The sequence below is a fragment of the Anser brachyrhynchus genome (assembly GCF_964034855.1).
Source record: "Anser brachyrhynchus genome assembly, chromosome: Z".
NCBI classification, from domain to species: Eukaryota; Metazoa; Chordata; class Aves; order Anseriformes; family Anatidae; genus Anser; species Anser brachyrhynchus.
The window spans coordinates 28951527-29019974 of NC_137697.1; the positions used below are offsets into that span (position 1 = coordinate 28951527).

At 38.7% G+C, this 68448-nt stretch overlaps 1 protein-coding gene and 1 long non-coding RNA gene across 3 annotated transcripts; one reads left to right on the top strand and one right to left on the bottom strand.

The window, feature by feature from the left end:
• The first annotated feature begins 37945 nt into the window (after nt 1-37945).
• TYRP1 (tyrosinase related protein 1) lies at nt 37946-49074 on the top strand. 2 transcript variants are annotated; one of them, XM_080572915.1, is made up of 8 exons: nt 37946-38114; nt 38577-39050; nt 41808-42130; nt 43482-43686; nt 44657-44824; nt 46453-46632; nt 48084-48230; nt 48769-49074. In XM_080572915.1, exons 2-8 carry the CDS (start codon nt 38669-38671, stop codon nt 48972-48974), a joined length of 1611 nt encoding a protein of 536 aa, XP_080429041.1. In that variant the 5' UTR covers nt 37946-38114; nt 38577-38668; the 3' UTR covers nt 48975-49074. The 2 variants fall into 2 exon arrangements, with proteins under 2 accessions (XP_080429041.1, XP_080429042.1); XM_080572916.1 differs by having other exon boundaries at nt 37946-38093.
• Nucleotides 43719-59913, bottom strand: LOC308185149. Its single transcript, XR_013943157.1, has 4 exons — nt 58478-59913; nt 58110-58238; nt 44155-44226; nt 43719-44069 (listed from the first exon to the last, which is right to left on the bottom strand). It is a non-coding gene; the product is annotated as an uncharacterized lncRNA (long non-coding RNA).
• Between the last annotated feature and the right edge of the window lie 8535 nt (nt 59914-68448).

Sequence of the window (68448 nt, forward strand, 5' to 3'; positions counted from 1 at the left end):
AAATTTCAGCTGCAGGATTACAGGCAGTAAGGAAGAGAAGAGGAAGGTGACTCCAGACACCTAGTAGCCCCAGGGCAATGCTTAACAAACTCCACAAAACTGACAGAAAGGCCAAGGCCCTTAAGAAATTAGGCATTTTTCACAGTGCCTCGTAGAACCATAGAAAACATCGCATAAGGAAAAAAAAAATCCCTACTTAAAAGATCGTACAACATGATCCATGATATTTACGGGATCCACAAGGGAGACTAATGTCAGCCATTTAAGTTAAAGGTCACTTCCCAGATACGTCGGGAGAGCCTGAAGCTACACAGCCAAGAGACTTGATGCATCATTAGAGGCTGGCTGCAACACCCACGGTACCAGAGGGCATCCTAGTGTCAGACAACCTGATCATACAGTTAACTCACCAACCAAACTGACACTCTGTCAGGAAACTGTATGGTCAGAGACCTGTTCCTTCTGAGCATATGGCAAGGAAACTAAACCACTGAAACACTGTGAGACACTCTGCTTGTAGGGCTGTCACACTTCCCAAACTGAAGGCCACTGTGACTCCAAAAAACACAGGAGTGAATTACATTAAACAACACGTCCCTCATCCTGACTATAACAGTGACACAAAGGATTCACAACACCTAGGAGAGTATCTGTCAAAGCACATCCATTTTACAGGATGTCACACACTCTGATCTGCCACAACAGCATGCAAACACTTAACAGGGACCTAAAACTCCTGACACACAGTTGTGGTGGTTTGACTCAGGTGGGCAGCTGAGCTCCACCACAACCACTCTCTGACTCCCCCTCCTCAAAGGGAAAAGGGAGAAAATACAATGAAAAGGGCTCAAGGGTTGAGATAAGGGCAAGGAAATCACTCAACAATTATCATGATGAGCAAAACAGACTCAGTATAAGGAGATTAGTAAAATCTATTGTCTACTACTAACAAGCTAGAGAAGTGAGAAACAAAGGAATGAAACCGAAAACACTTTCCACCCACACACCTTCCTCCCCCTGAGTGGCACAGGGGAATGAGGGAAAAGGGATTGCAGTCAGCCTAGAATGCTTCACCTCCGCTACTCCTTCTCAGTCAGTCTTCCCCTGCTCTATGTGGGGTCCCTCCCACAGAATGCTGTCCTTCTCAAACTGATCCTGTGCGGGCTTCCCACAGGCAGCAGCTCTTCAACAACTGCTCCAACATTGGTCCATACCATGGGGTCCATCCGTCAGGAGCAAACTGCTCCAACCTGGGTCCCCCACAGGCACCTGCTCCCCCCAGATCCCCATGATCCTGCATGGTCTGCTCTCCACAGGCTGCAGGTCCAGCCAAGAATCTGCTCTGGCATAGGTTTTCCACAGGCCGCAGCCTTCTTCAGGGTGGATCCACTTGCTCCACCAGGGGGTCCTCCACAGGCTGCAGCGTGGAGCTCTGCTCCGCTGTGGGACCTATGGGCTGCAAGGGGACAGCCTACTCCACCAGGGGCCTCTCCACAGACCGCAGGGGAACTGCCGCTCCAGCATCTGAAGCACTTCTTCCCCCTTCCTTCTTCACTGACCTCAGTGTCTGCAAGGATGTTTCTCACTCCTCTCTCCCAGCTGCTGTTGATAAGCATTTTTTTGTTTTGTTTTGTTTTGTTTTGTTTTCCCCTTTCTTAAATATGCTCTCAAAGAGGCACAAACAACATCACTTATTGTCTCTGCTCTGGGCAGAAACGGATGCCTTTGGAGCCTGGTGAAACTGGCCCTAATCTAACATGGGGCAGCTTCTGGACTCTTCTCACAGAATACACCCCTGCAGCCCCCCACTACCAAAACCTTGCCATCTATACCCACTACAGCAGCCCATATTACAACATGGACTAGCAAAGATCCTGCTTGCCAGTCTTTCTGTTGCAGACCATGGGATGAAATGACACAAGCAGAAATTTTGAGGTCCTCACAAAGGTGACTTACCATTTACCACAGCTTTTAAGGGATGCTGTGCTCCACAACAAAGCAAGTCATTACCAATTGCCCTCTCATGACAGGGCAGGCCCTCTGAGTAACCCTCTCAGGCAGTTAAAGACACAAACAACAAATGAAAAAGGATAAATACCTTAATTATAGGTTAACCATGCTGTTCCCAGGACAAAAATATAGGCTCTGTATCAGGAATGACATCCTCTGGAGTGGCAGTCCACCTGCTTTTTTCTTACTCTCTTTTCATGGGGAACCTGTCCCTGTTCCTTTCCTCTTCTGTGTATTTGTAATTGGCAGAATCCGAAGGATACATACATGGAAACAACCAAGAATACCTTGAACCAACTGTCAACTAAGATCTCTATCCCTATTCATCCTTTTTCTGTAATTATTGCACTATTCTTGAGAACTAACAAAATCTTGTGTAGCACGCAGATCCCTAATCAAAATAATCTAATTTGAGTATATTATTGCTTAAAGTCAAGTGACAACAACAACTATTTCCAGTAGGCCCATGAAAGGGTCCTAGTTACAGACCTCTGCTTTATGCAGTTATGCATTCCTGTTCTTAGGGGATCAAGAACTGGAAACTATTACTCACCTCACTTCACTATCTGGTGGCCAAGTAATTAAAGTGAACAAAAAAAAGCCTCATATTCTGAGAACAGGATTCTTATTGCTAATATCGTTACATTGTTTTTTATTCTAGGCTGCTACCGCTTATGAATCCATAAATACAATACTGAAACTTTATTTCTACATACCAATAAACCAAAACAGTGATGTCTCAGCCAATCCATGCCTTGTTCTCACTTTGTTGCTTATTTTTCCTTAAAGTCTGAACATTCTCTACACCTGCCACTACAGTCATCCTGTTTTTCTTTCCTTCCCTAGAATCCTCCTGTTTAAGTCTCTTTTTTCTTCTAGCCTCTTCAGGATTTATTTAACTTAAGATCCAAGTCCATCCACTTCAGTCTTTTCTACCCACCATCTCCCCTTTCAGTATTTTTGCCCCTTTTCAAAGGTAGGTGAAAAATTTGCCTGTAACCTTCCCTGATCTCCAAGACCTTTCCAAGATTTGTCTTTGCAAGTGCAACAGCTCTTAGCACACTTGGATGCAGCTCATCTGGTCCCATAGACTCGTACAGGTTCTCTAAATTAACTCTTAACATGAACCATGTTCAGTACAGTTACATCTCTTCCTTGCACTCTGTTTATAAAGTCAATGTCCTGAGAGGTTTTGTGTCCTAGTTTCAGGTGCAGTAGAGTTAGTTTTCTTCTTAGTAGCTGGAATAGTGCTGTGCTTTGGATTTAGGATGAGAATAATGCTGATAATGCACCAATGTTTTAGTTGTTGCAGAGCAGTGCTTACACAGATTCAAGGACTTTTCAGATTCTCACACTGCTCTGCCAGTGAGGAGGCTGGGGGTGCACAAGAATCTGGGAAGGGACAAAGTCAGGACACCTGATCCAGACTGACCAAAGGGATATTCCATACCATATGACGTCATGTGGAACAATAAAAACTGGAGAAGTTGGGCAGGGGAAAGGTGTTGCCACTGCTCAAGGACTGGCTGGGCATCAGTCAGCAAGTGGTGAGAAATTGCATTGTGTATCACTTGCTTTGTATATTTTTTGTCATCTTTATTATTATCATCTTCCCTTTCTTCTGTCCTATTAATCTGTCTTTATGTCAACCCATGAATTTTTACCTATTTTTTTTTATTCTCTCCACCATCCCACTGCAGGGAGGAGGGAGTGAATGGTTGTGTGGTGCTTAGCTGCCTGCTGAGCTAAACCACAACACCTTTCCGTTGAAGACCAAAACAAATAAGGCACCAAAGTCTGAAGTTTTATCTATGTTCACTATCTCGAAATTTTCCATTCAGCAGTGAGACAACAATTCCATTATTCAGCCCTTTCTTACTAATCTAGCACTAGAAACTTTTCTTGTTGTCCTTTCTGTCCCTTGCAAGGTTGGAGTATAACGGAGATTTGGTTTTCCAAACACCATCCTTCTGTGCCTGGGCAGTACTTCTTTTGTATTCCAGTCTCTGTTTCTACCCACAGCACATATTCCATTTCCACTGGATCTGTTGTGTCTTATTTTAACACATTTGATCATTTGAAGCCCTTGGTCTTTGTTCTGTTACTGATCTCCTTTGCACTCTTTAATATTTTGAATTCTACTACACCACAATTACTACAGTCAAGGCAACCATTGCCACATCCTCAAAAAGTTCTCCATCATTTGTTAACAGGAGATCCAACTGTGACTCAGCCCTGGGTGTCTACTCCAATTCTTGTATCAACAAGGTATCCTTTATGTCCTCCAGAAATCTTCTTGAGTAATTATGTCCTGCCTTGTGAGGGAGGTTAAAGTCCCCAGTGAGAAAAAGTATTTGAGATTTTCTCCAGTGGTTTAAAGAAAGCTTCACCCACATCCTCACCATGGTGGACACATTCCCACCATTACGTTACCTTCATTAGCCTGTTTCTCTGAAGTGGCCCCCTGAGCTCTCATCAGCTGCCAAATTCCTCCTACCCTCCATCTCTTTCATAACCCATGCAAAAGATCCATCATGGTCCAGAGAGTGGTGGTGAATGGAATGAAATCCAGCTGGTGACCGATCACCAGTGGTGTTCCCAGGGGTCAGTGCTGGGGACCATCCTCTTCAATATCTTTATTGATGACTTGGATGAGGTAATTGAGTAAGTTTGCAGATGACACCAAGTTGGGGGGAAGTGTCGATCTGCTGGAGGGTAGGAAGGCTCTGCAGAGGGACCTGGACAGGATGGGTCGATGGGCAGAGGCCAACAGGATGAGGTTCAACATGGCTAAGTGCTGGGTCCTGCACTTTGGCCACAACAACCCCATGCAATGGTACAGGCTAGGGGCAGAGTGGCTGGAAAGCTGTACAGAAGAAAAGGATCTGGGGGTGTTGGTCAACGCTCTCCTAAACATGAGCCAGCAGTGTGGAAGGTGGCCAAGAAGGCCAACGGTATCGTGGCTTGCATCAGGAAAATAGTGTAGCCAGCAGGACCAGGGAGGTGATCATCTCCCTGTACTCTGCTCTGGTGAGGCTGCACCTCAAGTACTGTGTTCAGTTTTGGGCCTCTCAGTACAAAAAAGACATCAAGGCCCTGCAAAGTGTCCAAAGAAGGGCTATGAAGCTGGTGAAGGGCCTGGTACACAAGTCCTATGAGGAATAGCTGAGTGAACTGCGACTGTTTAGTCTGGAGAAGAGGAGGTTCAGAGGTGACCTTATTGCTCTCTACAACTACCTGAAAGGCCTCTTCTCACAGATAACTAGCAATAGCACAAAAGAAAAGGCCTCAAATTGCACCAGGGAAAGTTCAGGTGGGAAATTAAGAGAAATTTCTTCTCAGAAAGAGGAGTCAGGCTTTGGAAGCGGTTGCCCAGGGAAGTTGTGATGTCACTGTCCCTAGGAGTGTTAAAAGAAAGGTTGGATGTGGTACTTAGGGACTTGGTTTAGTGGGTAATATTGGTGGGAGGGGGATGTTTGGACCAGATGATCTTGGAAGTCTTTTCCAATATTAGTGATTTTATGATTCCCTTCCCTTCCCTTCCCTTCCCTTCCCTTCCCTTCCTTGCCCTGACCTGCCCTGCCCTGCCCTGCCCTGCCCTGCCCTGACCTTCCCTTACCTGACCTTCCCATTACCTTCCCATTACCTTCCCATTACCTTCCCGTTACCTTCTCTTTTCCCCTTCACTTTCCTCTCAGTTTTCTTTTTTCCTCCCAAGCTGGGAGCTAGACATTTGGTAAGAATTTATTTAACACCATTCAGCAATGGGCCCACATTTTCCTAACTGCATCTTTTCATGCTCAGACAGATGTTTCATGGTCTGATGGCTCAGACATTCCTCCAAGGTTCCTTCTCCCTGTTTCCACCCTCCATATACTAATGTTTTATATCTGAGTTTTGCCGGGAGCTTCATATTCATCCATGCAGAACTCCTGGTGAATTTGCCTGATTTCCTATTCATTAGGATAGACCAATTTTTAGCTTGTAGTAGGTGACCTTTGAATATCAACCAGCTTTCTTGGACCACTTGTCCCTGCACAGTGTTATCCCATGAGATTTTTCAAGCAGGTACGTAAAGAAGCCAAAGTCTGTTCCCCTGGATTCTAGAGTTGTGATCTTACTTTTTGTCTTGCTCTTTCCTCTCTTTCCAAGTGCTGGGTCCTGCACCTGGGAAGGGGCAACTGTGGCTATACGTACAGACTGGTTGACAAGACACTGGACAGCAGCCCTGCAGAGAGGGATCTGGGGGTTTTGATTTATAGCAAGCTGAATATGAGCCAGCAATGTATTCTGGAAGTCAGGAGGGCCAACCGTATCCTGGGGTGCATCAAGCATGGCATTGCTAGTTGGTCGAGAGAAGTGATTGTCCCGTTCTACTCTGCGCTGGTGTGGCCTCACCTCGAGTACTGTGTGCAGTTCTGGGCACCACAGTACAAAAAGGATGTGAAACTGCTGGAGAGTGTCCAGAGGAGGTCTATGAAGATGGTGAAGGGCCTAGAAGGGAAGATGTATGAGGAGCGGCTGAGGTCACTTGGCCTGTTCAGCCTGGAAAAGAGGAGGCTGAGGGGAGACCTCATCGTGGTCTACAGCTTTCTCACAAGGGGGAGTGGAGGGGCAGGCACCGATCTATTCTTTTTAGTGACCAGTGATGGGACTCATGGGAATGGTGTCAAGCTGTAGCAGGGGAGGTTCTGGCTGGACATCAGGAAGAGGTTCTTCACTGAGAGGGTTGTCATGCACTGGAACAGGCTCCCCAGGGATGTAGTCATGACACCAGGCCTGCTGGAGTTTAAGAAGCATTTGGACTGTGCACTTATTCATATGGTCTGAAGTTTTGGGTAGACCTGTGTGGAGCCAGGAGTTGGACTCGATGATCCTTATGGGTCCCTTAAAACTTGGGATATTCTATGATTCTATGATTCTCTCAGGGTCATGAACAATACAATCTTATGGTCATTACAGCCAAGGGCATTTTGACATCCACGTTTTGAAATGAAACATTTCTTCTTTGTGACTATGAGGTCTAGCATAAAAGGTTTTACTTGTCAGGAAATTGTCACTAATGCTCTCCAAGAATCTTCAGAACTTCCTAACACCCGCTTTGCTGTATCTCCAGCAGACAGCAGGGTGATTAAAGTCCCTCATGAGGATAAGGGCCTTTGAACATAAGGCTGCTTCTAGCTGCCTTTAGAAGGCCTCAACTTCTTGTTCTTCCTGATCAGGAGGCCTACAGCAGACACCTACTACAAGATAACCCATACTTGTCTGTTCTTTAATCCTTACATGTAAGCTCTCATTGGTTCATCATCTGTCCCAAGGCAATGCTCCATGAACTCCAGATGCTTTCTCAAGCAAAAGGCAACTCTTCCTCTTCAACCTCCTGTCCTGTCATTCTTAAAGAACCCATATCTCTCCATTAAAGCACTCTAGGCATACAAGCCCATCAACCACATATGTATAATCCCAAAAAGATCATAGCCCTGCAACTCCACTCAGATCTCTAATTCCTCATGCTTTTTCCACATGCTGTACACATTCATATACATTCACTTCAGAGACATACCCCAGCATTCCAATTTCCCAGAAAGTGTCAGGGGTTTTACCTTGCAATGGTGTTTTGCAGGTACATCCTTGCTTACATGCAGATGTCTGAGGTGACTCCACTAAAACCCTGTTTCCTTGATTATGTGTTCCTTTCTGCTTACACCATTCAGGCCTTTTGTATGTCCATAACTGCATCACAAGTTTGCCAGTAACTCTTTGCCTCCCCTGTCAACACACTGCCACCAGCACCCTGTCCTTTCAGCTAGTGGGGACTAACTGCCACCCCCTCAGCTTTAGCTAGGTGGAAATAAAATATGTTTGCATAACAAAGAAACTCTTAGAAGGTATATACAGGGAAAAAAAAAAAAAAAGAAAAAAAAAAAAAAAAGAAGGGACAGGGCTGACCAGTATCCCACACTGTGGAGTGAAGGATACTGCTGCCATATGAAACTTGTTCCTAACTTGCTGGTATTTCCAGCTTTAGTGTCTGCTGCCCTTCAAGAAGGTTCTGCGAGACATGGTGGCCACTGCTGCTGTGTTCAGGGACAATCAATAATTTCCTGATACCATTTCCCATTGAAGGGCTTCAAAGACACTGGGCTGCACAGACTCTAGAAGCTGTGAAAGAATAAATTAGAACTATTTAAAAAATAATGATAAGTTCCTTTCTGGAGAAGTGACTGCTAAAAATTGTAACAGAAAGACAGAGCTCTTAGTGCTCATCCTCACAAATGCATTGATACAGGAACCACATTGCTTTGCTAGGCTTTCCTGTACAGTACTCACTCTCTGAATGCCATGTGTTGCTATTACTGGTTGGAGTATCCTATCAATAGATGATTGCTGCCTTGACCCTGAAAATTTCATTCATGTTGCTGCTGCTGGCTGTGAAATACGGAAATCTTAAGACATGTTGATATCTGTTTCAGCCTCATGAAGGGGCAGACAAAATCAAAGTGAAATGTCTATAAACACATAGATTAGGAGGAGTCCTGACAAGCTCTCCCACTACTGCACTTTACTGTCTCTGCAGCTCCTTCCTAGAAAATAAATAAATAAATATGTGTTTGGCAGATGCTCCTTATTCCCCAGATTTTCACAGCTGTGGGGAACTAGAGCCATGCCCCAGGTCCGTAAGCCCAGCAGGCTCAACTCTGTCCCTCTAACCACACCCCATCTCATACTGACTACAGCTCAATTTCTGTGCAATTCCCACCCAGCTTCAGGCCACTGGAACAATTCCCTCTCACTCTGTATGCACTCCCTCCCCCTCAGCTCAGCTTATTGTCCTCACTGCTTCTTTTTTTCCACTGCGTACTAGGTGATGGCCATGAATAAAGTATATAGTCAGTAAAGCCTGAAAAAATGGGATATTCTGATCTGTAAAGGGTTTAAAGATTACTACCATACAGAAGAACCTCGGTGCAAGGTTATTACATGTATTTTTCTACTCCTTAATTCCACTCCAGAAGATGACAAAAGTACCTCGACCCTTCTCATACCTAAGCATTTATTTGCAAATCAGCTATGTCTCGATATATCACTTCATCAGAGCTAAGCAGAAATCCAGTCTTTGCTCTTCTCTTCTTAAAATGAAAAGAAACTATCAACTAAGAATATTTAATGATCACATTTGCAAAATATTTCTTTTCTATTCCTTTACTCTGTAGAGGCCAGGAAACAAAGTACCAATTCAAACTGCAAATCTCTTGTAAACTTACAAAGCTCTAAGAAGATTAATCTCCCTTGGGGACTTCTCTGCATACATAACCTTAACTTAAAATGGAACATTGTTTATGAGAAAGAAAACAAAACAAAATAAAACAAACAACAACAACGACGAAAACAACAAACAATATCCACGCAAATAAACAAGAAAATCAGCACATAATGAGCCAAAATGTTAAGTACCAGTCTAGCCACTAGAGTACTATATGTAGTATATGTTCTTAGGAAAATATATTACAGCGAAGAGTTTAAAAGAGCATGAGAACTAGGAAAAGTTTCTTTCTTTCCTTCCTGTCTGCCTTTCTGCCTTCCTGATTTTCTTTCTCCCTTCCGCTTTGCCCTCCTTTCTTTCTTCTCTGCCTCCCTTTCTTCCCTTCCTTCTGTCCTTCCTATGCTTTCTGCCCCTTCCTTCCTACATTCCTGTGGTGTAGCAGCTCCCACAGGCAACAAATCCTGTGTGCAAATTCATTTGATTAGAAAATCTCATGTAGGTGATTATTTTTTATTAAAGAGAAGCATATAAAAACAAAGACTGAAAAAAAAACAAACACTGTCATAACATCAGTCCGGATCAAAGGACCTCTAAAGAGAAAGCAAAGATTCAGGGGAAAAAGAAAAAAAAAAAAAAAAAAGAGGAATAATATTACTTCCCACTCCTATCATTAATGATTTAGCCTATGGTTAATTCAACACAAAGGTAAACGTATTATCCAAGCTTTTTATTATTTTTTAATTTTCTTGTCAATATTCAACCCTCAAAAATCTAAATACTTTCCTATTAATAATAATGTTAATTTAAATGTTATGTTTATGCCCGGGTTTGCATTTATTAACAAGGTAACATGAAGTGTTTTTGCTATGTAAAAACTATTTTTTTTTAATTAAAAAATAATAAAAGTATTGTATAGCTAGGCAAAGGTCATAAACTTCTTAAGTACTGTGATGCCACATTAGACCAAGTAATACATACTTTTTGGCTTTCCTTTTATCTTTCTATATAATGGCACTTATTTTCCATTTCAGGGTATTTGTACTGTGCAGACCATTATCATTTATTCACTTACACATTGTATTAAAGTGGAACTTTAATATCTTTAGCTGATGATCTCCATATCATATGAGACAAACACAGTATGTCCTTTGTTCACAAAGTAACTCATGATATATTTTCACAGAGTAACTCTGTATTACTTTATATCACTTGATCAGTCACTCAGCAAAACTAGGTTCCTAATGTCATCAGCAAAGACCTTTCACTGCTTTTCACTATCTCCAGCTTCTTTTGCCAAAGTTCTTATCTGTCTCCTTTCATCATTTTTTATCAGTTATAAGAGGTTTTTTATTTCTTTTCTTATTTTTTTTTCTTTTTGGGACATCTGAAATTTGAATCTCTTTCTCTAAGTTGGCAAGAATGATTATTAAATAAAGTAGAGATATATTTCTTAGTAGATAAGCTAGATACAGTTTGTAGAACTATTCAGGTGGGTTTTGAAACTCTCCACCTGCTGCATCTCCTGCTGGAGGTGCCTCTGTTCATACAAGAGGTATAGCAGAAAAGAAGGCGCACTTAATTTTCATCCACAAAATTACAGAATCACAAAATCACAGAATGCCTGATGTTGGAATGCACCTCTTGAGATCATCTAGTCCAACCCTCCTGCTCAAGCACCTAGAGCACATTGCAGAGGACCATGTCATACAGATATAAGTATGAAAAACAGAATGGCTTGGGATTGAAGGGACATCAAAGGTCATGTAATTCCAACCCCTCTGCCATAGGCAAGGATGCCACCCACTAGATCAGGTTGTCCAGAGCACCATTCAACCTTTTTCTCGAATACTTCCAGGGATGGGGAACCCATAGTTTCTCTGGACAACTGCCTCACCACCCTCTGAGTGAAGAATTTCTTTCTAATCTCTAATCCAAATCTCTCCTCTTTTAGTTTAAAACCATTCCCCCTTGTCCTGTCATTGTCTGATTGAGCAAAGAGTCATTCTCCATCTTTTTATAAGTCCCCTTTAAGTACTGAAGGGCTCCAATTAGGTCTCCCTGGAGCCTTCACTTCTCCAGGCTAAACATCCCCAGCTCTCTCAGCCTTTCATCATAGGAGAGGTGCTCCAGCCCTCTGAATCATAGAACCATAGAATCATAGAATCATAGAATCAATATCCTGAGTTGAAAGGAACCCATAAGGATCATCGAGTCCAACTCCTGGCTCCACACAGGTCTACCCAAAACTTCAGACCATATGAATAAGTGCACAGTCCAAATGCTTCTTAAACTCCAGCAGGCCTGGTGTCATGACTACATCCCTGGGGAGCCTGTTCCAGTGCATGACAAACCTCTCAGTGAAGAACCTCTTCCTGATGTCCAGCCGGAACCTCCCCTGCTACAGCTTGACACCATTCCCATGAGTCCCATCACTGGTCACTAAAAAGAATAGATCGGTGCCTGCCCCTCCACTCCCCCTTGTGAGAAAGCTGTAGACCACGATGAGGTCTCCCCTCAGCCTCCTCTTTTCCAGGCTGAACAGGCCAAGTGACCTCAGCCGCTCCTCATACATCTTCCCTTCTAGGCCCTTCACCATCTTCATAGACCTCCTCTGGACACTCTCCAACAGTTTCACATCCTTTTTGTACTGTGGTGCCCAGAGCTGCACACAGTAATCACAGTAATCTCTGATCATCTTTGTGGCCCTCCTCTAGACGCTCTCTAACAGGTTCATGTTCATCTTGTGCTGGGAGCCCCAGACCTGGATGCAGTACTGCAAGTGGGGCCTCATAAAGGCAGAGTAGAGGGGGTCAGTCACCTGCCTCCACCTGATGACCACTCCTCTTTTGATGCAGCCCAGGATGCAGTTGGCCTTCTGGGCTTCAAGCGGGCACTGCTGGCTCATGTCAAGCTTTTCATCCACCAGAATCCCCAAGACCTTATCTGCAGGGCTGCTCCCAATGAGTTCTTCACCCAGTCTGGAATCCTCTCTGGGATTGCCCCGAGACAGGTGCAGCACCTGGCACCAAGACTTGTTGAGCCTCATGAAGTTCCCATGGGCTCACTTTTCTAGCTCGTCCAGGCCATTTCGGATAGAATCCCTTCTTTCTATTGTATCGGCTGCACCACTCAGCTTAGTTTCATCTTCAAACTTGCCAAGGGTGCACTTAATCCCATTGTCTGTGTCACTGATAAAGATATAGAACAGTAACAGTCCCAAGACAGACCCCTGAGGGACACCACTGGTCACCGGCCTCCACTTGGATTTAGAGCCATTGACCACAACTGTCTGGGTGCAGCCTTCAAAACAACTCTATACTTCAAGACAACTCAAGACAACTCCACTGAATAGCCCACCCTTCAAATCTGTATCTCGCCAAACTGAAGATCAGGATGCCATGTAGGACAGTGTCAAATGCCTTACAGAAGTGCAGGTAGATGACGTCAGTTGCTCTTCCCCTGTCAGCTGATGCAGTCACTCCATCATAGAAGGCCACCAGATTGGTCAGGAACAATTTTCCCTTGGTGAAGCCATGCTGTCTGTCTCACATCACCTTCTTGTCTTGCATGTGTCTTGACATTGCTTCCAGGAGGATCTGTTCCATGATCTTGCCAGGCCCAGAGGTGAGGATAGCCAGTCTGTAGTTCCCTGGGTTCTCCTTTCTACCCCTTTTAAATGTGGGAGTGATGTTTCCCTTTTTCCAGTCACCAGGGACTTCACCTGACTGCCAGAACTTTTCATCGGGTGGTGTTGAACGTGTTTTTTGCTTAGAGTGGGAGGAACTTTTCTCCCACAACACTTACCTAGAGGTTCAGGGATTCAAAAGATGTGGGAAGCCTGACTGGCAGTGAAGACTGAGGCAAAGAATTTGTTGAGTACCTCAGCCTTCTCCATGTCTGTCTTTACCAGTTCACCTTTCTCATTTATCAGAGCAGGGTTCACCCTCTTTGGCCTTTTTTTCAATGTGCCTATAGAATTTACTGCATGATCTACTGTAAACAAGCTGGTGAATAGGGCTTTGAACTAGGAAAGGTGGTGGAAGGGGAGAGTTACAGAGACCACCCAGGCCCCTAAGCAAGACTTAACTGGGGATACCTCCAGCAAGTGCATGTAGTCAAGGAAGTGTCTACAAAATATGTGTATGGGGTGTCCTCTTGCACACCAAACATGACTATGAGGTGTCTTCTTTCAACCCTCCTGGGATGTTGGCACACTTGAATCTTTCTGAAGTGCCTGTACACCAGTATATGTAACATGATAAATAAACAGGAAGAATTAGAGATCTGTGCATGGCTGCAGGGGTTTGATTTCATTGCAGTTACAGAAACACAGTGAGATATGTCACATGACTTGAATGCTGTCATGGAAAGCTATGTGCTTTTTAGGGAAGACAGGCCAGGAAGACTAAGTGGTGAAGTTGTTCTTTATGTGAGAGAGCAGCTGAAATGCATCAAGCTCTGCCTTGCAGTGAGTTGAGAATTATGGGTAAGAATAAAAGGGTGACAGTGTTGTCTCTGTTTACTATGGACCACCTGATTAGGAAAAGGAAGTAACCAAGACCTTCTACAGACAGCTGGAAGTAGCCTCACAATCACAGACCCTGGTTCTCATGTATTTCAACCTTCCTGACATCTGCTGGAAAGACAACACAACTAGGCACAAACAGTCCAGGAGGCTCCTGAAGAGCATTGACAATAGCTTTTTGATATTGGTTGTGGTGAAGTGTGCTGCTGGACCTTGTACTAACAAACAAAGAAGTACTGCTTGAGATGTAAAGGTTGGTATCAGCCTTGGCTGCAGTGACCATGAGATTGTGACCATGCCATTGTCGAGTTTGTGATCTCAAGGAGTATGGGCCTGGCAAAGAGCAAAGTTTGGACCCTGAACTTCCACAGAGCAATCTTCAAGCTATTTAAAGACCTGGTAGACGAGATCCCCTGGAACGCTGTCCTTAGAGACAAAGGAGCTGAGCGGAGCTGGAGACTCTTTAAGCATGTTTTCCTTAGAGCACAAGAACTCTCCACCCCCCTGCATAAAAAAGTGGGTAGGGAGGGCTGACAACAGGGATGGCTGAGCAAAGACCTGCTGGTCAAACTGACGCACAAGAAGGAAATGCACATGCAGTGGAAGCAGGGACATGTGGCCTGGGAAGAGTACAGGGATGCTGTTTGGATGTGCAGGGTTAGCATAAGGAAGGTCAAGGCATGGATGGAACTGAGCTTGGCAAGGGATGCAAAGAACAGGAAGAGATTCTATAGATACATTGCTTAGGAAAAAAAAAAAAAATAAAAGAGATTGTACCCCTTCTGATAAATGAGAAGGGAGAACTGGTAATGACAGATATGGAGAAGGCTGTGAGGTACTCAACAACTTCGTTGCCTCAGTCTTCACTGCTAGTCAGGCTTCCCAAGTCTTTTGTTTCCCTGAACCCATAAAGGGAGGCTGGGGGATCAAAGTTCCTCCCACACTAAGTGAAGAGCAAGTTCAAGACTACCAGATGAAACTAAACAAGTATAAGTCTCTGAGGCCTGAAGACTTACATCCCAGGGTCCAGAAGGAATTGGCTAATGTAATTGCCAAACCTCTCTCCATCATATTTGAAAAGTTCTGGCAGTCAGGTGAAGTCCATGGTGACTGGGAAAAGGGAAAAATCATTCGCACGTAGATTCTGTGAGTCTGTGATTCTATGATTTAAACTGCCTTTGAATGTAGTTAATGTTTGAGGAGGAGATAGAAAACTTCCAATAAAACAGTGCAAAATGTTGACAAAAATATCAGCATCTTCAGTGAAACCAGAACAAAAATTTCAAAACAGATACTCTGTATGCATTGGTAGCTCTTTTTCTAATTTACAATTACACTATGAACCATTGTGAGAATCTGCTTCTTTTTAAAGGAGAAACATATTAAAAATAATGTCACTTTTAATAGTAATAGTAATAGTAATAGTAATTAATAATAAAAGTTACTTGGTAAAACATCAACAGCATCAACAACATCCAGGCAAAGTGGGGCAAGAGCACTTATCTGGTGTCAGGCCAGTGGAAGAGTGAGATTGCAAACCACAGTCAAGTGAACACATAAACTGTGGTATCAGGTGGAAAGGAAAGCATATAAGGCAATGGTAACAAGAGAAAGCTGAGGAATGAAGAAACGCGGTGAAAGGGGCCAAACCTCAAGTTGTTCACGAGTTTATGCAGCCTGGGAAATAAGCAGGAGGGAGTAGCGCTCCAGCGACCCAGCTGGTATGAAAAACTGAGATATGGTAGGACAACTAACATAAAAGCAGTGACAATGGAGAGGCACAATGCCGGGCACACATCATGATCTGGGGTGACACACAGATCGATCTGCTGTTCACAAGCAAGGGAAAACGGCAGTGAGAATGATATAGCAGAATGGTTATGAAACATGATCTAAGCCAATTTAATCTTCCAGAGAACTATGGCCATGTTAGAAAAATATAGCGCAAAGGTATGTGCTAGTCTATGAAGACAGCTGACTTTTTACTCCAAAAAATTGCCAAGTGATCACATAATTAAAATGATACTCTCAGGTCATGGTTTTCAAGATCTCCTAGGAGCCACATAGTATTTAGAAGAGTAAAGCAACAAAACAGGTTCAGCTTGGAAGAAGGATTTATTTACCTGTAACAGTCACATGAAAAGTCTGGCATCTATAAGGTACTGAAACAGCAGGTCTCCTTTCTTGATCTGCATATGCACTTGTGTTACATTTATAATAATTGTTATCTTAATACTGAGGATTACTCCCCTGAGATCACATTAGAAGCACATGATATGGATTTTCATTTTCTTTTAGTGCATTTAAAGTTTTGTCTAAATGAAATGAACTGTGATGACTGTTAAGTATGAGACGCAAATAATCTATCTTCTGTTGTTTCTAACAGAAATAGGACATTGGAAAAATATTTTTGAACAGACACTAGGGAAATGCATGCAGAGGCTTTTAAGGGATAAAACAATATACATGGTGAAAATAAAACCATACTAAAGTATGATGTTAATATTAATCCATGATCAGCAAACAAATTCTTTAGTAACCACAACAAATCAAAAGCTATTTAATGATTCTTTACTCAGGTTAACAGGGTATTTGCCTATGAATAATATACTACCTGTTATAACTATTTAAGAATGGCCACATAATTACAGTGGTTTAGAAATAAGTATTATTAAAATAACGGTTCATGAGACACAAAATAGTAAAAATTTGAAAATATGATTTTTTTTGCTTGACTATTTAATATTTACTTCTTTTTCTAATTAAGTGTGTTTCCCTCAGGTAAATAAAATAATGTTAACACAATACCTTATTTAGAAAGGTTTAAACCCAGAGAAAATATGAAAATCTGAGGAGCAGAATAGTAAATTTTATCACAGTTGACTAATGTGAAGTCTGTCTCAAAAACCAGACATGAGGAAATATAAAGATAAATTGGAAGTAATACATTTATTATTCAAACTCTTTGATATGCTTAGAAGTACTCATACAATGTGAAAATGGGACGTAATCAGAGTCTTCCCAAAAACATAAACATTTCTGAAACTGTTTGACAGTTTAAGTTTTTTAAAAATCTAGATCTAATTATTAGACGAAATCTATCTTTATTTATACATTATATGCAACTGTGATAATTTTGTTTGGTGTTCACAGTATGCCGGTAAAATAAAAAATCAGAAAATTGTTGTATTTTTTCTTATATATAGCTCAAAAAAAAGAGGGGGAGGGGAAAGTAGGTCAAGAAAAATGTTTAATAAAAATATTACATTTCTAACTCTATCTCTAGAAACTATAAACAATTCATTCTTGCTTGAAATGTTATACTTAAAATTCATACAGCAGATTCACAAATTACAAATGTTATATTTATTTATGTGTATGCCTGTATCACTGTATCCCTATAATACATATGAAACTGCTTGCACTAAAGCCCAAAAATTGTTAAAAAATCTGAAGACTAGGAAGATTATTTTCACTCGTAAAGACTAAATACTTATATATGTTGACACCCAAACAGAAGTTCAGAATATAATATTTGAACTGTTGGACTCAATGTTATTCTCCATGTTCGTTAAGGTAGTACATTTTTCTTCACTAGGATGTAGGAAGAGGTAGAGTAAGAATTTGATGTAAGTATAAATAGTGATGTAATATAAACTAGGTTATGTTCACTGATAATGCAACTAAAACTGTTTTAGCAAAATCTTACCTTTACAATTCAAATAATAAGTTCAGGAATACAAAAATATTGTCTTCTTTTACAACATTTTTTACTGGAAGTAGGAAAAAAAGCCGTAGTTTTCATAATCTCCGTAAGCTTAACTGTCTACTGCAATCATATTATAATTCTAAAAATCTATTTTTAAGCCTGATTTAGAAAATATTTTCTGGGTATACTGATTTGTTTAAAAAACAAACAAACAAACAAGGAAACAAAAAACTTTTGATGATGCTGAAAATTATAAGGTTCATAGGCACACAAGTATTTTTGTTCATACAAGAAATATATGAACATACAAGAAATGTTACTTGCCTGTGCAAGAATCGTTGTTTTGCATAAATATATTGGTCTTGGTCCCTTCTAAAATCTTTTTGTTTCTGACCACTATCACATTGACTTTTGTCTTTGTATTTCACAGTCCCATAAGAAATTAAATGTACTTTTACTTTTGGTATTCTTGACAAGAAATCTGTTTGTTTGCTTCTATGAGAGATTATGTCCTTGGGTAGAATGAGCACAGTCCATCATGCTGTTCCCTATTGAACTCATGATCTTGAAGTATTCTTGGGCACAATGACAAATCCTCCATGGTAAGATTAGAAGAATAATATATTGATAGCAATCCATCGCAAGTGCTCGGTTTTCTTGTTAAAAAGTATTCAAACCTTGGCTGAAAATTAAACTTTTATGATTGCTATTTTTGTAATATTTATTGTTTTCTATGGTTGTTTTTTTCTGTGTGATTATTACATCAGAAACAAAAATTGAATTGTTTTCATTTTTCTTATTTTTTGAGGGTTGAATATATTTGAAAGCTGATCATATCATTCATACACTTGACATCTTCTAATGCTAATACATGATTACTGAATACAATATAAAGTAGACCCCAGCAGCCTTATTTCAAATGAATCATTTTAAATACAATCTGAGAGTTTAACTAGATGTCTACTGGGAACATTTTGATCCATTACTTTGATTCTTGTTTGATGTACACCTTCTTTGTCAATAATACACTGTAATAGGCATTACAGCTTTATTTAAATGCTGCTTTAAGAAAAGACAGGGGAAACCAAGCTGTTAACTGAAAAAATCTTGAGCTCTGAGTGCTCATTGTCTCTAAAAATCAGGCCCCCAGTATCATTCAAAGAAACAGAGTAGTATAACATGGACTGAAATAAATTAGCTCTTGTTAAAAAACAACCTGTAATTATAGTTTAGCCAGGTTCAATTTTATCAATTGGAAATCAGTGCTTGTGTTCCACCCATGAGATGACCTTAGTGTTGATGATGATTACCACGGATGCCTTTTTCATGAAGATATCAGTTCTTATCATAGGGCATAAAATCTATGTTTCAAATGCCATTTCATAAAATAAAATAAAATAAAATAAAATAAAATAAAATAAAATAAAATAAAATAATATTTAAATTGTAATCTTTAACTTACTTTTTAATGCAAAAGTCTATTTCACATGTTTCATGTTTGGTGTTCTGCAATAAACCTCTTCCATGAGATAAACTCATGACTGGTGTCAAAGCCTGCCCATATTTTTCTTAATACCTGTAAGAATTCCAATCTCCTACTACAAGCATCACATGACCTAAAAACCCTCTAACATTTAATTTCTGCAGTGAAAACATATAATTTCTGCCAGAATTTAACATTTTAAAATCTAGTGTGATATTTATACCCCAAAACAATGGGAATAAAAATGTAATGGGGTAATCAGAAATTGTAATTTTAAAACTCTTTTAAACTTTTCACAATGGAAAATGAGACAGAACTGAACACCAGTGTACAAAGCTTTAATTGCCTTTTGCCAAAACAAATATATTGTAAAGGCTTTAAAACAAGATGTTGTGTCTTTACCAACAATTTTATCTTGTATTGGTTTCTTCTAGCATTACTCTGAATCAGAATACAAAACCTATATATGTTAAAGATTTAAAAAAAAAAAAAAAGAAAGAGAAACAAAAAAGAAAAACTTGTCTTACTTTAAATCAGGGAAAAATCTGACCTAGTTTCAAAGCTTGTTCTGATCACACTTTGTGGAAATAGTCACCAGTTTCTTCTAGTTTCTTTATTCTTATTCTTTGCAGTTTAGTAGCAAGGTATTTCAATGTATATTAATTCCAGTGATTTTGCTATATAACTTCCCCCTTTTTCAGGCATCACCTCTGGGAGGTAGCTAAGAGAAAATATCACATGCATAGTGGATGGGAAAGCTGAATGCAGAGAAGCCTGTGCTGCTGTCAGCAGCTAAGCTGACACCTTTTTAATATCCAGCACAAAGCCAGCCTGGTTTTCTGCTTACACTTGGATTTGAATGTAGATTCAGTTAATTGTGTGCTTGCTTAGACAATGGAGCAAGGTTCCTCAGAGTTTGTATCGAAAATTGTAAAAGAAGGTCTGCATACATTAATTTATTATTCATATTTTTTTTCCTACTGCACAGGCCTAGAGCAATAAGTTTGCTGAGTGAAACAGCACAGGACATTAAATGGGGGATTAAACAGACATAGTTATTATTCTCTTCTTTCTTATGCTAGGACAAGCAGAGAATCTCTCAAATTAGATTTGCCTCAGGTGTCTCAGACCATACCAGCATTAACATCCCAGTATCGACTTTATCATTGTGTTTTAACACAGTACACATTATCCTACCACACTTTTTACACTTTTTAAAATTATCTTACAAGATTTCGCTTCACTAACTGCAGTTATTTTCTTTGTTTTCACATTTTATATCAAACATTGTCTCTATTTTTAAAGAATATATATATGCAGTCTATTGTTAAATTCTATCTACTTATCCTTTTTAATCTTTCAACTATTACAAAGTGTTTTAGGTGAAAGTCATTAATGATACATATTTCACTTCTTAAGATGCGTGGTCATAATGTCTGATACTTAATTATTGAGAATTAAGTGAATTTTTCACAATAATAACGAATTACATTAGTAAAAGCAATCCATGCTTGACCTATGCATTACAATGTGACTGCTTTGGTCAGGGACATATGAATCTAATCTACTTCATCATATATGAAACAGAAATAACTTTCTTACAATTTCTCAGCAGTGTAAAATGCGAACTTGCCATATCATTGCTGCCCAGAGGAACTTAGACATGCTGAAAAGAACAGTCTGATAAATTGTTTAATGAAACAAGTCCAATGAATGACACTATTTTTTCCTAGACATTACTTTTATATTATGAGTAGAAAATGATAAAAGTGTCGCTTGTGTCAAAAGTGTGGGAAAAAGACCAAAGCAGTCATTCTTTTTTTCTTTTAACTCAAACGTTCCCAATTTTTAATATGTTTCATGTGACTTGGTACAAGACTGACAAACGTTCAAAGGAATTTCTTCACAGTTTGAAGTACATATACTTTATCTTGTTTTAAGTAAAGCAGCTCTATCTTTATTAAAGTTTCTGCCATAATGCATGAATATCGCTTAGAAAAATGTGTCTCTTCCCCATCAGGGAAACTTCTTGCATTGGGCCAGTCCCAGGAAAAGGTCCATTCCCTGTAGAGAGACACACATGGAAGACAATGGACCTCAGTGTAGGAGCTGAAATGCTGTGACACTGAAGGCACATCCTGGACACCCGACTGCTCTTTGAAAGCTCTTGTACCATTTTCCCCGTTAGTGATTGCCTGTCATCCTCTAACATACAGACAGAGAGCCTTTCTGGGCCTTGCAACTTATAGTGTAGTTCCATTACAAATTATTACCAATGTCTACTACTTAGTAACACTTGTGAGAGCCATGGAAGTATATATACTATATCTGTAAAATAACTAACCTAGTTTGGAGTTCATGAGTTGATACAACAGTATACCTTCTACCAACATACCTCAGTGTTTACCAGCAAGGGCTCTAGCCACATAGCCCAAGTCACAGAACGCAAAGGCAGGGACTGTAGGAGAAGATCAGATTCAAGATCATCTAAAGAACCTAAAAGTATGCAGGTCCATGGGACCTAGTGAGATGCATCTGTGGGTCCTGTGGTAACTCATGGATGAAGTTTTTAAGTTCATCATCTCTCAGAAGCTGTGGAAGTCTGGTGGAGTTCCCACTGACTGGAAGAGGGGAATATAACCCTCATTTTAAAAAAGGGAAAAAAGGAAGACACAGGGAACGACAGGCCTGTCAGTCTCATCTCTGTGCCCAGCAAGATTATGGAGCATATGCTCCTGGAAACTATGTTAAGGCACATGGAGAAAAAAGAAGTGATTGATAACAGTCAACATTGTTTCAGTAAGGGCAGATCATGCCATTGTTGTCCACAAATCTGGTGGCCTTCTGCAACGGGGTTACAGCATTAGTGGACAGGGGAAAAGCAACTGATATCATCTACCTGGATTTGTGCACATGATTTGATACTGTTCAGTTCATGTCAGCTAACCTTAGTCTTCTACATTCAAATTACCTGCATGTGGGACTCTTTGTAGGAAATGGAAGGAAATAGGTGTTGTTAGAACAAGATTCATCTGACCCATTTTATAACTTTATTTTAGAATACACTGCTTTTGAAAGAATCTTTCTTTTTGTTGATTGTGAAGTGAGCCTACAGTGACTAGTTCAACATCTGCAGCTAGATTTTATAAATCTAAGCCCTGGTGCCTGATCTATATTGGTCATCATGTTGAGTCTTAGCAGGTATTTTTGTTCTCGTATGTACAGTAAATCATTCTTTTTCATTCAATCCTTAAAAGCAAAAACAATCTGAAGAAATGGATACTCTCAGCAAAGCACACAAAATCAAAAGTCTTGGATGCTTTCAAATGGAAAATTGCCTTTATTTCTTTCTAACCCATAATACAGACTCCAAAATTCAAGCATGTTAGTAGCTCTCAATTGTTAGATTCCTCTTTGCAGAAATTGCTGATCACAGATGCACAGCTATAGTTGCCTCTTAGTATCAGCTGAGCTGATACTGAAATACAGCCATAAGAGTGCATTGCAATTTAAAGGATTTAAGGCAATGAGGCAGAGGTGCTCCAAATGAAATCTATATCACTTCAGCAATCCTGTTTCCATGGCATCTCACTGAAGAGGATTTCATGAAGTGCAGAAGAAAACCATCCATACTTCTAAACTTGTTTCACATTTTTTTTCTTACTCCCTAGGTTTTCAATGGCCACTTTTCAAACAGGTTTGTAACAGGCCTTGTTCTCTGTCACACTGATTGAATTGTTTCTGATAACTTCTCTAAAGACCTGTCCTTTCAAAAATCATATTTTCTGAAAGATGATACATAATATGGTTATCAATCTTCTTTTTCTCTCTCGATAACGGTAAAAAGTACATATATAACATTTAGTTTTCTGACCATGTTACTTTATACAAGCAGATAGTATGTGAAGATGGTCAGTTTTTAGCTTTATCTTTTAGCTAATTATCTAAATTCATGACAATATTATTGAATGTGTTCAGTCTACTGTAAGGACCCTTGCTGACAAAATTACTTCATTGTATTCAGAGCATTATGCAGCCAAAGAAGGCCAGTGCAACTTGATTCTTTGGAAGTGTCTGAGTGCAAACCATGTCATTCTTATTCTGAAAAGATAGAGGTGGATTTTTTGTTTGTTTGTTTTGTTGTGTGTTTTTTTTTTTGATATCATATCTTGACATAACAAGTATTAATTACAAATATATTCAGAATTGTTAGAATGGAATTTTATTCTTTTCTTTTATATCTAGAAATATCTTCTTTGTTAACTAGATTCAGTTCTGGGTGAGGTTGCCTTACATTTCCTACATTTGACAATATTTTGTTTAGAGGGAACGTGGTTGTTAGCTCTACATTCAAGTTGATTCCTAGCTGGACAGGAAATATTCTTTATATACAGTGAAAAGTTGTTGAAAATGCATATAGGTAGCTAAATTAATTGAAAAAGTATTTTGCTGGTGCTAAGAAATTTGCAAGATTCAACAGCAAATAAATATCAATATTTAAAACAAGTCTGAAAATTCGGCAAGGGATCTTTTCTTGGGATTTGGGATTCCAGAAGGCTGAAAGTACGCTGATCATGAAACAAAATGCAAAAGAAAAGGAAAAAAAAAAAAGGAGAGGGGGAATGACTAGGATGGTCAACTTCATATCAATCCAAGAAATATATATATGGAAAAGTTAAATTTTCTAGTTAAAAGAAGGTGGAATAGAATTAGTAGAAGTCAGTATCAATATAATGATATTAAGAGAAGGATTTTTTTTTCTTCCAAAATTTATTAAAAGCATACCAACAGATTCACCTAAAAAATGCAGTAACATATAATCAACTACCTATGGCTAAATCTCCTCTCATTTGTGTCTGACGTAAAGTCAATGGCAAAATTACGACCTACAAAGACCAAATTTGAAAAACTGAAAGTACATTTATAGTAATTACCCTTAGGAATATATGGTTCAGCAAATATTTCAAGATTGTTTAAAGTCACATATGTCTGCCCTTATTAGATACATATTTGCCCTACCCGTTTTTTTAATTCTCTTGAGTTCTCTTCTTAGTCACTTTCTTCAAAGTAACCTTCTGGTCAACAGATAATATTATGAAGTTTTAAAGGATAACTACGATGTACCAATAAAACTTTCTGTATATTGCAGCCATTATTGCTTAAGGCATTTAGAGGTAGTTTGTGATCCTTGACTGAAATGCACATATACACAGTTTTGACCATTAGTAGTGGAATCAGATTTCATTGTTGCAGCTTTCTGAAGAGTTTCTGAAGAGAACTGATGTCAGTTTCGCCATCAAAAATGTTTTATCATGTTGTCTTTTATTAACTCCACACAAAATGGAAGATGAGTCAGCATTTCTTTGTTTTGTTCAGGGAGATTTTCTTTCAAAATTCAACCAAAGTAGAATGGTAAATCATCTACCCAACACTAAGAAATGGAGCAAGTGTACAGGGAAGTTAAATCTGCAATAATCCTAACCTCTTAGATTTCAAAGCATAAAGTATCTAGTAGGTTATAGTGGATATCACGTGGTTTTTGGTTGGTTGGGTTGGGTTGTTTTTTTTTTGTTTGTTTTTGTTTTTGTTTTGTTTGTTTGTTTTGTTTTGTTTTGCTTGCAAAAAAAAAACGGGGGGGGGGGGGGGTGTGGTGTCAGAAAGTTAATAATATGCAGTAGGAGATAGCATGAATACCCTCCAAATACTGTTATCTCCCATGAGAGAGAAAAATTTGGTTCATTTTGCACTGAAAGATCTGCACCCACTTAACCCGTAAAAGTTAAGTGATTTTTTCTAAAGCTACTAAGCACATTTGTAAAGCTTGGCAGGGAGGGATTTAATATTCTCTTCCATAGAGCATGTCTTTTGCAGCTGTGTGTTAAGAATTTCTGTCAGTCATGGTGGACCCGGTCTACAGTTCAGCAAAGTCAAACAAAAGACTGCTATAAATTTCAGTGGGCTCTGTGAAAAGCACTGACCCTGGAGTCAGTAGCTATTAATTAGTTACTCCTCTATCTCCTCTACAAATAAATAAGTGGCTTTCCTAGAACCGAGCTTGTTTTCCACTTTGTACATATGTCAATGATTACTCTTTGAAGATAAATTACAAAGTAATAATATATTAGCTTACTACAATAATTCTCCACAAAGTATTTTAATCTGTGAAGCTTATATTGATTGTTAATGATCAGTGCTGTGATTGGCTATCAGTAGAATAATACAAATTTACAAAAAAAAAATCTTCTGCAAGTACGTTTTACATTTTCAAGGCCTGGAACAAAATGCCAAGTGACAGTAAAGGTTATCCAGCAGGTCTTTCACCTCCTAACATTGTAAGATTATTTTTCAGTTTCTTGAAGTACAGAGGACTAGATTCTCACTAAATATAAATCACTGAAGCATTTTGGACATCAATGGACACATCCTGAACAGAGTAATTTGTTGGAGCTATGACAGTTTCTTCCAGACAATGATCTGGCCTCTTGTGCCTTCAATTTCATGGTACTTTATAGATGATAAAATGTGTTAGACAAATGCTATCTTTGTCCTTGAAGATGATTTGATCTGAAAGGGCAGGAAAGAGGACAATATAAATCAGCAGAATCAGCTAACTTGTTTGGGGGGTTGTTTTATTTTAGGTTTGTTTGGATTATGTTTTTTGCTGTTGTTTTAAATCAAAACCTCCCATTTACTTCAGTAGGTCAGGATCTTGTGAAAAAAACATCTACAATAAAAACAAAGCATATAGTGCTAACACCTTTGATAAACAGCTCCTCACAGTTCAGGCAGATGAGGAGAAATTTGCTGAACACTGTGCTGGCAGGTGGTTGGAGGAGACCATAGGGTAAGGTGATAGGTACATGTCACTGTTGGTGATGGACTCTTGAATTACTTTAGGCTCAATCGCTGTGTGAAGAGACACCAAGGGCCTCATCGGCAGCCATTCTGGTTTCAATGACACAGAGAAAGTATGTTAGACAGTTTACGATATTAAAGTTCAGAGGTTTACTTTGTCAAGCTGCCATTGCTGTATGCCAGTCAAAAATCTATATTCACTGTATATGTTCACAACACAAATCCAGTTTTATCAGGTTTCTCCCTGGGTCTATAACAGACCTTAATTCCTTCATCTTAGGCTGAAAAAAAAAAAAAAAAAAAAAGTTAGCTTTCATCAACTGTCACTTACAAGTAAAATTCATGACTCCAGGCTCATTGTATGAATTGTTCTGTAAATTCAGGAGACAATATACATATATATATATATATACATATACATATATATATATATATTCTACATTCTCGAAACTCAATCCAATCTTGTGCCTTTGTCAGTCAACTGTTTTTCTGAAATACTGCTTTCAAATCTTACATATATCCTCAAGAGGCAATGGTGATGTGTGTTATTTTGGAGCTATTTCAAACTCTTAGACAAGTGCTACTTATTTTCATTTTATGCCTCTCTGCTACACTCTTCCAGGTCTCACTCATTCCTCTGTAGGCACTCATTTGTCACCTCTATTGCATCATTTTGAAACTGCAGATCTCTCTCTAGGCACTAAGACTGTGTTTGGTGAAAGTAATAAAAACTCCAATCACTTATATAAGTTTCCCTGCTGAAGCTGAACTCTTGAACTACAGACATAGACCAAATTTTCTGCACTTCACTTTGCAGAAGCCACTGCAGGGCAATTTCATTTTTCAGCCACGCTTAAGCTTACTGATATCATCTGAGAATAAGAAACATGAGAAAATATGGAGAACATGTTCAGAAATTATTAGCATTCTTATGACATACATTTAAGTACAGTGACTACAGCTTTCATATAGTGGAATCAAACAGTATTTAATACATTTTATGAAGTAGATATGACTGAAATTACTCTGTTGCAAACTGCTTACAGCCTACTCAAGACTAATTAAAAAGATTCAGTACTTTAAGAAAAGCAATATTAATTATTCTGAAATGTTTCAACTTGATATATTTTTTCTAAAAAATAGTTATCCAAAGCTTCAAAGAAAAACCTTGCCCTTTGCCTTTTATTTTCTAGATATGAACTTATAGTTTGTCCTGTTTTCAAGAAAAAGAATATAAATTTTCCAGTGAAGACTTAGCCTTATTTGCAAAGTAAAGTGGTTTCCAGATATCTGTGAAAGCCATTATTCAGTTTGCTGAATGAAGATAAGAAAATTATTGCCCACAGGACAAATGACTGGTTAATGTTATTTTAATTACCATTAATCCAGAAATGAATCTTAGAGTACACTATTTACATATGCTTCTAGAAAAATTAATAAGATTGCTCAGTGTCGTGAGATGTATCTTAATAAGAATGGGACTTTCAAAATCTGACACAACAGAGGGAAGACACAGGAAGCAGACTGAACTACTCAGGGTGTGTATAGAAAGCTATAATTTGAACTACACAAAACTTCTTTTATTTTTCTTCTTTCTAACTGGTACTGCCAATCTATAACATCTCACCATTCAGAGTTTGGTGTTGACCATTGGTTTGCCTTTTAATTCCCTAACGAAAAGAGAGAAATATAGACTGTGATGACACAAAATAGAACTGAGAATCTCTGTGGTTGCTTTTAACAGTAAACATTACTTTTGTGGTGTTATATTCAGCAAATGAACCTGTTAAATGATAAACTACGCAAATGAGCTAAGTCTTCATTGCAAATTGCTAGAGCTCATTGCAATTCTATCTATTATTGAAACCAACGGAGCTATGTTGATATACATTATCTGAGACTGGCAGTCTAGCTTTATATCACTACAGAAAATTTGATATCAAACATATCACAGGTTTAACAGGTTTAAATATTTGTATTTCCACTCACCAATACTAGTGGAAGTAATCTGCAAACACCTGGAATTTATTTAGCAAGGAGAAATTAGATTTTTTATTTGCTGCTTATGATTATATATTTTTATATTTTGGATGACAAATAACAGTAAAATATCTTGCAGCAGCTCTTCTGCGTGTACTAAACTAGGTAAAAGTTTTCCATTGATGAGTTTGCCATAAGTTACACTTCCAATGGAAAACATAAGTTTTTCTGATTTACATCAATTAGTACCAGTGTTGTTTGTTTCCATGTCATTTCATAATTTGTTTATGAATTCACACTGTTATGCATTTCAAATGTTTGGCTAATAAAACTCCAGGACCAAGTCCTGAAATGTGGATAATTGGTGTAATCTCTGCAGCTCTCTACTAATGCTTTGAAACAATTGTTTTGACTATTCATTGCTTTATGTATACCAGAAAAACTTCTTTTCAGGAAAAAATGTTATTGGATTAGTTTTGCTTTCCTTTACCTCAGCCTTGCTTTTTACTGTTAGAATACACCAGCCAAAATAGGAAGAAATAGACTATAGCTCAAAATGTAGTGTGCTTATTCCAATGTGCAGAACTGAACAAACTTACAGCTGAAGACTTGCAAAAATATTGTTTATCCGAATAGAAACGATTTCTACTATATATTTTGTAGCAGTTTGGTCAACAAAGATCTGCTTCCTGACATTGCCCTTTAATGACTCTTTAAGGTACTGTTTCACAGCAATAAAAATACATGAAGCAAAATCATTACAATCATATGTCTTTTCATGTGTTCTGGAATGGAGCTTATGAATGAATACTCTGTTTTCATATTCTAAACAAACAGAATGTGTCTTCACATTCTGAACTTTCTGACTACTTTGAAAATATACTGAAGAGCCGTTATCAGGAGGCTGCTGTAGAAAAGATGAGCATTTGTTCTAAGCAGTATTTTTTTATTTCAGATCCAGCCTTATTTTAGAGAGAAAAAACCTTGGTTAACTGACCATGTGCTGTACTCAATGCTGCCCTTCAAGGAACTCTTCCTGAAGTGGTTTCAGAGGCCATTACACCTAAGCATGGAGCTCAGGAAGCAACAAGAAAACATGGGAGATGACAGTATTTGGAGATTTTTTTTCTTGCAGGGAATGGATCACCTTACTGCTAACCTGGAATGTTGTCACAGGTGATTTGCTGACTGCCAGATAATTAGAACTGGGATACTGGAGGGATACTGCCAAGGCTTTTCTGGGTCTCTGGATAATTTTCCTTGTTGGTCATCAGCAAGTCAAGGGAGACTTGTACTAAATGAGAATTCATTACATAACTCTGAAGGCAACTAAAACCTGCAGAGACAAGATCCAACAGCTACAGAAGCCCAAATAGTATCCATCTACATCCTGCAAATTAAAAGGAAAGGCTTCAGTAGGAAAGGGATAACCCGAAAATGAACATCTGGCTGAGAGGCTGTTATTACAAGCAGCACTTTGGTTTTTATGGTCATGAGACTCTCTGAGGAAAGAAGACTGCTATCAGGAGATGGGATCTGTTTGACAAAGGTGGGTATGAGCATCTTTGTCAACAAGTACGCCTGCTAGTCTGGCAAGAAGGATTTTAAATGAGCTACCAGTGGGAATTGATGATAGTTGCTTGCAGTTAGCTCAAGCAACAGAGAGCAGAGGTGATATATGCATAGAGACGGAGCAAAAAAGTTTTGGAAAGGATAAAACAGATTGAAAGAAAACTCACACTAAGTGCCTCTACACAAGTGAACACAAACTTGGAAACAAGCAAGAGGAGCTAGACCTCCATAAGCAGTCATAGATTTTGCACAATTTAATTGACTCCATATTCATGGAGTTCTCCAATGGTGAGATACAGGCTTTTCAGAAAAGACAGGAAGGGATGACAAGGAGGAGGGGATTGTTGTTTGTGTGAAGGAAGAGTTCAAATGTATTCTTCATAATAGGATGGATTACAGGCCTGTGTGGGAGTTCTTGACTCATTCTCGGACCAGTTAAGTTGACATCATAGTGGGAGTATGGTGTGCATATCTGAAGTGAGGAAGTGGGAGAATTTTTCTTAAAACCACTGTCTCTGAAACGCAAACCCTTGTTGCCATGAGGGACTTTGACTCTGACATCTAATGGTAAGGCTACACAGTCAAGGAGATTTCTGGATTAGATTTCTGGACATCAAGAGTTTATCATGAATAAAGGTATTCTTGATAGAGGTACTTTTTAGGCCAACCAGGGCTGACACACAGTTGGATATGTTACTCATGAATAAGGTAGAACTGGTTGTGAATGACATAACCAATGGCCACAGTAACCATGAAATAGTGGAGCTCAAGGTCCTGAGAAGAAAGATGAATGAGAGCACTAGAGTAGAGACGTTGGACTTTATGACAGCAGACTCTGGATTCATGGACTTGGTATGCTAAACGCTCATATGCTCTTTTTAGTGGTACGCAGTGCTGGGAACATGGGGGAATGGGCACAAACTGAAACACAGAAGGTTCCATGTGAACATCAGAAAACACCTCTTTGCTGTACAGGTGATGGAGCACTGGAATAGGTTGCCCAGAAAGGTTGTGGAGTCTCCCTCTTTAGAGATCTTCAAAAGCCATCTGGACATGGTCCTGGGCAACCTGCTCTAGGTATCCCTACTTGAGCGGGGGAGGGTGGACCAGATCACATCCAGAGGTCCCTTCCAAACTTAACCATTCTGTTATTCTGTAAATACCATGGAAGACAGCACTGAAGGATAAAGAAAATTTGGCAGGTATTGAGGACAACATCCTTCCGTCACAAGGACTGATGGAAAAAAGGATATGAATAGCAAAAGACCAATGTGGCAAAATAGGAAATTCATAATATATCTTATAGAAAAGGAATATGTACAGGAAGTGGAAACAATAATAGATAACAAGGGAGGAATATAGAATAAGCACTGCCTGACACTCAGGGGTAGTGTTAGGAAAACTAAAGCTCAGCAAAGTTGAAACCTTGCAAGAGACATAAAGGGCAACAGGAAGAGCTTCCACTCTTAATACTTACAGTAAAATGATGAATGTCATATGATATGAAAATATGATTAGAGGGACTTGGACAGTGAGGAGGAATGGGTGAGTGACATGATCACAGGAAATTCAGCAAGAATGAAGAAGAGCCCTGCAGGGATGCAGGCTGGGTCTGGGGAGCAGCTCTGGGAAATGGTCCTGGGCCCTGCAGGCAGCAAGCTCAATGGGTGCCAACCATATGCCCAGGCAGAAACATGAACGAGCAGCTGCCAGAGCAGTGTAGGCAGAATATGGCCCCAAGAGCCAGGGGTGGACAGGGACTGTCCCCTCTGCTCAGTGTTTATCAGATACCTCCATTAGACTAAATCCAGAGGTGGCTATCAAGACCACCTCTGGCTGGAGCCCTTCCTCTGTGAGCACAGGCTGCAGGACTACGTCTGTTTCAGCCGGTAAAACAGAGAGGTTTGGGGGCACCTAACAGCAATCTACCAATGTTGACTTCCCAAAAACATGGGAATGTTATCAGAAAGACATGCCTGGGTTCCTTACAGTGGTGTAGATAACAAGATGAGAGACAGTGGTTATAAATTTAAACAAGAGGTTCTGACCCAGAGTAAGGAAAACTGGAGGAAAGTCATAACCTGTTAAGAACTGGAACTAGCTCAGCAAGACTGAGAGAAAGTGCCAAGGAAGAGGGGCAAGAAAGGACTAAAAGTGACTTAATTTGGCACAGGAAAAACATTATTCAGGACTCTTATAGGAAAAAGTAGCAAGAAACAACCCAAGGTCCCAGGATAGGTGCTTGAAAGAAAAACAATACAAAAAATATATTCTCTCTTGGGAAAAAAAAAAATCATGCTCTCTGGAACATAATGTGGAGCTGTGGAAACCAAAAAGAAATGGTGATATACAAGAAAGAATGACAGAGAAAGAGCAGATCTAGAAGAACAGTAGAAAAACAATACTTTCCCAGTGAGTAGGCTGGCATTAAGTCAGAAAAAGGAAAAAGAGGGGTCTATGATCCAAAAAAAAAAAAAAAAAAAAAAAAAACAAACTACTTACCATAGGATCCAGTATCACAACTATAAACTGGCATCTTCTTCTTAATGATGTAGATATGTATGACAAGGAAATACTTAATTGTGTTTTGGTACACATTTAGCAATGGACACTTACCAATACCAAGCCGGGGAAAACCTGGCTCTTTACTGTGAGCAGACAGACCTCATTTTATCTTGGTTCCCACACATTAGACTTATCCTTTCAATAGTATCTAATGAAAAAGTGGAAGCTGAAGGGAAAAAAAAGAGAGAAAGAAGCTTTAGAATATTTGGTCTATCAAGTCCAGACCTTGACATTTACTCATAAATGCATACAAGTCATTTAAAAATGTGCTGCTAGTGCTGTTACCGTTTTATCTCTGTTATCAATCTCTGTGTGCATATCAGAAACACCGCTCCTCTGGAAACTCAGATGCTGGATTGTTTATGTATATATTACTTCATTCTTCTGCAACAGTTTTGTCATTAAACATGGAATTTTTGAGACATAAGATATGGTCAAGTGGTTTCAATATTTATAGAGTTCATTTCACATAAAATTCTAGATTTCTTTAGCTAAATGAAATAAATAACCAAATCAAAAAGAAAACTGATTTGTTAACTTTTTGCATGATCTTTCTAGTTCTGCTACTGTTAGAGATGCAAATAAACATAAAGTAAATATGTAAATAAATAAATAAACAGCTACATATTTTTGTTTTCTTTCTTTGTGTGTGTGTGTATGTGTGTTTTGGTTTGGTATGTTTTTTCATCCTGAACTGATGTTATAAGAAATGGACAATGTTTTTAACACCATTATAGGTATCCAGGGTTCAGATTGTTGAGCCTTCATGAGAATAGCATTCTACTTTGCAAAAATTACTTGTCTCTGACTTTATTTTATGCTTGTTTTCTTCTGTGACCTTGAAGTCTTTTTGCTTAATCACTTATTTATTTAGCCTTGATTAAACAGAAATGGATTCAGAATAGCCTTCTAGTTAAAAATTGTAAATCTATTCACTTGTATTCTGTTTATTTCTGAAATTTCTTTTTTTCCCAAAAGCTGAAATTTATGGAATTCTTTGATTTTTCAGGGGAAAAATTAAAAAATAAATAAATAAATAAAATAAAATAAAGAAACATCTTAATAAGAAACCCTAATAAAATTAATGATCCAAATGGCTGTAGCCATCCTATCTCTCTGTAAAAGATAATTCTAGGCTTGCTGTAATACTAGTACCATAACCAGAACATTTAATATAAACTATGGCTGCCATACTATACTTTTCCTGCAGATAAGAACATCTGGTTGGGGACCATTAAAGTATAAATCATTAAAGTCATAATTTTAGCCAATTTGTTTTGCATGAAACCATGTACTCCTCATCTTTTTCAGTTATCTAACCATGCAGTGTTACATTATGATACTTGCGTTTGATGACATATATAAATAGACAAACATGGCTACTGAGGGATGCCCAGCAGAGCTCAAGAGCAAGCATGGTATAGAGTCCCAATCTCTCTCTGATTAGCACTGCTTCAGTCATCTTAGAACACAATGACACCCTTGCAATGACAGAGACACAACTCTGGGAGAGGAAGGTGTCACAGCAGAGGAAGGGCTGGCTGCTCCTTGTGGGAAGGGAGACAGGAGCAAGGCAGGCAGGGTAATGTCCTCTCCCAACAAAGAGCCGGGGTACTGAAGCAGCAAACCAGGGTCAGTATCAGGGTCAGAGACAGTGCTCAGGGCCAGCATTAGCAATGGACCAGTAAGTCCGTTGTGGCAAGGGATACAAGGCACACATTGTGGCAAGGCAGATCCAACAAGTTAGGATGTCACATCCAAGGTCTGGGTCAGTATCAAGGTAGTATAAACCAGCGCACAGACATGACTGTTGTGCAGATGAAGCACAGCTCAGGAAGGGACAGCACAGACAGCATCTTCTAAACCACAGTTCCTCAGGGAAGGAGGGCTCTCTTCTCATCAGTGATGGAGCTGTCTTGTCTCACCCTGTCTCACTGAGCACCTTAGCTCATTTTCTTAATACCACCATGAGGGCGGAAGTTACCCATAGTGCTGACAGAACATGGAGTACCACTCACATTTGTCACAAACATTTCAGAGGACAGTTCTTTCAGCTTTGTTTTCTAATTTGTGTAGAAGAAGCTCCACTCTTCAACTGATTTTTTTCTCTTTTTTTTTTTTTGATTTTTATTTGAGGTGGGGGGTGAAGTAGTGGTTAAAATGACCTTGTTAATTTAACTTTGAATATGAAAGCCTCACTTAGTCAAACAAAAAAGAAAAATATTTTCTTATGTTTTCTAGTATATACATCACAGGTTATGACAGATATCAAGAAATGCAGGCATTTTCAAGCTGACATAAAAGTCTTACAGTCCTACATGATCCATCAGCAAATCCTAACACTAGCACATCTGTCATCTCTGGAAATTCCTTTCCATGAAAAATGCAAGTTTACTTTTAAAATGATTGACAGAAATATCTTTTTTTCCGAGTACTTTTCTCCCAACAACTTAACTGCAACATCTACAAACCTTATTTAATTTATAAGTAAAGCAAGAGAGAACCACTTTTGTTAACAATAATACCTATCTATTTATAAAACATTGAAATTATATATCATGTTCAATAAAAGAAATGGCAGTTTTATTCATAATTATCTGACACAATAATATATCCAAGATCAAATGAAAATAGGCCTTTATTTATTATTTAATGCATAGAGTTTAATTCTGGAAAATTATGTGTTCACATTCAGACCTAGATGCAGAATTAAGTGTGCCCTTTACACAAAGAAAAATCCCATGTAGCATTTGGATTCATACATGAACCCAGATTTTGTGCATAAGTTTGGCTTAAGGTCTTTAGATACAGGAAGCAAAAGGTTGGTTCTGACTCATCTCCAGTGCACCCACTTATCAAATAAGTGATATTTAGCTCTACTTTTTTTATACAGCACAGCATGATTTTCTTCTACTAGGAAGCAAAACAAAATCCAGATGAAACCCAAAACAATTCAAATCTGTCCATGTAAACTGAGTAGCTATGTAAACTGAGAAGTGGGCTCAAAGGGTTATAGTAAATCAGGTTATAGTAAATCGGGTTATATCAGGCTGGTGGCCAGTCACTAGTGGGGTTCCCCAGGGCTCTATGTGAAGACCAATTCTCTTCAATGTTTTCATAAATAACTAGGATGTAGGACTAAAATATGTTTTCTGTAAGTTTGCTTATGACACTAAATTGGGAGGAACTATTTACTCAGTCAAGGGTGGAGAGGCCTTGCAACGAGATCTTGACAAATTAGACAGCTGGGCAATCTCCAACAATATGAAGTTTAACAAGAACAAGTACCAGATTCTGCACCTGTAAAGGGCAACCTTGGCTGTATGTAGAGATGGGGGATGAGAGGCTGGAGAGCAGCCCCACAGAAAGGGATCTGGAGGCTTTGGTAAACAGCAAGTTGAACATGAGCCAGCAGTGTGCCCTGGCAGCCAGGTGGGCCAACTGTACCCTGGGGTGTATCAAGCACAGCTTTGCTAGTTGGCTGAGGGAAGTGATTGTCCCGCTCTGCTCTGTACTGGTGTGGCCTCACCTCGAGTACTGTGTGCAGTTCTGGGCACCACAGTACAAAAAGGACATAAAGTTATTGGAGAGTGTCCAAAGGAGGGCTACAAAAATGGTGAAGTATCTAGAGGGCAAGAAGTATGAAGAGCTGCTGAAGTTGCCTGGTTTGTTCAGCCCACAGAAGAATAGGCTGAAGGGAGGCTTCATGGTGGCCTGCAAGCTTTCCCATGAGGTTAGCAGAGGGGCAGGCACTGAACTCTTCGCTCTGGTGACCAGTGGAAATGTCATGAAGCTGCAGCAGGGCAGGATATCATGAAAAGGATATTCAGACTGAATATCAGGAAAAGGTTCTTCACCAAGAGGGTAGTTGGGCACTGGAACAGGCTCCCCAGGACAGTGGTCACAGCACCAAGCCTGCCAGAGTTCAAGAAGTGTTTGCACAACTCTCTCAGATGCATGGTGTGGGTGTCCTTTGCAGAGCCAGGAGCTGTAGCTGATGATCCTTGTGGGTCCCTTCCATCTCATCTTCATTGCCACTCACTCCCAACTAGAACTACCTGCTTTTTTGTAACATTCTATGGTAGTTAGGGAACAGGCGACAGCTAAACCTCATGGAACTTCGTAGACATGTTACAGGCATCAAGTAGTAATGTTTCTGTAAGGAAAATTTTGCAAATTAGATGCAAATGGTTAGCATACAAACTAACACTCTTTGCAGGGATTTTAGTCCACACAGTCAATTAGTGAGCTAGATTCACACACCAGCTTTTCCCCATTACCTGATGTATGTAGACAAGCCCTCACTTTAACAGAGACACAGAAACAGAAAGTCAGTGCAATTGGATAATTTCCAAGGTCAAATCTTTCTAGGCACTGTGCAGGAGAAGGAGGCTATAATAGCAAAAAAAAAAAAAAAAAAAAAAAAAGACTGTTACAGGGCTTGCATACCACCAAACCATGCAGCAGCAAACCCAATGGAACATTGGGGTTCAGAGAAGGAAAGTGATCTTTAGCTACACAGCTCTAATAGTTCGCTGAACAACATTTTTAGGCATTGGCTGTTGGAGAAGCCTTACAGAAGGTCTACACTATTTCCATCATTGTAATGGGAAGTTTTCTGGTGCCAGGCAACCCCAATCAGTTCTCAGTTGGTCTCTGTTTGTTCTTTTTACCAGGGCTTTGTCTAAGGAGCAAGATTTATACCTTTAGATTTATACCTTCTAAGCTTATTATGATTTTGCTGCATTTGCTGAATATTCATAGCTAAAACTAGTATGATTTCTCTTTGATCTGGGAGTTACTTGTAGATGAAAACTCCAGAGGTTCTTTACTAGCTCTGCTTTACCTTATGATACAATAGCAGAGAATCTGTGTCGCATATGTCCCAATAGACTTGTTCAAAGAGAAAAGCTTTAAGCTTGGAAGGAAGTGAGATATAGAACAAGCTAGGGAAAAGTAAATAAATAAATATGATAAGCTCAAAAGGGGAATAAAATGAAAGCCAGGAAAAGTAAAGAGTTTCATTTAAGGGTTGTCAAATAGTTCTCTGCAAGTGGACAATGAATGAATAGATATGGAGAAGTGTCCTAAAAGCATTTGTACTACACTGAATCAAGATATAGTGTGTTTAGTTAAATGACAAATATAATGGGAAAGTTCACTACTACAACCATGGCAGGTTGACATGAATAAATAGTGCTCAGAAAAACTATTTCAATGGCCTGCTACCACTGGGTACCCCTCATGTTTTGACTTTTGTAGGAACAGGTAACCAATTCTCTGCTGAATGCCAGTTACATTGTGGTTGAACCTTTTCTGTGAATTTGCTAATTTATTGTCTTTGTGCCAGTTAAGATGTATCTTGACAAAACATCCATGCATCACTGAAATCCATCTTTACTGACAGATCAAAAAAGAGGATGTGAGCTTGAATGAAGCCAGTTTTGCTTAATGGGAATGGTCTCTGAAAACACTAGAGAAGTACTTTGTTCAGCTCAGAGACTGTTTTCCTCTTTTTATTTTTGTTTCTATATATTTTACTGCACCTGCTCAGAATTTAGTATTTCAGGATATTCCGGTATTGGCATTGTCTTTTTATTTGATTATCAAAGCAAATAGTTAAACAGCAAGCCATAAGTTTAATATTGGAGTGTTTCATTTTCCAAATAATGTATCTTTGTCACTTGTTTCAGCCTGATCTTGAAAAACCATTTGAAGTATTTAGAAAAAAAAAAAAAAAGTCTTTTAAATGTGAACTTCCCCAGTGCTCTTTGTTTGTTTTCAAATGAACCTTTCTTTGCAAGTAATTAAAAAAGAAAAAAAAAATAACTTCATAGTTCTTCTGTTTTGAATTCAAGTACTTGTCTCTGACCTTTGCTAAAACTTGTAAAATCACAAGGAGATAAGCATGAAAGAAATCATGTGCTGTTCAAGTACTTAAAGTCCAGGGAAATGCACTGAAGTAGAAAGGGAGATTAACAGAAGAGGAGGGTGAGGCCAAACCATGCTGTGTTGGTAGAACACAGATTAGCAAGCAGACTGAAACAGGAAAGAAATTAGTAGTGCTGATTTGGGGTTAGACACAGCCCTAGGACACACAGAGATAGAACAGGATCTCAGCAGAGGAGAGGTACTAAAAAAGAGAGAAGAGGTACAACACACAGAGATTTGTAGCTTTACTTTCCAGCAGGACTGCTTTTAAGAACTGCAAGGGGACACAGAGTTGTAACACTGACTAGAAAACAAGATATGCTAGTTAAATGAAGAAGGGAAAGAATTAACTGGGGAAAAAAAAAAATGTTCAAAAAAACAGGTGCCATAGAGAAGTTTTAGCATATTGTGGTAGTGAAGTAAATCTGGCTGGCAGATGTACAACATGAATAAACATTTGGGAAATACTTGGAAGTCAATGAGTAGATAAAGCTGTAGGTAGTTACTGCCTTTTGTGCAGACAATTAGAGGAGGGAAGAGTATTGCTATCCACCAAGTTGTTGTTGGCTTTTCCAGTTAGATTATCAAAGTGCAGTGTTCAGCGGCACTTTCTGAGGTGGAAGGGGCAGATTGAAGGTTTGTATCAGTCGTTTTCATTTCTTCTGTCTTTCTCTTGGTGTAGAGGGAGCTGGCCGTCGTGTAGACGGAGAGGAGACAACAGCGTGTGCGGACCACCAGCTCTCAGAAGGAGACGGCTCTGCTGGATCTGTCATCATGCAGCTCCCCATGCTGCTGCTCCTTTCCCTGCCACCGCTTCTTAGCATGTTCAACAAAGTTGGAGCTCAGTTCCCTCGCCAGTGTGCTACCGTTGAGTCTCTGAGGAGTGGCATGTGCTGCCCAGACTATTTCCCTGTATTTGGGCCTGGTACCGATCGGTGTGGTGTGTCTACAGGGAGGGGACGGTGTGTGCAGGTGACTGTAGACTGGCGACCCCATGGCCCACAGTACATCCATGATGGGAGGGATGACCGCGAGCAGTGGCCCATACGCTTCTTCAACCAAACCTGCAGGTGCAGTGGTAACTTCTCTGGTTATAACTGTGGGTCATGTCGCCCTGGATGGAGTGGACCTACCTGTAGCCAACGAATCAATATAGGTAAGAACATTAGAAATATGACATAAAAACCATATGTTGGCAGAACTTCATTGTAAATGCACCTAGACTATTTGTTTTCTTTGAAATATCCCTTATATTTATATAGGAAATGTACAATAGAGGTTATTAAGACAGCTACTAGATAAGCTGTCTACCTTGTTGGCAAATATCTACATTTACCTCCCAGTAAAAGGAAGAAACAACGCCTGTAGTCAGAACAAGATTAGGATCAACCCCATTAAAGAATAGGACGTATTAATGTTTACATTTTTGTAATTTGGGGAATTATTTTAGAGTAAAACCATATATAGACATCTATGTGTGTTTGTGAGTATATCTACAAATACGTATCATGATCAATATCTTATAAATATCTAAGGTATGACAACAGGTATTTTGATTCAGATTCCCTTAATGCATTTCCAGCCTATGCTCCTAACCTTGTAATTTTTTAGTTACCTAGTTTCTGCCAATGTTTGTAAAAGCCTTAACTCATGACTATAAGTTATGCAGGTGAATCAGTGCAGAGATGATGGATATTTCTAAGAGCTGCCCAGTTTCAGTTTAGCCCAGATTATCAGTAAACAGATGTCTAAAACAGAATTTGAAATGGTTACAAAATACTTGTGGACTGAAAAAAATGTTGAGTATTGTAGGTAAATTGGAAAAGACAAACAGGCTTGGGAACAAATCCTTATTCCTAAGTCAAAGCATTCTGAATGAACAAAAATTCAGTGTTTTCTAGTGAAAGTCCAAAAGTGTTATTGAGATCTTGTAAAGTTCATAATCCTCAAAATGAGTGATAGATTTTGTTGGCATGAGAAACAACAGGTCTGTATCACAAATGTGTAGTGCCTCTTGCAGAAACAAAAATCAGCACTGCCATTATTTTCATGAGATGGGAAATACTCAAGAATGTGAGTACATGCTCCAGCAAGGGTTAACAAAGTATTGTTTACCAATTCAAAATTTTAACACTTAAATTTTTAAAAAATGCCTTATCAAGGGCTGCAGGAAAGACCTTAGGATTTTATTCATCCTTTAAGCTCCAAAAAGCAAACTAGAAAGCAGAAAGTATGCCTCATGGATTGGATATGCTAAGCCAGATTTCACTCTCTGATTCTCTGGCCTGTTCTCATTAACAATGATAATAACTCTAAAAACTAACCAAGAAATAAATATTAGAACACACAAATTTATAATAGTAAATATGAGGGCAAGAAAAAAACTGCTGTAGCTGATTTTCTACAGTATATAAAAGCAGTTTTTAGCTTTCTCACTTATAAAATCCTTTATTTTTCACTAAAATGTTAAGCAAATCACATTTATCATGCATGACAACATGAATTTAAATAGGAGAAATTATCTTCTTATTATGTGTTATGTTTACACATGAAGGTCACCTCTACTGCCCATCGAGAAAGATGGCCCCAGCTGCTCAGACTTTAGGAATAATTATTGGATTACTGTTGGCATATCCATATAAAATAGCTGTAAAATGCAGTTTGGTGCCTTTATATCTTCTAAATTCATGCCTAACTTTCATAATAGTCCCAATTTTTTATTGTGTTTCAGACATATTTTGCAAAATGAAAAGGTTAAGATGTCTGCATAAATCAAACTTGATGGTTATTTTTAGTGTACTACTTGAAATCAACAACCAAAAACCTTCAGTGAGCAGGGCTAGTATATCAGTTAAGGTCTGCAAGACAGAAAAGCATGTGTTTCAAGATACGCAGTCCTTGGATGAAATTCATGCTTCAGAAAAGCATTTTACTATTTTAAAATATGTATAAACATTACTGAAATATCCCTCACTGAATCAACTTCACTTTATATAGTGAAATGCAATTTACTTTTATTCTTCATACTGGTTCATGCTGGAGACCTGCTGTTTCTTATATCAACATAAACTCATTTGACAATTTTAGATTTTACAGTATGTTTAATTGTGAAAATGAGTGCATGATGACAAACAGCTGTGTGGACTTTTATCTGAGTCTCAGTCTAAACTTACCTTGAAATCTTATCAATCCAGGTAAGAGAGTACTGAATACTGGTACTGAGGTGACTCTGTTCCTTTTACTGATATACTGGTATTTCAACAAGTCAGCTGCTCTCCTTGTTTGTAAATTTCCCTGTCTGTATATAGGTAACAATAATTTTAAATGATTTGGAGATACACTGCTAAAAAAAAAAAAAAAAGGCTTGTTAATAATAGCAGGTAATGACATTCAAAAGGGATGATGTAATGTGTGAAACTCTCATTGGTGGATCTGCCATTTTCACTGCAAAGTTTCAAATACAATGTACTTCACTAAATGGTTGAGTGGTAGAGTTTCTGATTAATATAAATCGCAATAATTTATTTTCCTCTTGTTAAAGTTTTATCACAAGAAACCTTAAGTATATTGGATTAAGTTCTGAGAGATTTGTGGAACAAAGAACTGTCTTCATCATTTCTCTGACAGGAAATATAATTTACAACAATATTTCTAAAAGCAATGAATAAATAAATAAATAAATAGACAGATAAATAAATAATAGGCTTCAGGCTTTATTTTTATTCAGCTTAACTTTTCAGAAAACAATATTTTCTATTTATATTCAGTACTCTCTTAATTGTACCAATAAAAACTGGAGGAGTGCTTGAAGAAAAAGGAACTTAGAATTATTAGGAACAAAAAAAATTTGTCTTGTGAGATCAGACTTCAGTGTCTAAGACTTTGGTAACTTACTTCTTCTGTAACCTCACAGTCAGGAGGAATCTTTTGGATCTGAATGCAGAAGAGAGGAGGCGTTTTGTGAATGCCTTGCACCAAGCCAAGGTGACAATCCACCCTGACATTGTTATTGCCACAAGGAGACGTGAAGAAATATTTGGACCAGATGGAAACACACCACAGTTTGAGAATATCTCTATTTATAACTACTTTGTGTGGGCTCATTATTATTCTGTCAGGAAGACTTTTCTTGGTACTGGGCAGCAGAGTTTTGGAGGAGTTGATTTCTCTCATGAGGGACCAGCTTTTGTTACATGGCATAGGTACCATCTACTGCAGCTTGAAAGAGACATGCAGGTAAAGTTAGAGTTAATGTTAAGCCATGTGTTCTTGTGCTTCATGTGGAAAAACTTATCTACATATTCCAGTTGACAAAATTGAAAGCAACTCTTTCTGTGTCAAAGTAATCTTGCTTCAGTTTCAGTACTGTATTAGTGACACTAAATAGAGTGCATTTAAGTTTTAGACAGTCATTGTTACTGAGATGTTAAAAATAATATTTCAGTCAGAGTAAGAGCAAACATAAAAGTTACATAAAACTCACTTGTAAAAGTAGATACAAATTCTCAACATATATGCAGAAAATATTTTATTGGACCAACAAACGTTATTGCTAGTATTATTTTTAATATCAAGGCCACGATCCTTGGCTTAGATAGACCAATCAAAGCAGCAGAAATTCTAAACAAAAATATTACAGAGATTCTGAATCATATTTTATTTATATAATTAGTGCAACTGGTTAGAGAAATTAGTGTTTTTTGAGACCCTGCTCCATAAATCAGTGGTTCTCTTGTTTCCCTTTCTTTGTGTAGACCTATCTATAAAAAGAATACATTATTTTATGTACTATCATTATTTCTAAAGAAGAGAGAATTAGGTTTTCAAGGTCATGATTAAATGGTCCTGGCAACCATTTCAAATGTTTCCAGTAGCTTCAGTGGTGCTGCTTCAGGTTCCAGCAGATCAAATTCCCTCCAAAACCAAAACTTATATTTGACGTTAGTGTAATTTCATTATGTAGAAACCCTGAGGAGTTCTAGCTCTTAATGACTTAATATATATTCTTGCTTATGTTAGTAAATTAGATCATTAATGAACTAAATTGTCTGGCCAAAACATCCTGGTTAATAAATACTGGAAACCAGTGAATACTTCAGAATTATTAAACTCCAACCCATACTAGAACCAAACAATGGCAAATATGAAAGGGCACTATTATTTTTCCTTCTTTTTCTACCTGCTCAGTCATTCCACAATTGGCTTAGTTAGTTATTCAGAGTGCTACAAACACTGCTGCTTTTAAAAATATTGCTGTCATTAAAAATATTTGGAAAATTGTGTTCATCAGTATTGAGTGATGTTTCTTACTATCCACAATATGGTTTCATGGAAGGGGTACTATCTCATTAGAGGGGAATCCACAGCCTAGTTCAGCATTCCATCTGTTCTACTGAACAGACAAAGGCATCAAAGTGAAAAACTACTGAAAGTTTTTCCATAGATTTCCTGAGATTTCCTCCTTTTCATGAAGCCAGATTCTGACTCTTACTAAGATGTATTTAACTGGTTTTGAAAATCTCTCAAGCAGTACATACTGTAGATATCTGGGACAGATGTGTACTAATGCCATATTTATGTGGTTTAGAATATGTTACAGGACCCCACTTTTGGCCTTCCCTACTGGAACTTTGCAACAGGGCAAAACACCTGTGATATCTGCTTAGATGACCTGATGGGAGCTAGAAGCAATTTTGATGTCTCTCTGATCAGTCAGAATTCAATCTTCTCTCAGTGGCGTGTGCTCTGTGAAAGTATAGAAGACTATGAGACCTTGGGAACCATCTGTAACAGTAAGTATGACTGCTCACAGATATTTGGAGAGAATATCCCTTTAATAATAAATTAATAAAACACTTTACATTGCAATGGCTCTTCTTAGGGAAAAAAAAAAAAAGTCTTAAAGTAGCTTTTGTACATTTCTTTACTCTAGTTTCATACATCAGTCTTCTGAGAAAGAAAAAAAGTTATCTGTCTTGCACTGAGGCACTAAACAGCTCAATATTTGATCAGGAGCTTGAGGCAGAGAAAGAATTAAACCCTTTGACTTCCCTTCTTTTGCAGTACCTGTTCATCTCTGATGGCATGTATAATTACATACGGCAGCATCATGTTTTAACTGAAGCTTGAGTTTTCTTCTTCCTGCTCCACATATCACCTTCAAGGTTTCCTGTTTCTAAATGGAAAACATATAACAATACCTGTGTTAAATGTTTGGAGCATGTTTTGAATACAAGAGTAGTGAATGCTAACACACCTACCTTGGCTACAAGATCTATAAAGTCCCAATAAGACTCTTATTTATTCATCACCATCAAGCCACAACTCAGCATCTGCACAGAAATAGGGTTAAAAAAAAAAAAAGAGGGGGTTAGTTGCCTAACTAATCTTCTATAATCCTTTACCAAGCTACTCTATCAGGAAGTCCACAAAACTTTTATCTCAATTTAACAAGAAATCACATTGAAAAATAACAAAAAGTTTTCCCAAGGCACTTATAGAATCAAAAATTTAAGTAAGAAGCATTTTGATGTTTTTTGTTTGTTTGTTTGTTTGTTTTTTAATCAAAGGACCAGTTCAGAGAACCTTATGAAGATTCAGGTTCTTTGCCTAACTGTAAGATCTGACCCTTTGGTCCAATTTTAAGGTCATTTGTGAGGTTTTTTTTCCTTTTTTTTTTTTTTCTCACAATTCAGTCATTAAAAGGATGCCTTCTTTGGTCTATTGTTCTTCATCATTATTGTTTTCTGTCTTCTCTCACAGGCACTGAAGGTGGTCCCATCCGGAGGAATCCTGCTGGAAATGTTGCACGGCCTATGGTACAACGTCTCCCAGAGCCTGAGGATGTTGCTCAGTGTTTGGAAGTTGGTGTATTTGATACTCCTCCTTTCTACTCTAATTCAACAGACAGTTTCCGTAACACAGTAGAAGGTAAGCATGGCAAACAAAAGGACCTGAAACAACTCCAAATAAGTCAGGGGAGCAGACCTAACATTCTTCCTGTTGGAAGTATGAGTTTGGAGACAGTCTATGGACACTAACAACACATTTTTCTTAGCATTAAGTATTAGCTTACTATTAAGTGCAAATAAGCTCTGGATGAACTATTTTATATTGATAGCTTATGCCAGTTCTTGAAATGTATAAAAGCCTTAAAAGTCTGTCACTGTCACTAAGCAGAAATTAGCTGAGATCATGGCCAGAGTGCAAGTCTGCTAGTAATAGGTTGTTACAGTGGAGAACAGAAAACCCTTGACTGCAGAATGGTGCAGAAGCATTTAAAACTTAAGCATCATCCTTAAGTGAGTCAAACAAGTGCTCATAGTAGCTACTCTTGTATCATAATTAAAACAAACAAAAGAAAGTAAAAGTAATTGTAAGCTTTGGTAGTGCTTAGGGAATTGCATGCAATTGCATTGTAGTAGTAGTAATTGAGGTCTACTAGATTAACTGCCAGACATTTTAGTCCTTCTCACTGTGCTATATAACTCTATTCTTCTTCCCCTAATCTCCACACTTTTCAAATGAAGTTTTCAGTCACTGACATCTGAACACAGAACCCAGCACAGAATCCAACCTAAAGATTTGATCCACATTTTTCAGGCAGTATCCTGCTGACTGCTTCTGCACTTTAATAATCCACACTTTTTAAATAGAAAACTAGGATTCATGGGAATCATTTATGAAATGACACTTCAGATCACTGTCAGACCTCCTGCAAATCCTTTGGCTCTTTTGAAAAAGCATCATTCATATGACAGTGGACCTGCTCCATTTTCTTTCTCTTAGAGAACAAAACCAAGAATTTGCACCAATCTTTTAAGTATATATGAAAGTTTTAGATGCTTACCTCATTTGAAAAAATGTCCTAACAATATCTAGGTATCTAGACATGGCTTTAGCCAATTAAGTGTATGGACCCCTCTCTGGAAAGTTGGCCAGAGCCTGAAAACAGGAAAACTTTTCAGAATTCTTCAGATCCTGACCTCTGACATCAGGTTTACTAGGTGGTAGATACTGACAGTGTTTTGTAGGGAATTTTCTTTGAAAAAAAAAAACAGTATGTGAAGCTTTCTGAGATGTATTGGCAGCACATAAGGAAATGATCCATAACACATAACAGCTGGCCAATTAGGACAGATGTCAACAACTTCACATTTTAGTCAGCAGTCAGAAAACACACACAGCTATTCTGTTATGCTGAGAGATATTTAGGTCCCAGATATAAAAATCTATGTTCATACTATGAAGTGGTTTATTTTGGCTATCTATACACTAGATCCCACCAGCATTGCACCCCACATTCTCAGCATTCTTTTTTAAAGTCTATTTTAATCTGAAAATTATGCATGGGAGTTATACATGGGGATTACACATGCTAGGGACATTTCTCAAATGCCAGTTGGTAGAGAATTAGCTACTCATTTATGTTAAACAAGGCAACACAAAAACATGAAAGGTTTCCAGAGGGAAAAAAAAATGGTATCCATCTGGGACTGTAGCTTCTAAACAAAAGGTTCACTGGGATTTTTTGTGTTGTTCTTTATTTCCATATTCAGGGTACAGTGATCCTTCAGGGAAATATGACCCAGCAGTTCGAAGTCTTCACAACTTGGCTCATCTATTTTTGAATGGGACAGGAGGACAAACTCATTTATCACCAAATGATCCCATTTTTGTCCTTCTGCACACATTTACAGATGCTGTTTTTGATGAGTGGCTGAGAAGGTATTCTGCTGGTAAGATGTGCTCACGGATGGAAGAGGGAGGGGTGGTTTTCAGTCTTTGTGGTCACAGGAAATCAATTATTTCTTGTGAGTTAGCAAGGTGCCCCTAAGCTTAGGAGAGAGGACTGGAATTCTAACAGTAAAGTTAATGAAGATAGGGTAATAGCAAGCAAGCCTGTCTTCTCACCCCACTGACATCCATTATCCATTTTCAAATCACTCTCTGCGAAGGGACTTGACCAGAGATGCCAGGTACAATTAAAAAAAAAACAAACCTGTGTGTGCAAATTCATTGTCTCTGTAGAGAAAAGACAGTGTAATCATGACAGGTTGAAACACTGTGGATATTCTGTTATTTTGTGGCATAAATCTCTATGTTTCTTCTTGACAAACAAAATCAGATGCCTTGCACTCCCCCATGACTGTTTTTGACCACCTTTGCAATTTACTACTTGCATTCTGTAATTATTTCCACATCTATATCTAATCAAAGAATAGTTAAATATTGCTGCCTTTCCTTCGTCAGTTCTGAAATGCAAAAAGAAAGGGAATAAGAGAGGAAGTGAATGGAAGGGGGGGAAGGAAGAACAGAGGGAAGGAACTGCAAGGAAGGATGGAAGGAAAAATGGAAGGAAAAAGGAAAGAAAGAAGAAAAGAAATTGGCATCAGTGAACTGGAGAGAGAATTCTATATAACCTAAATGTCTGTGCACTGCTCTGCACAAAGCAGCAACTATATTACTCTTGGGATAATCCATTCCCCTCCTACTTCTACAGAAGACAGCTGCTGTTGCACAACTGAGACTTCTTTGTGCAGCTTCCACAATCAGCAGCATGGGCTTTCCCATGCCAACTCTCAGGGAACCAACTGTATCCCCTTGTGGTACTTACATGACCTGTCACAAGCTTTGCATTATCTTACCAAAATGGATTTTTTTGTTGTTATTGCAGCTGACTTTTTTTCCTGATCTACCACAGAATTTCAAAAAACTTCCACTAGAGATTATACCAGCTGCCTTCCTGAACTACCTAAGAGAACTCTTTATCACTGCTACAAAGTCAGATTGTAGAAAAAAGGGTTCCCATGTACTTCATATATCTGTTCCTCCTTTTTCATGCAAGAAAAAATGAAAAGTCCAATGCAGGTCTAAATTTTTACTAATGTTTCCTGTTAATGGAACAGAGGTATTATTGGACAGTCTTGCTTTTTGACAAAGCTGAGCCCTCCATGCTGGAATTTTTTATCAATCCACCAATCCTTCTAGAATAATTCAGTTTAGGAACAGTAAGTAAATAAAATAATAATAATAATAATAATAATAATAATAATAATAATAATAATAATAATAAATAAAATAAAATAAAATGAGAATCAAAAACCCTGAGTCACTATTTCATAAAGCTGAAATACTTCAAATTATTTTAATTTTATTTACAGAAGTGTGATTTGACTTTCTGATTTAGATACCTCAACATATCCATTGGAGAATGCCCCTATCGGACACAACCGGCAATACAACATGGTGCCTTTTTGGCCTCCAGTAACCAATAATGAAATGTTTGTTACTGCACCAGAAAACCTGGGATACAGCTATGAGGTTGAGTGGCCAGGTAAACTGTTGAACCTAGGTGTTCTTTTTCCTTCATCATGTCTTCCTCCCTGAAAGCTTATGCATCATACAACAAAGTTGGTTCAGATTTCACTAATATTTGATGTATTTGTATAGGCCTATTTCTCTTTTTTGTCTTGCTTTCCAAATCAGTTGTGTTTGGGGTTTAGTACAGGCATATAGCTAATCATTACAAACAGCTCCCACAAACCACTTCAGTTTCTGGGGAAGTTCTCATTTAGATCTAACCCTTGCACCACATGCTTATTCCTATATCATATGTCTTCATTAAATCACTAGAGAGAGTGCAAACCCCTCACAAACCAGGTAACAGAAGAAAGGTCCAGGTCTATTTTCAGAGTGTAACAAGAGAGACTGCATTTTTCTCACATTTTGGAACAAATATTATCAACCAAAATTTCAAATAGTTCTAAAACACAACTCATCATGTGATAATGACAAATAATGACAGATACTGAGTTTTGTCCTGTCTCTTTAATGACATTTAATAACTTTTTCTTGTGCTTTCCTTCCTGTAGGTCGGGCTCTCCGTGTAACAGAGATGATAACTATTGCAATAGTGACTGCATTGGTTCTTGTTGCAATTATCTTTGCTGCTGCTGCATGTATTGTACGTGTCAAGAAAAATAAGGATGAGTTGCATCAGCCTCTTCTCACTGATCAGTATCAACACTATTCAGATGATTATGATGGCATAGCAACACCAAGCCAGTCTGTTGTATGAAGAGATGGCACTTTTTGCATGTGACTGTAACTGTTTATTTTGCTGTATTTTGTAAATGGTGGTCATCCATCTGCTTTAAAATAAAGAGCATAAACTGTCAGCTGTCTTGATATATTTGCTTCAGCATTCACCTTCTCTCTTGTCACAGCTAGGTGTCAATAAAACACATTTTGAAATGTTAATTCTATGTTGAATTTAATAGAACTTCACTAATTTTTCAGGGTTCACCCACAGGTCTTTTCTTGCTTATTTCTGACAAATATGGTAAAATTTAGTAACCTGATGACAGCTAATGTCATCAGCCTTTGCTTAGCCTTTTTGCCTAGAATTCTTTCACAGGGCACATTTGTGAAAACATAAAATAAAGTCTAGAATGGGACAGAGCAGTTGCAGATATGAGTAGCAAAGGCAGCTTGATTCAGAAATAGAATCCAAAACAGAAGTCAGACATCTCAAATAGATGCATGGAAATGTGTTTTGAAATAGCCAGTATGCCAGTCAGGGAGCTACAAAGAATGCAAGGATAACAGCACATATAAAATCCATCTTTCATCTCAGATACTAGTTTTGATCTCATTGCTTTTAGGTGTCTCTGTGAAAAGAGATCAATACTGAGAACCTACTCCAGCATTTGGACACTTCAGCTGTGCATTCAAACGCAGCTGCCTAAAGGGTGTATCCCCTTTTAAAGGAAGCTGAAAACAGTCTTCTTTATGTATATATACATTTTTAAATGTTATTATTTTCTTTTTTAATTTTTCAGTCACCCACTTCCTTTCTCTCTCCCATTATCTCCATGGCAGATTACATTCTCCCCAGCAGTGAGAGACCTTGATTCAATGCTCTCCTTCTGAGGGAATTTAAACGTACATCTCTTATACCTTAAGAGAAGTACCTAGGCATCATGCTGTAGGATAGACCTGTAAAAATAGCTATATGCAACTGCTGTTGAATTTATTGCACCAGAATCTCAGGATTTATGAGCCAGCAAAAGAGCAGCACTCTGACACCTGCCTTTACACCCTGAAGTAGGGCTTGAGGAAGCCTGGTTTCAGCCTCACCTCCTCTCTCTTTCATCATGCTGAATACAAATAAACCAACTGATCACCTTCCTATGATAGCTTATGGAATCTAAATTAGCATTCATTAGTTAATATGCAGATAAATCCTTGGGGTCCAATTAATGAATCCCATACCATGTAATCTGTCCTTTAGTTGTCAAATTATAAAGCTAAGATCTGTCTTGTCTCTCTTTCCAGCTGACCCCAGCTTCAAAAGAAATGGCAAGTAATTTGGATTGAACTCCTACAGTCTCCTTCCAGCTACATCTTCTAAGTACTGTCCTAACCTGTACAGTTTCAGAGAGTACTAGGCGTGCTGAAACACACTAAGTCAGTTGCAAAGAGATGCATATTTTATACATGAAGGATTTTGTGAATAGGAAAACAAGTACCCAACACTCAATTTACCAAGCAGGGGGTGTGGACAACAGCAAAATTTTACACACATAACTTGTATTTAGGAAGAAATTTTTCATCTCTGATACCCAAGGCACTAAAGTAAATTGGACAAAAGTCTTTTCGGTTGCACTCTTGGATTTAGCTATCAATTAGTACAGCAGGCACACCAGCAGCAGCTTGGATTTCAACTTAAATGCCTGTTCTACCATTCTTGCCTGCACTGAGTAGCAACTTAACAAGTCATCCACTTTAGTGATTTCAATGGATTAAAGCAGGGTGATCCAATGTACTTTGGATTGGGGTCAAGAGACCTGGATTTTATTCTTAGCTCTTTTAGTGACCTTCTGAATGTTCTTAGCTAAATATATTTTTAACCTCTGTGACTCATTTTACTCATTTATAAAATGGAGATAATAGAGCTTCCTTTATAAGGTGCTTTTACTTCTGTGGATGAAAAGAAATGTACAGAAGTTTGATACCAGAAGGAAAACATCATGACAAAATCAGATCTTACAAGAAGGAATTCAGACATTAAAGCTATTCAATCCTTCAAGCAAAAATATACTCTCATGTTCTGAGCATACCATGAGTCTTGTAGGTCAGGGATTGGGAAGACCTGCCTACTAGTTAGAGCTGCTGCACATAAATGAACAAGGCAAGGTAGATTTTTACAAAAGATTTTTTTTTCTTAAAAAAAAAAAAAAAAAAAAGCAGTAAGCATGGGAATTAGAGGGGGAAGAAAAGTAGAGAACTGTGTGTGTGACCCATTCATGATAAGAATCTCACAAGTCCTTTCTTCAGTCACTTTTTGCAGTACTCTGAATTATATCTGGATATGAAGAAAAAAGTTCCTGCCATTCATTGAAGCTGCTCGGTGTTTGCTCCTGAGGTAATCTGATGGGAAAACTGATTTAGGTTTGAAATTTGAAACTACTACATATAAGAAAAAAAAAAAAAAGAAAGAAAAAAGAAAAAAAAAAGATATACTAGAAAATATATAGCCATAGTCTCACTTATTATGTGAGGGCAAGGACAGGAAGCAAAAGACACAAGGGGAAGACAGGAAGAGAAGAGCTGGAAAATAAACTAATTGAGAAGTCCTATGTGTAGTAATCATGAAGTGTGGGATATCAAAAAGAAGTTTTATTTTTATAAGGGCTGTAATACAGGCAGCTGTAAAGGATACCTGGAAATAATGCGACAATAGAACTAAGTTCATGTTGAACTGAAGACCATGCCAGAACAATTGTAACATAAGAACCAAAAGATTGACTCTATTAGAGGAAAAACTGAAGGGAAGCTCGATTTGGTTATGACCAGAGGTCTCTGAAATGTTGTCAGACAGAGTCTTACAAATAAATTAGAACTATGTAATTGATATAACATTGGGAGACTGGAAAAAAAATGCTGATAATGATTCTAAGGGAACTGAAACCCCTATATGTAAATGGTGATTGAACTTTCTTCCACATGTAGTTACTGGCTGAATAACATTCCATATTGTTATTGTTTTTAATTAGTTGGCAGTGAAAGTATCTAAATATATGTGTGTGTGTGTGTGTGTGTTTAGGCCTATTAGGTGTCTGCTGTACCTAAGCTTGTTAATGAGTTTTTGAGTTTATTTGCCTTCTTAGTTCTCTGACAGCATCTAAGTTTTGCCTTTCGAAATTTATTTTTTCTTATTAAAAAAGAAATGTAGACAGTAAGTGGAGAATTAAAATATTGAAAAGGCAATTCAGACTCAATCCACACAGTATTAAATAGATAAATGTTTTGAGAATCTGCAAAAAGAGAAAATGAACTAAGGTCAGGAAGCATAGAAATAAAGGGAGAGTTGACAAAGTCTCTTGAGCATTTGGCCTTGGAAAGGAAATATTATAAATGTTCTTTGACCACATAAATGAAAATGCAGTAAATGCAGAGTCAAGATTAGCATGATCCAAATACATCTTTCTAAGTCAGTGACAATCAACCTCCATCTTCAGTATGATGAACTATGCTGATCGTGGACAGAAAGAGTTTGTGGAATGCGAGTACAGAAATTGTCTTGCTATAGATAGAAAAAGATCTATCTTGCTAAAGACAGAATATCTAAAAAGATCTATCTTGCTAAAGATAGAAACTAAAATTAGCATTTCTGCAACAAGACAGCAGGTGATTTCTGTCCAAGGACTCTTAAAATTGCATACAAATCTGTAAGTCCATCTCTAAGGTGTTTGAATAACTATCGAGTCAGCAAAAGTATTGTGTAGTTGAGAGCAGCACTATTTTATGGGGAAGTGAAGGAAAAGTAAAAATGTTCTATGAAACTACAAGCTTATTTAGAATCAATAGTATGACAGGCTCCATAACCAACCATAAAAATTCCACTGGAATCAAACACAGAACAGATTTATCAAAGTCATACCATGCTAGCTAGCTAAATACCTCTCTTTGATACAATAATTTAAATATTTTATTTAGGAATTTTGTTGATGCTGAAATCTTCGACAAAGTATTGTGTGCTTACATCCAAAAATCTGGGAATCTGAATGGGATCTGAGATCTGGGTAGTGAGCTAGCCAGACCAGAGATGACAATACAGTATTGAAAGAAATACCAGGGCTACAAGGACTAGCCCTGCAGCCCTTTAGTACTGAGTTACGAAGACTGAATAAGCCTTATTTAGTTTTTCCAAGACAGATGTTGATACATAAAACAGCAATGCATGGTTAGTCATCACCCATACGACAGTGCTGGAAGAGAACATACAAAGGAATAAGGAAAACTTACATAAATAACTTGTGAACTTTACAAATTGAGGAACAGTGGAAAAAAAAGTGAGATGGCACAGTAATGATATCTTCCCACTTTTCCTACATTACAATAAAATTAATTTCTATTCCCACATGCAAAATTTGCAAGTAAGTAATAATAATTAAGAAAAAAAAATCAAATAAGTTTATTTCAAATAAATCCTTTGACACCAATATGATACTAGCATGAAAATAGCAAAGGTAATTGTTCATATGATGTTGCATAGTTTGTTCAATAAATGTATTATATATACTAGAGTAAGGGCTGCATCTGGTAAAAAAAAAAAAAAAGTTCTAAAGAAACGACACTCAAAGGCAGATTAAAGAATCTAGAAGAAGCTGGTGGAAGATTACTCCATCCAGGTATCTTCCTTTAGTGGTGGGTCATGAAATCATAGCTTGCACGAACATCTGCTTTGGACACAGAACTGAACAATTTTGTAACTTAGAGAAATATTTCCAATCCTGAAAATTTTACCTCTTCTATATATGGAATAATATATAAGCAATACTGGTCAATAATGGTATTACTGACATAGAATATAGAATTGACATGGAATTGGAATGCATCCCAAAACAAGATGCATTGCTGAAATATATTCAGTTTGTCATCCCAATATTTTTTCTCCAAAAAAGTGCCTCCCAACTAAAGATTTCACTAACAAAAGAATAATCTGGCAAGGAAGCCTGATGAAAACTGAAATGTTTATTTTCAGAATATTAATTTGTAGCAAAATGTGTAGAGCCTCTCTCTCAAAATTGAATTTTAACTTCAAATCTCATTTAATCTCCAGTATAGAATGAAAACCCTGGCCTTGGCAGATGCTTTATTCACATGCTGTTTTATGAAGATGGTAAAGGGAAATGGCATTCACAACAACTGTTTCTTGATGTTCATTAATGGAAACTAAAAGATCAGAATTCCAACTAAAATAAACCTTGCATTTATTTCTGTGTGTATTTTCAAACATAGAACATAGCGTGCAACATTTTATGTCATCCTGTAAATCCCATCCTTGATGTCCAGAGGTAAACCACTGAAAATGTGTGTCTCTGTTATCCCTCAAATATTGCAGACAAAGGAAGGGATCTAAATAGTAATTTACTGCAGTAAGCTATGGTTGTATGCACATATGAACTGACTTTAAGACCCTTGGCAATCAGCCAAGCTTGAGTTTGGATTTTACAACTAGTAAGATCAGTCACATCAAGGAATAAGGCCTATATCTTGCTGAAATCAATGCTCCTGTTCAAGAACAGGGAACCAAGGTAGTTTGCAAGAACAAAGAAGCTACACAGGTAAGGCAGAAGCAATGCTGCAAAATTAAACACATTTAATTTGAGGCTGAAGTGGTGATAGGATGACAGCCTAATAATATTTTAATCTGTCCACACAAGCTTCCTGCTTACTACTGGTGTTAAGCTTTATTTTGCTTCAGTTCATAAAGTTTGAGAGTAAACTACTGATATTGATAAAAAACCTTGTGCTGATTTTTTTTTTTTTTTTCCCAGAGAAAGAAAACTCAAGGGAGAGGAAGGCAGGAGAAGAAAATGTTTGTTTAGGAGGTGAAAGTTGTGAGTTGTGTTGTAGCTGAAATGGTCTCAGGCTATTAAGCTTGAAGTTTGCAGGGAAAGAAAAAAATAAATAAATAAATAAATAAATCCTCTCTAGACTACCAGTTAATAATATACCTGAAACAAGTAGCTCCAAACAATATCCTGACACCTAAGGCCTTCAAGTGGAATTTGGCCTGTAACACCTTCTACAAATCAATAAATGGGAATGATTCTCGGTATGAGCAGCATAGTTAAAGGCAAATAATAAAATAAAAGGAAATAGTACTTAGTGATTGAAAGATTACATCATGCAGGAATCAAAAGTGAAAATGCTGATTTCAACTGTACTTTAGATGACAGGGATCTTTTTTTTTTTTTTTTTTAAATGGAAGAAAATGTCACCTATGCTAACCACTGCTATGCAATTGCACTTAATATGAGCATTAAACAAAAGTCTCATGTTTGTAACATGGTCAAATTTCCATTTTATATATCTTTAGGAACCACATTTTTACACCACACCTCCAAAACCACTAGTACTGTGTCCAAGCAGAGAGAACACAGTGGTCTTCTGCTATAAACAGGGTTTGCTACTTACCACAAGGTGGCATTTCACCAAAAAAAAATTCAAGTTGTTTTCAAACTTGAGATGGAAAATTTTCCTAGTTGTTAACTAAAAAAAGTCATTTTAAATTCTAGAAGAAAATTATTTTAGCTTGTATCCCTCAGCTTCCTACTTTCAACTTCCTACTAAGAGAAGTTTACCTTCTTATTTTTGGGACATTATTTAAATTGTTCCAGACTCACTGTTCTAAAAACAAATACTTACAAGAAATAATACATGCCCAACTATCTCATATCTGTAATTAATTTGTTATAAGAGCAAGTAAAACCAACCTATTGGGGAAAGTTAAATTGACGATTTTTTTTTTTAGCAGAAGCATAAAAGTGATTGTAATATTTTCTTTTTTTATATTCTTACATATACAAGCAAAAAGAAAATGTGGGACTACCAAACATCGATATTATTTGATATTGGCAATTTATTATTTGAGTTTGTCCTTTTAACACTGCTAATGTTTTTCTTCTGTCAGTTTTGGAAGATAAACCAATTGCTGCAACAGCAGAGCCATCAAAAGTATCACTTCTTCAAGCAGGAATTCAGAAAAGTGATGCTGATGACAACCAAGCTGGCATAAAGGTGGCCAGATACATTTATTTTCTTCATCTGGACACCAGCATTTAATCGCTGCACATCACCTAAATTTTCACCTTAGCGTGGTATGGGTGGAGGTCACAGAACCACAGAATTGTCTAGGTTGGAAGAGACCTCCAAGATCACCTAGTCCAACCTCTGACCTAACACTAACAAGTCCTTCACTAAACCATATTACTAAGCTCTACATCTAAACATCTTTTAAAGACCTCCAGGGATGGTGACTCAACCACTTCCCTGGGCAGCCCATTCCAATGCCTAACAACCCTTTCAGTAAAGAAGTTCTTCCTAACATCCAACCTAAACCTCCCCTGGCGCAACTTTAGCCCACTCCCCCTTGTCCTGTCACCAGGCACGTGGGAGAATAGACCAATCCCCACCCCGCTACAGCCTCCTTTAAGGTACCTGTAGAGAGCGATAAGGTCACCCCTGAGCCTCCTCTTCTCCAGGTTAAACAATCCCAGCTCCCTCAACCGCTCCTCGTAAGACTTGTTCTCCAGACCCCTCACCAGCTTCGTTGTCCTTCTCTGGACTCTCTCGAGCACCTCCATGTCCTTCTTGTAGCGAGGGGCCCAAAACTGAACACAGTACTCGAGGTGCGGCCTCACCAGAGCCGAGTACAGGGGGAAAATCACTTCCCTAGACCTGCTGGCCACACTGCTTCTTATGCAGGCCAGGATGCTGTTGGCCTTCTTGGCCACCTGAGCACACTGCTGGCTCATATTCAGATGACTATCAAGCAATACTCCCAGTTCCTTCTCTGCCAGGCAGCTTTCTAACCACTCATCTCCCAGCCTGTAGCTCTGCTTGGAGTTGTTGTGCCCCAGGTGCAGGACCCGGCACTTGGCCTTGTTGAACTTCATGCAGTTGACCTCAGCCCATCGGTCCAGCCTATCCAGATCCTCCTGCAGAGTCTTCCTACCCTCGAGCAGACCGACACATGCACCTAACTTGGTGTCATCTGCAAACTTACTGAGGGTGCACTCGATCCCCTCATCCAGATCATCGATAAAAATATTAAAGAGGACTTTAAAGAGGTCCCTGCAGACCATGCTGTTGTTGCTACCACTGTGTCTTTTCCCCTGTGGTATTCTCTGAAATGGTGAGTGAAAGAGATTGCAATCTAACAGGAGACCTGTTAGCCCATACATCCCAACAGACAATGTGAAAAACTGTATGGTAATTATTAATCAAAATTAATTTGGAAACAGGCTAAAATTAGGCCATGAACTACAGAAAAGAGACTGAAATAGTATTTCACCAATGGAGATTCCTTTCTGAATAGGTTTTCCACATGTTTTGACATCAATCTGAGGATTGTTACAATTGTTTTAATAGGCTCTTTAAAATGTCTTTTCTAGGAATGGAGATTTAGGGTCAGAGAGTAAAGTACTTCACATTTTAGCTTTATCACAGACAGCAAGTGCTGTCTCTGCACAAAAATGACCTTAGAAAATATTTCTGAACCAGAGGCAAATGGCCATAAATGTTAATTATGGCTCTTGCCTTTTAGATGTTAACAAAGTGGCAGGGAAGATAGAGTCTGTCCTCTTAGCTACAAAAGATGAGATGTAGTAAAATGTGGAACAATGAAGGATAATGGCATGGAAAGCAAAGTTCAAATATTGTTCTTGGTAATCAACAAATAGTGGCTATCTGGCATGAACACTGTGAGGCTTGGCATCTCAGGGTCATGCCCTGTATCATCTTCAGGGGTTGCATTTTGCACCTCATGGAGCAGGGGCCACATTTTGCATCCCCTCAAGCAGAAACCTCAGTTCTAAAATTTTCTTGTCATGTTAGGACACAGCAGCTTCCTAAACTGACTGTTCACTGTGGTTCATCCTCCTTTGCTCTGAAAAGCCCCCTTCCTGTTTTTCCTCTTCTCCCAGACCTATTCAGATACAGTCCAGTAATTCTGAGGCTAATGTGTCAGACAACAGGTAAGAGCAGAGTTTGCTTTTCAAATATGTTGTCAGTCTGTGATGGAAACGTGAACAGATACTGGTAATGACAGTATTGGAGAGCTGGATTGTTCAGGAGACCTCAATAAGCAGGGGCAAAGAAAGAAAGTAACTATTGCTGGTTCATTCACGGGGAAACTCACCTTAATGTATAAATGTCCATTTGCTATCTGAGTTTTCAAAGGACTTATGTTAGTTGGGATCACGCGTTGCTGAAAGCAGGCCCTCTGCACATGGGTAAACTTCACTTATCTGAGGGGAAACTTTCCATTCTGAAAAAAAAAAAAAAATCATGCAAAGTTTGGCCTTAAAAATTCTATCCAAAGGAGTATAACACTGTTTAGCTGACAAATGAAGAAGGGAGGGAAAGAAAAAGAGAGGAAGAGGAAAAGAGGAAAGAGAGAGAGGAGAGAGAGAGAGAGAGAGAGAGAGGGAGGGAGGGAGGGAGAGAGAAAGAACCTAGGGATGGAAGGCAATAAAGAGAACTAACTTTTAAATGAGTTTTACTTACTTTAAACAAGTTCTGGTAAAATGTTTAAAAAGAGAAGTAATGACTATTCCATAGTGGAAATAGTTGTCTATATTTAAGCAGCAGTAGTTTCCCTTCTGTATGGCTCTTCCTGTTCAAGTAACTCTTTCTCTATAGCTCTAAAACAGCCTTCTTTTCAGGATAACAGACAAACATGTTTATCGTTTGACATGTGTGAGTTTTGTGCAAAACTATGTGTTGTGCCTCCTGATAACTTTTTCAAAATCTCCAGATCCAAGCTGAAGCAGCCTCTTCTAATCATCTCCTTCTCCAGGCAACAGCCTCTTGTAAAATCTCGGAAGAAAAACAACACAGCACTGGATTTTCGCAGATCTTCCCGAGGAGCTGGATTTACCAGCCAGAGCCTCTCTTTTTTTTTTTTTTTTTTCCAGGGCTGCCTTCTGGGATGTGGCTTCAGAATGGCGCAGGCCACCCTCGGGAGCAGGATCGGTGCCTTGTCCCCGGCCTGCCACGAGATGGCAATATTTCAGAGCAGTGCCCTCCCCGGCCGCACGCCGCAGCATCCTGGGCAGGGCTGTGCTCTGGGGGTGAGGTGCTCAGCTTTGGCAGCAGCAATACCACAGCGTTCCTTCCCCACACCAGCCCCTCCAGCCCTTTGCCGAGTGTGTTTGCTTCCTACTTTTAACGAGCAGTTCAACTTCAGCCCCTGTGCTCAGGCACTTCTAGGCACACCTGGTTTCTCAATCGATTTACACCGTGTTTCCACCACAGAGAAGCAAATAGACTCAGATAAAATTGTGTTGCTGTCCCAGGTATGCAGTCTGGGAGGTATTTTGCCCATAACCAGATGTTGATGGTGTTAAATTTTCACTTAAACCTGTCTAGCAGATACACTGAGAAGAGTACATTCTTTAATTTATTATCAGAGATCCTGCTTCTGGATGTCTCTTCATAAAGCACAGAGGGTAAATTCTATTCAACACAGAAGGAGAATTTAAATTCCTAAATCTACTCTAGTGTTAGAATTTCATCTGGTACATTCCTCAGCTGTGGCTAGGTATAGCGCTCTTCCATTTAAAATGTGCTTTTAGACATTGCCTTGCTAGATTTAGGTTATCAGACATAAAAGCTTGAGAGGGAACGGACCAGTTAGGGGAAAGGTCAGAGGCAGGAGATAGGAGATTCCCAACAACTGCAGTTAGGGTCCACAAAGATAGCAAAAGTAAGCTTGAGAATTGTTTTGACAGATATCTGAGATGTCTGACCATATTTAAGACTTGACAGACCCACCCAGAGCCACCTGACAAAATTTAGATCTGTTGTGGTAACAATCAGGTGGCTGCAATTAACCTTGGCCTGAAATCAAACTTACACCTGAACTTTGGACTTAGTCACCTGGTCAGGCTGCAGTCTGACTCTTCTCCTGAGGCAAGCAGACCTTAATTAGGATCAGGAAACTCCAGGAGAGGTGATTTGGGCTACAGTTTGTGCTAGGCAACTCCTGCTATTAGGGGCAACTAATCTTTATATGTGCCTGAGTCAGATTTTGAATTAACCAATCCAAGCCATCAGGAGGGGATCAACTAGAGTTACATTTAGGCTTTGTAGGGGCTGCCCTGAGAAATTTAATGCTCATAGAGGGGCTTCTGTTAACTATATAATTCCACATCTAGGGCATGCAGGCACCATCAGCTAAGATTAAATGGTAGGGGTAATATCACAGTGCATGTATGTGCAATTCCAGATTACTGCTGATAGTTTAAATCAAACATGGTCAGGGACCTGCTCAGGGTTGCAGGTGGACACTGATAAGGGATTTCAGGAAATTAGGGTTACTTACTTAACCCATACATCTATAGCTACAGTTGTAATTTGAAACTTGAACTTAAGTAAAGGTGTAAGGTATTATAACTGGTTTGGAAAGGTTTTGTATAGGTCTCACTTAAACTTGCAGGCAGTTGATGGGCTAACAACGATAGTATAGGGATTAACATTCATTCTGGCAGGGGAGATGAGCAGGAAGGATTACTTTTCTAAAGAGAAGTTTTCAAGACTAGGCCTGTGGGCCTAGTGAAGGTGATAGTGAAGGTTATGTGACCAAGGCCACCAAGAAAAATTTAAATACAGGTCATTGTGGTCCTGGCTGCAGTTGGTGAGTATGTGAATGCCTTTAAGAGATGCTTTGCAGGAAAGTGCATACTATAATCTCTGAAACAGGTTTCCTAGTCTGGATTAGGGTTGTCTGTCTATAACATTAGATCAGATCTATATTAAAGAAAATAAACCTAATAATAAAATCCATAGGGATTGTCAGGAGTCACAGGTTAATCATGGCATTAGGGCTCAGACCAGCCAGAACTCAGCTGGTTTGGTAACTAGAATTTGGATAACTTGGATTAGGAGAATTTGTTTTAGTAGCTGGAGGGAGGAAAAAAAAAAAGTGCTAAATCTACATCATGGGTGTGTCTGCGGTTCAGAGCAAATGAGATGGTTAGACCTGGGTACAAAATGGCAAGTGGTGTGGCTACAGCTCATTTAAGACTGACACTCAGGGCTAAGGCCATTGTGACAGATCTGCATATCCTCCTGGTTGAATTTGCTTGTTGGATACAGGGCCACTGTGCTGAGGCTGAAATGAGGTTGGAGGAGTGGTTCAACTGCTTACTGCATTTGGAACTGATCTTTTCACAGCAAAGCATTCCATTGATAAAGATATTTTGGTCAACCTGAGCAGACACTGGTATGTGGTGTCTGTTTATACTTGACAAATGCATAACCTGAAAACCATCAGCTGAAAATTGTGTGTAAACAAGTCAGGAAAGTGTTACAGTTTGGGTATGCTTTACCTATCTAGGCAGAAAATAAGTCAGACTAGAAATTATTTTTCCCCTTGATCCCTGCCCATAAAATATTAGTGAAGTTACTGTTAAAAGCTGACAACAGGAAGACTATTGATCCCATTGTGTTTGTTGCACGTTTAATATTTTCCCAGTAGAAATGGGAGGGATAGAAAACAATTCAAGCCACTTAAAATAATGAGCTATTTCCTCTCCTTCCAGCAATTAAAATAATTGTCTTGGGGGAGGCTGAGGAGTCATTCCTGGAAATAATTGAATGGGTTCTCTTTATTTCATTCCTTTCAAAGATACCCAAGCTGTCTGTAATAAATGAGTCTTCTACACCTGGAAGCTTTGATAACACTGTTCATTTCCCATAATAAATAGGACCAGCTTTCAGCACCACTTTCATTGACATCTATCTTGTGATACTATGTTTTCTGTCACTGCAAGGCTAAACACAGAGCTTACTGTGTTTGTGCAAGATCTCGAGCCTGTCTGCATAGCTGCTACTGCAGTGAATAAACATCTGTTTCCTTTATCCAATAAGTAAAGAATAGCTAACATCAAGTGGTATGCAAAGGAAAAAGGGAGAGTTTGCATAAAGACTATCTTTAATAAAATGTCAAAAGTGAATCTTTCAACAGCAAGATGAAGTAGGACAGTGCATTCATGACTTCTTTTGCATGCATTTCCTGACCTCCCATGCTCTTCCACTATCTGCCTGGGGAGGGTGAGAAGCATTGTAATTTGAATAATGAATGTGATATCTTAGTTAGGAGGGCCCAGAAGGTTTGAGCCAGGTCTGGGTTTGGATTGTTATTTTCTCCCTGGGAGATTCTATTTCTTTAGAAAACTCAGAGCTGGTAGCAGAGTGAGTAATGTGCTTGCAGCAAGAGTACTGCTTTCCTAGCTCAGAAGACAATACTTCTGCTATCATCTTGAAATTCCTGAGGAACGAAAGCTGTTCTTAGCAGCAAACCACTCTGATTAATATGCATTATGAAATCCCACAAATCCTAGAGACTATTTTAGCTTACTGACCAACATGAATATATTTAATTCCTGAAGTGAACTTGTTTAACATCAGAACACGGAGAATTTAATCCAAAAAAAAATAAAAAAATCCAATACTATATCTCAAAAATGAAACAACTTCATTCACTTACACTTCTGATGTAAGGGGGAAAAATCCTTTGTACTTGCATTTACATTTTTGGAGACAGACTGTAAACTGTACACCTTTATAAGGTGTAAAAATTCCAGTGATATCAAAAGCATTTTGTCCCCATGAATCTTCCTTCCTCTCTCTACCCTCTCAGCTCTCCCACAGTGCTGATAGACAAAACTTTTCGTGAAGATTTGACGTGCAAAGCAGTTTCTTGCTGATAACCAAGAACACACTAACACTCTTTTTAAATGAAACTAAACATGGATCATAACAAACCCTCAAACTTTTCAGATATCACCTAGGAGCCAGAGCAAAGAGCAGTACAAGGTTCTGAGGACATAAAATCAGCAAAGGCCTGACTGACAGAAGGAAGTTGTTTTGCAAATGATCAGCAGTTTCCTGGGGGAGGGAATGAAGCAATGAGAATCAAGGTGACAATACCTAAATGATGGCATGCAGCAGACTTTGCATGGATATTTGCACGACTGGAAACAATGATAGATGTATTTAGACAAGGTGTCTCAACGGGTGTCTCAGTGACAAGTTGCATTCTTATAGTTTCTCTTCACTAAGAGTTTTACAGCTTAGATATCAATAGTATGTCCATATAAAAAGAGCTGATGAGTACCCTCCCTTGAGACTGAGTTGGTGGAAGTTGAGAATGATATGCCTTAGCTTCTCCTGAGACCGTGTAGCCTCTGGTGATGAAGTTTTGTCCTTTATTACTGTGATTCTTTTTCTGGGAGTCATTTTTCCCTTGAATACCTGACCAGCTCCTACTGTAGGGAATAGGGCTATCCTGAATCTTTTTATTTTGAAGTCTAGAAATGAGCATAATGCTTGATAAATATATAATTGTGGAGCAAGAACAACCCTGTCTTCCACTTATTAACATGACTAATGTGTGGAATGCCTTTCATTTATACTGCTGGAACAACAAAAATAGGAATGAGCAGTTTGTTTCCTGTGTTTTCACTGAAACTGCAAATATGCACCACCAAATTACTAAGTTTCATGTCATACAAAAGTTTCAGGATGCTGAAAGTCTTCATGGTGCCAGAGTAGTAAAATATCACAACTGGCTAACAAAGCCACAAAGTTTTCTCTGTCCAGCCAAGCTGAACCAAAAGAAATGTGAATGTCTTTGCAAGTCATGTGTTCCTTATGAATCAGTCTAATAAAGGAAATCTTACATACTCTTTGTTTATTGGTTGGATTGGCGTGACTGTATGTGGTATTATTGTAGCTGTTCTTTAAATTAATGATCTCACTTCCCATGCTTTCTTTTTTCATCTGTTGCTCCAGGCAGTATTTAACTATTTTGCTGCCATTTTCCAAATAAAGAGACTTATTTTCAATGTAGTATGAAAAGATGCTTCCATCCAGGTCTTTCAGGTGGAAAACAGAATTTGTATTCCTTACCCAGTGAGTTGGACCTAACTGGACCCCGCTTGAACCTACCTCTAGTTTGCTCCTTTGCTATTTCTCAAAAGTATAAGAATGACTATCCTCCCAGGAATAGTTTAGTGAGCATATGAGTTCTGGAAGCCCTAAGTAGCTTCACATTATCTGTAATCATGTTCTATGCTTTGCAGCAGTGATAGTTATTTCTTAAAATACAGATTTTCTTCTCTAACTCCATCTGTCTTGGACAAATACCTACAAATTATACATATATATATATATATATATATGTATATGATCCATTCCAGGATCAAACTGTGAATCCTAAAGCCATAACATGACTTCAGTGTGGAAAATGTGTTGTAATTTGGTGAAGAGGCAGGAGCTGGAGTGTCTAAATTTTCTACTCTTGTTGTGATGATATTATGTTGATTTTGGTGTTGGGAATTCCTTTTGTTGGTGTAAATGAAGTTCGTGAAGATTGTGTGATGAGTGTATAATTTAATGATAATTCAGATAAACAGCATTTTTGTTTGTTTGTTTGTTTCTATAAATGCACTAGGAACTCTAACTGTTTCACAGTACTAAAACAATGAGTTCACCAGATGTCTGACAATTTCCAATAACAAGGCTAAGACCTGGCATACCTGTAAGAGGAAGCAACCTGCAAGGGGTGATATGAAGGTCTTATGGGATTGCTAGGACACGTTGGTCACGGCACTGACATGCCCTCTTGGCTTGCTGAGCATGTTCCACCTGCAGCAGCCTCAGGCAACTTTGTAGTTGCTTGACATCTAGTAAAAGGGTAGATTTTCATGGCAACTATTGAAATAAGATAAGGGAAGTTGTATTTTTTTTTCCTTCTAGTTTGACAGGGTAGAGATAGAATAGAAGTGAAAACTCAATCAAGAGTTATAAGACACAGTCCAACAGTTTTCACCAGGAAAAAGAAATTGGGAGCTAGAGTAGGGGGAGGGGAGAAGACAAGCACTTTTTTTATGTTTAATTTTTCCCCTTGGGAATTGTTGCTTCTCTTCTAGCATATCTTTGCTGTCCAGTCGAAATATTTATAATATACCTCCAAATCTTGTAAATGTGGCAGCTGTTGAGAACAGTAACTCACCTGCACTCTCTGGCATTCTCTACCCTCAACTCACAAAACTCTCAGTGATTTATGCTTCCTCAAGTAACATGCTCCTTCAGGGAGCAGGGTGGGGGGCTTGTTCTATTCTCATACAACCACAGTCAATGAGAAAGCATATGCACTATTACGTTGGTCACTGACTGTCAGTACAGACCCTGATGTTTGTTTTCAGCAAGTCCAAATGAGGAGTCAGGTGCCGGATATGAAAGCAGGAAAGTAATATAAATCTCCTGTCTTTTATTTAAAAACATTACTCCTTGTCCTATCACTATACTCCCTGATAAAGACTCCCCCTCCAGCTTTCTTGTAGGTCCCCTTTAGGTACTGACAGGCTCCTATAAGAATTCCGCTTCTTCTCTCCAGGCTGAACAACCCCAAGTTTCTCAGCCTGTCTTCATAGGAGAGGTGTTCCAGCCCTCTGATCATCCTCAAGGCATCATCCTCAAGGCCCGGAATCACTGTAAAAGGCCCATGTCTTTCCTGTGCTGGGCATCCCAGAACTTAACACAGTACTCTTGGTGGGGTCTCATGCAAGCAGAGAAGAGGGTGAGAATCACTTCCCTGTGCCTGCTGGCCACGCTGCTTTTGATGCAGCCCAGGATACAGCTGGCTTTTTGGGCTGCAGGCGCACATTGTTGGCTCATGTTGAGCTTCTCATCAACCAGCACCCCCAAGTCCTTCTCCACAGAGCTGCTCATAATCCATTCTCCACCCAGCCTGTATTTGTGTTTAGGATTGCCCCAGCACAGATGCAGGACCTTGCACTTGGCCTTGTTGAACTTCATGAGGTTCACACAGGCCCATCTCTCAAGCCTGTCCAGGTCCTTCTGGATGACATCCCTTCCCTCCAGCGTGTTGATTGTCTGTCCATGTAGTTGACAAAGATGTTAAACAGTGACAGTCCCAGTACTGACCCCTGAGGAACACCACTCATCACTGATCTCCACTTGGACATTGAGCCATTGACCACAATGACACTTTGAGTGTGACCATCCAGCCAATTCTTTATCCACCAAATGGTCCATCTATTAAATCCATGTCTCTCTAATTTAGAGACAAGGATATCATCTAGGACAGTGTCAAATGCTTTGCACAAATCCAGGTAGATGATGTCAGTTGCTCTTCACCAATGCTGTAACCCCATTTTCCCATAGTAAAACCATACTAGTTGTCACCAATCACTTGTTTCTTCTACATGTGCCTTAGCAGAGTTTCCAGGATGATCTGCTCCATATTCTTGCTGGGCAGAGAGGTGAGACTGACTGGCCTGTAGTTTCCTATGTCTTCTTTTTTTCTCTTTTTAAAAATGGAGTTTACGTTTCCCCTCTTCCAGTCAGTGGGACCCTCAATAGACTGGCATGACTTCTCAAGTATGATGGACGGTGGCTTAAAAACTTCATCCACATCCTTTAGGACCCTCGGATGCATCTCATCAGGTCCCATGGACTTGAGCACCTCCTTAGATGGTCTTGAACCTGATCTTCTCCTGCAGTGGGTGGTTCTTCATTCTCTCAGTCTCTGTCTTTGCCTTCTGCATCTTGGTGGTGTGGCTAGAGCACTTGACAGTGAAGACTGCCTTCTCCATATCCCAAGTAACTAGGTGTCCCATTTCCTTCTGGAGAGAGCACACACTTTCCCTGGTCTTCCTTTTATCACTGATATACCTATAGAATCCTTTCTTGTTGCCCTTGATGTCCCTGGCCAGAAGGAGAGAAAGACTGAGATGAGAAACCTAAGAAGAGGGCAGGAACTGAATGAGTCAGGTGAGAGAAATGAAGTTGAGTCAATAAGTTAATTGAATTGAATGGGAAGAGGTGAGATGTGGGTGAAAATAAATCCTGTAATCATATAATTATAGACAATTTAAAAAGTATACATAAAGATAGTTTGCAATGACCTGCACAGTTATGTGTGTTCTTGCAACACTTCCTAACTTCCAAGTGCTTGATTTCTGGAATCACCATAGGAATGGATACATCTTGTAGGCAGGAAGAGGTTCTTTGTTAGCAAATAAAGAGGTAGTAGGGCTAAATCATAAATGAAAACTCATGCTATATAGTGACTAGCCTTTAATTGCAGTTGTCATAGAAGATGTATATTTTCTCTAAAGACTTGAAGAAAAATGCAAAGTCACTGAGTTCAGTGATACAGTACAGTTGGTTTCAATGTTTACAATCAAAAGCATGAAAGCATCAAACATTACAATGGTCTACTATTTTGTCATATATGCTAATCTTGGAGATGGTGAGCAAGAGAAGCTTGAAGGATTCATTTGTAAGAGTATGTTTATCTCATGACACCACTTTCCTAAGTCTTTTTACAGAAAAATGTTTTTATATAGATAGTATAAACAAATGCAATTGCACCGTCAGATGTGGTAATGTAGAAAGCTGATAATGTAGAAAGAGAAGTGAAAGCAAAGCATGCATGTTCTGCAAAGCATGTGAAAGCACAGGACTTCATGTAGCCAAGACTCAAATGTGTAAGGCTGCATACAGGCATATAAAGTTGCCAAAACTTCTTTGACAAGAAGAAAACTGAGATATGGAAGGGTAACATGTTCTTAAGTGCTCAGGAAAAGTTCTTCCAAAACATTTTCTGGTTTGTTCGTTTTGATTTTTAGAGTAAGCAATAAGCAAAATTGTACACTTTTATGTACAGTTTCTGAGTAACCTACTGAGTTGCCAGTCAACTCAACTGTTCCTCTTCTCTTGCATGCTGCTAAGAAAACTTCTCAGAAACCTGCTGAATTTTATTGTTTCACTATAACTTGCTATACAACCGAAAGTTGTACTTCTGTCACAAAAACTGAACAAAAACTGTTGCTGTTTGCAAAGGTATTTTTGGCACTTGTGTGAGATACACTGGATGCTTTCATGAGAATATGTGAGGATTGTTTGAGGAAAGACTGTGGACTTCTGGGCCTCACAAAGGTGGGTGAGTTTTCAGTAGTATGGAAACTCTTTCCCTTTGTGGACAAAGATAGACAAAATAGATTATTTTTTTGGAAGTAAATCACCAGAACCAAAATAATGATAAACTTTGACAATAACAATACACTTCATTATTTCACATTTGGGTAATAACTATCATAATTAGAATAAAGCTTCTTTGAAACACTGCTTTTTCACGGAAGCTGTATTTATATCCTTAGATTTTACTATTTTTTCTTTTTTCTCTTCTCTTCTCTTCTCTTTCTCTTCTCTTCTCTTCTCTTCTCTTCTCTTTTCTCTTCTCTTCTCTTCTCTTCTCTTCTCTTCTCTTCTCTTCTCTTCTCTTCTCTTCTCTTCTCTTCTCTTCTCTTCTCTTCTCTTCTCTTCTCTTCTCTTCTCTTCTCTTCTCTCCCCTCCCCTCCCCTCCCCTCCCCTCCCCTCCCCCTCCCCTCCCCTCTCCTCTCCTCTCTTTTTCTTTTCTTTTCTTTTCTTTTCTTTTCTTT

Bases quoted from the DNA above. Each gene is read 5' to 3' on its own strand.
- TYRP1 (XM_080572915.1), top strand. From the start codon at position 38,669: ATGCAGCTCCCCATGCTGCTGCTCCTTTCCCTGCCACCGCTTCTTAGC. The intron at 39,051-41,807 runs GTAAGAACATTA...GTAACCTCACAG, and splicing joins TAGCCAACGAATCAATATAG to TCAGGAGGAATCTTTTGGAT. The intron at 48,231-48,768 runs GTAAACTGTTGA...TCCTTCCTGTAG, and splicing joins CTATGAGGTTGAGTGGCCAG to GTCGGGCTCTCCGTGTAACA.